Source organism: Curcuma longa, chromosome 6, assembly GCF_044706935.1.
Source record: "Curcuma longa cultivar G26 ecotype Majalengka, Jawa Barat chromosome 6, ITB_CL_G26_1.1, whole genome shotgun sequence".
Lineage (NCBI taxonomy): Eukaryota > Viridiplantae > Streptophyta > Magnoliopsida > Zingiberales > Zingiberaceae > Curcuma > Curcuma longa.
The window spans coordinates 8,030,569-8,094,687 of NC_133866.1; the positions used below are offsets into that span (position 1 = coordinate 8,030,569).

A 64,119-nucleotide genomic window follows, 5' to 3' on the forward strand; every position below is an offset into this window, starting at 1 on the left:
TCGATCGAACAAACATGCATGCTGTCTTCGTAATTCATTGGTCGTCGTCTCCGTCATTACAAGATGCTCGTCGTTGCTGTACCTTTTTTGTTCCTCTTTTGTTTCATCATTTTTATTATCAATGAGCATATGCATGAAGAATTTTGATAATTAACGCAAATTTGGTCTCAGTTGTGGAAAAGATACAATGATATTCTATTCTGTCGTGGATAATCTTTTGCAATCCGGAGAGGTTTAGGATTAATTCGATGCTTAATCAAGACATGGAGAGAGATTTACAACAAAAAACATTAATAATTCATATATATGCCCCCATTAACAAAGATGCCTAAGATAAAGATCGATATAAACGTGAATAATTAATTAAGAGAGGAAGGAATCCTACTAGATATATATTCTAGAATTAGTATTGAGATAATGCAATGCCCTATTTGTTTTGATAAAAATCACAATAAGAGGATTTGTCCATCAACAACTATCACTTAAACTAAAAGGAGCAACTATAGGCAACAAAACATTATCTATAATATTAATAATGTCAATTGACATAAAAAATATGACTTGAATTATATACTTAAATATTATCTAAAGTTGTTATCACGTGACTTTGTGATCATAAGTTTGTGTGCGAAAATACTTGTAATGTAGGATCCTATATTGGAGGAGTTTTTTTTTGCACCCTTTTATATTATCTAAATTTGTTTTTAAAAAAGTCTCTTGTAATGTAAAGAATGACCATAAAAATATCAAAATATGATCTAGCTCTTTGTACTTTTAGATATTACAAGTACATTTACAATTTATCTATATAATGTATTTCAATAATTATGTTTTACCTTTTTATTCATCATGGAGTGAGCTTTGTGTGTGTTATCAAAGGGTGATTGTGAAGGAGGCGAGTATGATATTTAGCCATCCATTATCAACTTGCTACAAAAGGGACAAATTGCTATCTTAGGTTTTTATTAGCCTTAGATTGACTTAGATTTTTATTAGTAAATTCAATTTTTTTTTACTTCTTCCCGATCCAAATGATTACTCTCTTTTTCGTGACAAATTTCATACATTTTACCAACTGATTTTCGTGTTGCCAATGTTGAATTACTACTATGTCAAATGCTACCGCCTTCAAAATCCAATACTTAAGGCCTCTAAACACATCTTTAGTAATACATCCTTTTTCTTTGCTCGCATGTCCTCTAGACATCTTATAAGAGCATCCACAATGCAAGGGCGTTATAACACCTTCCACCTGATTAAAGAGCATGGAGTCCACTGCCACATATACTCATTATAATACTATACTTCTTTCACCCACATTCTTATTAACATTAACAATAATTATTTATGGGTCCCATCATCCACTCAATCATCTTAAAATTATATATATTAAATAAATATATTTTAAAAATATTTTAAAATATTAAAATTATTATTATTATTTTTAATAATAATCTTACTTTTAAAATAATAATTTTTCTATTTTTAAAAAATAATATTAAAAAGTGGGTGTGTCTTATGATAATTAATAAAAGGTTAAAATTACAAAGTTGGGAAAACAAAATTTATTTAAAATTGGCATGTAATTATAAAATTGAAATACAACAATAACTTAGAATAAATCATACTATAATGAAATTAAAAATAACATATGAAATATTAATTCACAGATTATTATTGTACCGCCCCCAAATATGCTCAACTAAGTCGGCGCGAAGTTGGTGATGAACTTAAGTGTCATGTAGCTCAGAATTTGTCCGAAGATAATCTTGAAATCCTCGATTAAAGCCATGGATAGGTTGTGCGGGTTCATCACCTTCATCATTGTACCAATTTGTCACGTGAGCTCCCTCATCCTCAACAATCATGTTATGCAAAATAATGCATGCTAACATGATTTGTTTTAACTTGTTCCTATACCAATAACGAGCTGGACCTCTGACAATCGCCCATCGAGATTGGAGCACCCCAAATGTCCGTTCGACATCTTTTCTTGCAGACTCTTGTCTTTCCTTAAACAACTTCCTCTTGGGATCCTCCGGGCAAGGAAAAGCCTCAACGAAAGTAGTCTACTCTGGATATATTCCATCTGTTAGATAATAACCCTTCGTATATGCAGTGTCGTTCATCGTGAAATTAATCTCAGGAGTATTTTCTTGCAAGACATTGTTGAATATGGGAGATTCATATAACACATTAATATCGTTACGTGAATCAGCGACTCCAAAGAATGCATGTCATATCCACAAGTCATGAGACGCGACCGCTTCAAGTACAATTGTTAGTGACTCATGTCCCCTTGTAAATTGACATTTCCAAGCAACTGGATAATTTTTTCATTTTCAGTGCATGCAATCAAGGCTACCCAACATGCCAGGGAAGTTGTGTCTCTCATCATGCGCATTTGAAGAAGACGTTGAACATCATCAGCATTTGGCCTTCTCAAGTACCTATCACCAAATATTTCAATCACATATTTGTAAAACTTAAAAATACACCTGATGGCAGTTGATTCACTCATACGTAGGTACTCGTCAAGATGGTCGGCAGGGACTCCATAAGCCAGTTGACGAATCGCAGCGGTGCATTTTTGTAGTGGTGACAATCCTATTCTTCGCACAGCATCATCCCTATGTTGAAAAAAACGTTGAATGATTCTCTAATGCATTTACTATGCAGAGGAATAACTCTCTTCGCATTCGAAATCGTCTTCGAAATATTTCATCGTGATACACCGGGTTTATAGAGAAATAATCATTAACGAGTCTAGCTCTCATGCTCGGCTTCACGATTTCTTTGGATGAACCTTCTTCTTTTGCGTGCGCCCCTCCTTTGATATGCTTCCATAAGTTGTTGGTGTTGTTGAAGAACCAATAACATCAGTTCTTCACCCGGATCATAAACTTGCCCATCGATTTCAACATGGACTTCGTCTTCGCTTGTCGAGCTGGAACTTGAGCTAGAGCTACCTATAGAATGAGACATTTTTGGAGGAAACACGTTTTAGTATATGTGTTTGAGAAATGGTATGATAGTCGAATGAAAATCTCATAGCACAATATGTCTATATATATCCTCATCCAACGGCTAGTTGGAACGACTAGTTTCAACGATTAGTTTACAATGGCTAGTTTGTAACGTTTAGTTTGTAACAGTTAGTTTTTAACGGCTAGTTGCAACAGTTAGTTTCCAACTGCTAGTTTACAATGATTATTTTATAAAATTATAATAATTAAAAATCACATTAATCGAAATGAGAAATACAATAATTAAAAATTACAATCACTCAAAAATACACTAATATTAGAAAATGAATATTGAGTAAACAATTTAGATATTCCATCTCGACCTAATATCCTGGCATAGACATTAATGTATGATAAGTTTCTCCTTTGTCATCTGCGAGGTGTCTTTGTTCAATATTTTGTACTCTTTCAACTTCAAGTAACGATTCTTAGCTTCAGATTTGGACAATGCAGCTTTTGCCTTAATCTCCTCTACTTCGAGTTGTTTTTGCTTGAGATCGACTTCGGACTTCTTCACACTTGTGTACTCAGTGAACTTTACGAAAATATTATTATAGTTTATTGTCAGATCCTCCATGGTCGATTTTACTTTCTCTTTTCCCTTTCTTTTTGCTGCCTTCTGTCCCATTGGACGAGTATCTTCATCATCCAGGTCTATACTCACATTTTGTTGGAAGAGGTGTTGCTTGCTCCTGACTCTGAGGTCCTCATCTTCTTTATGGCCACAAAGTGATCAGCAGACTGTGGAGTAAACATTGGATGGTCTTTGACAATTCTCCATACATGCTCAAGATTGAATGCAACGCCATTATTTTCGGATTGATATTTTTCGTACGCAAACCTCAATATATCTTCATCACTGTGACCATTTCGATATGAATTGTAAACACTATTATAATTTACATTGAATTGATATACCTTCTTTTGAATTGTATTATGCCAATGTGACCATATAACATTTGCACTTCTGGTCTTTGAACCTGAGGGACGATTCTCATTGTAGTAGCTTGCAACATGTCCCCCAAAAGCATTCGCCTTTTGATCATTGTCGATTATTGGATCATCACTGATAGTGACAAAACTTCTCGCTAAGACCTCGTCTTCAACCTTTATCCAACTTAAACGCTTTCTTGTACCCTCAGCATTTGAAACCACTTTTTCAAAATTGACCACCTCAATTGGGGATTCCCGATCAGAAAGTTGAGTCTCCGGGATAAAAGTTAGAGTTGCAGGTTCATTCGACATTGGAGAAGTGAAAGACATACTAGTAATGTGTGGGGTACCATATCCATGAACAACCGACGGCGTGAAATACGAATGTCTCATATTTTGTCAATATTCGACTGGAAGTGGTTGATATGGATTTCGAGGGGCATAATTCGGATGATTCAAAGAATTTCCAAAACCTTAGAAATTTTGAAGATTTTGTAGAGGAAATGACATATTTGAAAATGGATATGGGTATTGATAATTTGGTGGAATTTATGGATTTTGGGAAGATGAATATTCTTGCGAGTTGTTTGTAAATTCAAGAAATTTATAAAAAAAACCCTATTATTTTCATCCATTTTGAATAGAAAATAAGATTGTAGGGACTTTAAAAAAATAGATGGGGAGAATATTTAGAGAGTAGAATTGGAGAGTATAGTGAGTTAGAATAAAAAAATATGTACACATTGGTAGATATTTATAGACAAAATTTTGAACTAGTCGTTAAAAAATAACCATTAAAAATAGTCATTAAAAAACTAACTGTTTTATTTAATTTTTAATTTTAAAACTTATAATTTTTTAATAAAAATTAAAACTAACCGTTAATAGTCGTTAAAACTAACCGTTTAATAAATATATTTAAAAAATAAAAAATTAAAAAAAACATGCGGGGGTGGGCCAGGCTAGCCCACCCCGTAGCACTTTAACGCGTTCAAAGTATTGAACGCGTTAAAGTGTTTTAACACCCCACATTGGCGTGGGGCGTTATAACACGTGCGTTGAACGCACGTTGGGGATGGCCTAATGTCACTATAATAATGAAATTTACTAAAGCTAGAGTTAAGGACACTCTACTTTTATATTTTCGCTATTTTTGTTTTTATAATTTAGGTGTTTGATTAATTCTAGAGGTAGACAGTGTCTTGACCACAAAATATGTTGGTGTAAGGAGCACTAGATGATCAAACCTAAGTTTTGATAATGACAAAGGTTTTAAGTTAAGTTTGTGAAGTGGACTAACAAGCTCAACTAAGTATGTTAGGTAGCATAGAAAAGTCCTAGTTGAGGCTAGGCAAAGAAAGTCCTTGTTATAACTAGGCAAGGAAGACTTGATTTGGAGGACTGGACAAGAAAATCTTAGTCAGGGGAATTGTGCAAAGAAAACTTAGTTTGGAGGATTAGGCAAAGAAGTCCTGATCAAGAAGATTGGACAAAAAGTCTTGACAAATTAGAGCACCAGATGGGAAAGTCTAGGCAAATTTGGAGGATTGGACGTACGTCTAATAGAGAAAGTCCTGGGGGTCGAAGAGCAAAGCTGAGCAAAAGTCCAACAAGTCTGGAGGATTCGATTGACAAAAGTTAACTTCTTTTGAGTGGAGTGGGTGGGGACGCGTTCTCGAGAAGGGAACTAGACCAAATAGTTTGCTAAAACTGTTACTTTCTTAATTATACTTTATTTTTGTACTAACTTGTGATACAGGAAAGGAGTGTCTAGACTTTTGTTCTGAGCGACCTTATCTAGATCCAAGCGATCGGACGATCCAGACACTTGGAAAAGATCTAGGCATTTGGACGTCAGTCGAACGCGCCAGCGAGGCGGATGAAGTGGCAGAATCCCAATAGTTGGGACACCTCAGCCTCTAGGAGCTCAGAGAGGCTTCAGATGCCCGTATAAGGATAAGGTGTTGCGGAATCAAAGTTGATCTAATAATCTCCATGTTAGCATCCAAGCATCCGGAAGGGATACAGGTGCTCGAAAGATATCGAGTCGGCGTCGGAAGTGGATTGATGGGATGACGTGGAGACGTTCGGAAGGACTTCCAGGAGTTCGGATCAGCCTTATAAGCAACTGCAAGGGAAAACCCTAATATGAACTTACTACACTACTACGACGACTTCTTGCGCACAAATAACTGATCCAGTACGTCGTCATAATATCGAAGAGCTGCACCGACATCGACATTCTAGTTTTCATCTTCTAAGTTAGTAATCGTCACATTGTTGCTTTTGTATTTAACATTTTAGGACGGTAAGGATTTACCGATTTTTAACCGATTTTGTCGTAAGAGTGGAGTTTTTATAGTGGATTGCCTGTCAGAAATAATCAAGGATCATGAGTCTTAGAGTAGCAGGCTGTGGTTGTAAACCAAGTAAACAAAAATGTATTCATCCTTTATTTTCTATTGCAATTTTTGTTTACGTTGTTTTACATATGATTTATTGAATGAGTGAAAAGGTGATAAAATATTATTCATTCTCTTCCCCTCTAGTGTTCTAACTCGATTTTACAAAATAAAAATTTGAAATCCAACTCTTTTGCTCTGTTGTAGATTTTCTTTTTGATAGATTCAAGTAAAAGAAAAAATAAAGCATACAAAACACAAGATAAAGGGTAAAAAAAATATTCTTAATTTTTTATTAATGATCTAATTTGTATGATTCAATTAATTCTAAAAAGTAATTGGATTCGATTAAATGCTATTCCTTTTTTTATTAATCATCAAAGAGAGCTATTTTTCCCACCCCTAACATCTCACCCCTCCTCCCACTTCCTTTCTCTCCCATTCTAATGACATTTCTATCCTCTTCTTTTTATTTTTTTATTTTTTATTTTTTAAAATTTATTTAGTTTTATTTTTAAATTAATTTTATTTAAAAATAACTCTCATATATTTTTAATTTTATTTAGTTTTATTTTTTAATTAATTTAATTTATTATTTTTTTCATCAATATTTTTTTTCAATTTTATTTAATTTTTATTTAGTTTTATTTTTTAATCAATTTTGTTTATTATTTTTTATCAATACTTTATTTTTAAAAATTTATATAAATTTTATTTAGTTTTATTTTTAATCAATTTTGTTTATTATATTTTTTCAATTTTATATAAATTTTATTTTTTAATTAATTTTATTTATTATTTTTTTCATAATACTTGTATTTTTTTCAATTTATTATTTTTTAAATTTGTTTTTTTATTGATTTTATTTTTTTGTTAATCAGTTTTTTTTAATTTTTTTTATCAGTTTTATTTTTTTGAATAATTTTTTTATATGTTTATAATCTTTTGTTTATTTTTAGTTATAAATTTAAATAAAAATTAAATAAAATTAATTTAAAAAATAAAACTAAATAAAAATTAAATAAAATTAAAATATATATATAAGTATTAATGAAAAAATAATAAATAAAATTAATTTAAAAAATAAAACTAAATTAAAATTATATATATATATATATATATATATATATAAGTAAAATAAAATAAAAAACAAAGAAAAAAAGTGTAAAATTGTCATTTGAATGGGAGAGAGAGGAAGGGAGGGGGATGAGGTGGGAAAAGCAATTTGCATCATCAAAACAGCACCCACCCTATTTTTATTATCGGAACTAACCTCTCTTTATCTGGCCAGTCCAGATATATGAAAATTAAATCATCGATTAGATAAACACTTGGGTCAATACTATATTGTAGTAGATATTATTCTAATTATAATTGCTACATATTGCAACTATGATTTATAATTTCTACAACATAGAGATAAATCTATTCAATTTAAGCCGACAATAATACATAATAATAATAATTAATTATAACTACTACAACATTTAAACAACTGAGATTTTATTCAACTTAAATCAATACGAATAAGACAGGAGCGGTAAAAGATAACTACTATAATTTTATATTAATTCTAATTAATAATTATTACAACATGTATACGGATGATCAATAATAATATATTATAATAAATATGAATCATAATTATAATTTATAAATATTACAATATAAATATTTATCAATATTTAATTTAATATATATATATTCAAAATAAATTAAAAGATGACTTATACCGTGAGGCTTATGGATTAAATTAACATGTGCAAAATCATACTTATTTAAAATTTCATCATTAATTGTGTATATTATTTTATTAATGGTCATGGAATGTATTAGTAGTGATAACGCTGTCATTAGTGTCAATTTATTTTTTGAGTAATATTTTTTTTTTATTTTATTTTTTTAATTATCCCTTTCCTCAAACACCTTTTGGTTACTTAAATACAGAGGCCGAGGGTGAAGCGGAGCAGGCAGTAGCAAACCAGACACATTCCGTCTCTCTGCTTCCGCCCTGCTCTTCGGCAAGCGTGATGCTCTCAGCTGACACTGCCTTGCTGCCGCCCTCTTAACTTTCGTGGTCGAAGCCATCATTCCTTTTCCGCCCTACTCTCTGCCATGGAATCTATTGCCGCTTCGCACGTCTCGTTCCCTTTGTGATCACCGACAGACCCCTGCAGCGAGAGAGAGGGAGAGGAGCAGATAGGAAAGAGAACAGGGACACGGTGCACGGAGAACAGAGCACAGTGTTTCCGATAGAAAGAAAGGAGAGAGGGATTGTGTGTGATGTGTGTGTGAGAGAGAGAGAGAGAGAGAGAGAGAGAGAGAGAGAGACGGAAACCTTGTCACTCACTTCTCTTTTTCACGATTTGGATGGTTACTTGTGGGGGATTTCACGTGGGTTTAGGATTTAGGTGCTCGGGGTTTGAGCTTCCTGGGAGATTGAGCATGCTTCGGTGAGTGGGAAAGAAGGCACAGCACTCTTCTCTGCTCGCTTCTTTGGTTCATTTCCTTTGTCTCTCGTGTGTGATCGACTTTCGAGAAAGCTTCTGTGCCATCCTCTGAATTCCTCCTACTTTGCCAACCTTCTTGTGTTCGTCCTGAATCTCTTCTTTGTACTTTTTTTTTATAATCGATTAACGTTCTTCTTTCTTCCCTCTGGTTGAGAGGGCGTGAGAGGATAAAAAGGTGCAATCTTTTTCTTCTCCTTTGCTCGACGCCTTTCCTTTGTCTACGTTTATATTTTGGCCTACGGGAGAGGAAATGGCGGAAGATTATAAATGCGGAGAAGGTCGGCAGCCTCTGCTTCTTCTCTCTGCGGAGGAGAAGAAGCTAGAACTCAGACTCGGCCTCCCTGGAGAAGAAGGTCGGTCGACCATGCAGAAGAAGAGGGAATCCCCTGCCGAGGCCTCTCGCGTTTCTAAGAGCAACAGCGCTAACGCTTCTTCTGCAGCCAAAAGAGTCTTCCTGAGCCCTGTTGATTCTGAGACGCAAGGTATGAAGTAGCGAAAATCTAGTTCTGTTTCTTCAGCAAGGTTCTTTGCATGACCCCTGCAATTTGGTTTAGCTTTTCAACGGCAGACACAGACAGGATTCCTTCAGCTGCAGGCAAAAGGGAAGGAATCACTGGAGAAACAGGTCGCCTGCACCCCTCCATCTTCTTCCAAGAATGTTCAAAGCAGTTCACCGTCGAGGTTTAGTTCATCAGATTTCTTCTTGTGCCATGAGTGATTCTTCACGTTCTGCTAAACTCTAATCCTCTGGTGCGACCATGTTTGCCAAATGCAGAACTGCCACTGCACCTGTTGTTGGTTGGCCTCCGATCCGTTCTTCCAGAAAGCATCTTGCAGGAGCTGCTAGACCGTCCGCCGAGTCCCCGAACGGGAGCTTTCGAACTGCAAAACCTCCAGAACCCGAAAGGAAGGGTCTGTTTGTGAAAATCAACATGGACGGCATCCCGATCGGAAGAAAAATAGACCTGATGGCCTGCGACAGCTACGTCAAGCTCTCATCTCTCGTCGACGAGCTCTTTCGCGGTCTCATATCTGGTAGTTCAAACTCTTCAAAGTTACTGAGCACAACTCCACTTCACGTTGCTTGAAAAACTATGGATGTTTTCCTTTTTTGCTTCTTAGCTCAAATGGATCGGAGGACCGAAGAGAGGCGAGCGATCACTGGCCTGTTGGACGGAAGCGGCGAGTTCACTCTTGTTTACGAAGATGATGAAGGGGACAGGATGTTGGCTGGTGACGTCCCTTGGGAGTAAGCCTTCTCACTTCACTTGAGTTTCTCTCGAGAACTTTAATGGATTGCTTGCGTTGTTGACCCATCCGCGCCTCTTGCAGCATGTTCGTTTCGACCGCCAAGAGATTGCGAGTTCTGAAGAGCTCCGATATCTCTGCACCATCTGTAAGTGTAGAACTTAAACAGTTGGCTTTACTTTTTCAGATTTTCATGGAGGAATTTGTTTGTTTGTTTGTTTTTTTGTTTGCTTCTCCAGATGAGAGCAGTGATCGGGGACGGTGCAAATGAGTCTTGAGCTTAGTGAATGAATGTCTGTATGTTTTGGTGCCAAAGAAAGAAAGCTGCAGGGAATAGTTTGGGAGGTTTGCAGGGATAGAGAGTTTAGGAGGCAGTATGTTTGTACTCGATATGTAAATCCGACATATGGTACATCAGTATTTTTCAGATATATTAATTCCAAAGTAGCAGAGATTTTGGTTGGTGTCTTCGTTATAATCACAACTAAACTTTAATAACCTTTTCAAAGTTTATCTTATTTGAATGTATGTGAAAATTTCTACTATATTAATTAATGAATTTATCAAAATTTAAAATGTAAAATTTGAAAAGAAAACGACTATATAGTGTTGGGACCAGTCATTTGGTTATTTTGAAACACAACTAAACTTTAATAACCTTTTAAAGTGTATCTATATTTTAAAATTAAATTTTGAATTCAAAATGACTATATAGTGTTGGGACCAATGCAAACTAGAGAAAGGATGAATAATTTCGTTACACAGTGAAAATTTGAAATCAAAAACAAGAACACAATGTGACATAAGGAGTTTACTTGGTTCATAATCATTCAAGGTTATTACATCCAATGTCTACACCTAACATTTACTGCCACTAATAATTTTTCTTTTTTTAGGATTAAATCCGGATGGAGAAACCTTCTTATAATAAGTATTACAACAATAATGAAAAAACTGAAGGAGAATACAAAGAGTTTTTCCTTCATCAAATGCTTTCACCAAGATTAGATGATGAGCTCAAGAAATCAAAATAAGAAAAATCTTTAGCTTGATGTGTGAGTTCTGTTTAAGTTAAGGGTGCCTTCTTATCTATAGGTCTTTCTTCAAACATTAGTCGATTAATGCACATTGTCAGTTGATTGTTTTAGTATTTGACAATTAACTTATTCTAAATTTTATGAAACCTATCTGATTTTATTTATAATTCGAACATCAATCGGTTGTTGCTTCCCATCAATTGATTGCTCTCAATTAGTTGAGTGTAACAGTCGAACTGTTTGCATTTTGTTCACTTAAGTAATAACATTAGTGAATTGATTTTATAATCAATCGACTAATCAATATCAGTCGATTTAGTTGATTCAAAATCTTTCTGTTCAATTCTTAATTGACATCAATCGACTAATATCTATGATCAATTGATTGATCTCAATCAATCAAGTGGATCAGTCAATTGAGAAATATTTTATTTCATTTACCATCCTATCAATCGATCGATAGACTAGACTCTTAGGGTGGCATAAAACATAATTTAATGTTGTTTGGTTTACTTTATTTATTTGGAGGGAATAAAACATAACCAATTTTATATTTGCTATATTACCCTTCATTCAATTATATTTTAATATAATTCATTAAATTAATAAATATAATTTGATAATTTTATTTTAATAAAATAATTCATTAAAAATAATTGTTTTGATAAAAAACATTAAAATAATAAATATAATTTGTTAATTTTATTTTTAAATTTTAAAATAAATTTATATATTTTAATAAAATAATTTATTAAAATAATTATTTTAATAAAATAATCCATTAAATTAATAAATATAATTCCTTAATTTTATTTTTAAAAATTAAAATAAATTTATATATTTTAATAAAATAATTTATTAAAACAATTATTTTAATAAAATAATCCATTAAATTAATAAATATAATTCCTTAATTTTATATTTTTAAATTTAAAATAAATTTATATTTTATTTAATAAAATAATTTATTAAAATAATTATTTTAATAAAAAAATAATTCGTTAAATTAATAAATATAATATGATAATTTTATTTTAATAAAATAGTTCATTAAAATTTATTTTAATAAAATAATTTATTAAATTAATAAATATAATTTGTTAATTTTATATTTTAAAATTTTAAAATATATATATATATTTATAATAAAATAATTCATTAAAATAATTATTTTAATAAAATAATTTATTAAATTAATAAATATAATTCATTAATTTTATTTTTTAAATTTTAAAATAAATTATTTTTTAATTTATAAATATTTAAATTAAAATTTATTGAATTAATTAATTCGATTTTAATTAGATTTCGTAGTATATTTTAATTAATTCAATTTTAAAATCGGAGGGTAATCATGAAAAAAATTTCGTTAACCTCTGGAATCGTAGAAAATTTTAGACTGCCAAGGTAATCACATTAGAGGTTGATTATACTAATAATTTCTTCCTTTTATGTTTGACGATATGTTTAAGTTACGTTAACTCATTAGTGATGGGAAAGTCTTGAAAAACCATTCCGGTAGGTTCTTGCAGAATAAAAATTTTTCTGGAAAAGATCTCAAGTTGCTCTCATAGTCAATCAAACGAAGTTTGATCGACGCATTTAGATCATTGGGCTCTTGTGTTTGGTTTGCAGGATCCAACATAAAAGGGATAATTTAACTTATGCGGAAACATTAAATTATACCTTTCTTCGGACTGTTGCGAAGGATGTGGATGACCCCTCGATCTTCTGCTGTATTCCTCTCCTCTTTCTCGAACGTTGTGTGGGCAACGATCCTTCGAGAATATCTCCACCAGAATTCTCCTCTCTGATGGCTAGCAAACTTTTCTTCCTTCTCTTTGTGAGAAGAGAAGAGGAAAGAAGAGGTTGGCTGCCGAGACTCTCGGCCACCACAGATTATTTTCGTGTGCCTCTCAAGCCTTTGCAAGCCTCTTCTTTTATAGCCTAGTCATTTCCCAAATATGGTATGATTTGTATCATAAATATAGTATGATTTAAATCATAAACTTGGTATGATTGGATTTAATCCGATCGGAGAATTTGGTATGATTTCAGAAGTTTCCAATTCGAACCTAGAGGCTTTAATCGATCAAGGAATCGATTAAACATCGTAACTTTTCCTCATTAAACCTGGTAATCGATCAGGTGATCGATTACCAGCATTGATCGATTACCAGTCGATCTCCCACGGAGCTTGGTAATCGATCAGCTGATCGATTACCAAGGTGTGTAATCGATCAGCTAATCGATTACACTTCCTTGTATGGGTTCGAATGTCTGGTTTCTTCACGAATTCTTCCAAGGTGTGTTTGAGGGTTTCTAGAGGCTACAACAGGGACCTAGAGGAGGAATTAGTTTTAGTCTCCTTATAGGCTTAAGCTTCCCATGTTCTTCACTGAACACACAGCTTGAGTCTATCAATAATAACTCATTCCACTAGAGAGTTATTATTGCACTACCGCATCAATCCCATATTATAATATGGGCTCCTTCTTACTATAAGTACATTAATCTCCCTGTGTTTGAGATATCGTATGTTCATCAATTAAATGAGTTACTGACAATTCGAATTTAATCAACTTCTATTCCAAGAGTAGTACCACTCAACCTTATTATCATGCGGACAAGGTCCACCTGTAGGGTTTACATGATAATCCTTATGAGTTCCTCAAGGGGACATCATCAGCCTAGATTATAGGACACAGTTTCCTTCTACAATCAACAACACACCATGTACCAAATACTTCTTCCCAACTCATCGGGCCTATTGATCTATCGTTCTAAATCTCAACCTTTAATGAATTAAAGAAGTACATACTAAGTACATGTGTTTGTTATTATATCGGGATTAAGAGTATGTACATCTATAGTAACAGAGGTTTAGTTCGATTATATAGTCAGTATAAATCGAACAATCCTCAGATGGTCCTGCTTAATACACACTTAGTGTACTAGTGTAATTCTATAGCTAAGACAGACTAAGACAAATCACACTACAACCAATCCAATGGTTTGTCTAATCCATCTTGGTTGTGAACACTGTTTATAATCTATATGGAACTGATAACATGGTCTTCTGTGTGTGACTCCGCACACCATATTTATCTACAATATAGATTAAACGGACACTTACAAATATTGACCAAATGTGATTCTTATTTCAGAATGTTTATTTACATAGCAAGGATTCTGGTATACATCTCAACAATTAGCCCACCATCCTTTATCTCATCCTTCTTCTCATGCTAAGTCATGAATGAAAGTTTTCTAACTTAAACTATCCATTCTCCCCCTTTGACACATCAAAAATATCTTCCAAATATCCATTCTCTTCTTTCATTCCTAACTTCCAACATCACAATAAAGGTTCTTGCCTTTCATTTTCTCCAATGCTCAACCTTGAACATACAATCCCGCATAACCACAAAGTCTTTCAATCATCTCCTTAATCTTTCATTCTCTCCCTTTTATGTCAAAATCATTCCTATAAAGAAGGCCTCCTCGTTAAAGTATGCTTCAACTTTAATCATTGCACCATGCAACAATAATTTGGAGTTCCTAAACCTTTAGGAATTCCAAAATTTTAAATCTTAATGTTAAAAATTCAACTTCGAATCTAAACCTCTTTCTCAAATCCTCATTCTTCTCCTTTTACTATCCCTTTTCACATTTTCTTGTCTTTCATTGATCAAAACCTCCTAGTTCCAAAAGAGGTGGAACTCGAATGTCGTTTCCACATTTGTCTTTAAACTCCATTTGACTACTTCAAAATTTGAGACTTTATCTTTTACCTTAGTTTTGATGCTTCAACAGAGATTAATCCAATGAAGAGCGGTCTCGCTCTAATATCACTTGTTAAGACTCGTGTAAACTAGAGGGGTGAATAGCTTCGATCGCTTAGATTCGATTTCGTGTGCTCGTCTACAATTCGTTAGTACGCAACGAAAACAAAAAAAAAGAACACACAATGACAAACTAATTTTTTTACTTGGTTCACCGCCTCTGATGGCAACTACGTCCAAGTCCTAGTCTAGCAAACTATCACCACTGACCTTCTCTTTCTTAGATACTTTCCAGAGGTGGAAAAGCCTCTTACAACCCATTTCTTTCAACAAACACAAACAATATAACCAAATACAAAGATACAAATGAAATCAAAGTAAAACAAACTTTACAAGTAAAAATTTTACTTTGGATGGTTCTTTATCACTTTATATTGCCTTTTGATGGTAGAAAATACAGTGACACTTCGTCTTCAACCCCTCAATTACCTTCAAATGACCTCGAAATCCTCTTTTATAGGGTTGCATTTATGTTGATTTTCACCTAACAATCGATTGCTTATTCACCAATCAATTATCATTGAATCCGATCATTTAAACTTGTAAAATGACTCTTTTTTACCTTAGTAATTGATTGCTAGAAATCACCAATCGACTACCAATGAGTAGTCGAACTAGCCAATAGATTATGCAATATTTTGTCCACTGCTATAGTGCCACTAATCGATTGATGGAACCCATCGATTGATTGGTAGCCTGCAATTGAACCGACCAATTCAACAAGTTAGCCTTCTTTCTCACCTCAAATCTTGAATTTGGAGTATAGGGTTAGCAATCGATTGCTACTTTCTTGCTACCTCTATTTTAGCCTTTTTAAGATTAAACTCTCGTCTCGTCTAGTATCTGATTGACTTCAACTTACTAGGATTTTTATTCAACATCTGGTCACCTTTGACCCATCGAGACTTTTGGTTACCTAATATCTGGTCAACCTTGACCTATTAGGACTTTGTCATTGCCTAATATTCGATTGACCTAATCCTACTAGGATTTCATCTATGTGCTAAGCGTCCGAACAACATTGATCGACTTGGACTTCGCTTCTCATGTCAAGTGTCTGGTCATTCATAACACACTTAGATTCCCGTCTTACCAACTCTTCATTGGATTTTTGATCATCAAGTGTCCGATCAACCGTGACCTACTTGAGTTTTCTTCTTGTCAACTCTCTGTGGAACTTCCAATCACTAAGTGTTCGATCAATCGTGATCCACTTAGATTTTTCTCTTATCGACTTTCTGTTAAACTTTCAATCACCAAGTGTCCGGTCAACCGTGATCCACTTGGACTTTTCTTTCACGTGCCAAGTGTCTAGTCAACCATGATTCATTTAGACTTTCGTCATCTCTAATCACCAAATGTTCAGTTAACCTTGACCTACTTAGACTTTTCTCTTCTTATCAAATATCTTATCAACTTGATCACCTACTTGATGTTTTTACTCGACCACTTAACATATTGATCAAACATTAAAATCTAATTTGAGTCAACTCAAACTTGGTCAATCTTAACCAGAGGTTGATTGTACCAACACCCTCGACTCTTATTTAACTCGTGTCAAAGAACCCTATTCCCTAGACTTTCTTGCCTGAAAACTCCACCTCTTCGGGTTTTCATTTGCCCTGTATCCAATCTCTTGATCTTCATGGGCTTTTCTTCTTGTTAAGAATCTAATCTCCATCTTTCTTGGATTTCACACTTAACACAAAAGTGAGATACTATATTATTCACCTTAACTTAAATAATGTCAAATATAAAAATTACATGTTCTAGTTATGATTGATTGCATCAATATAGAGTAATTTTGATCAAAATTATTATACAATTAATTTTTAAACATTTGATAACTTTGAAAGCATCAGTGAATTATAAATTGCCTCATTTAGTGTTCTATATATTTAGATTTAAAACTCAAATAGAAAATTATTATGTAACACTTTCAGACTAAAATTTCTATATGAATTTATATATTGAGATTTAAAATTTAAATAGAAATATGAATATACAATTATTTTTAAATAATTTGTAGATGAACCATCTTTAGAATGCATTTAGATATTCAAATTTAAATCACTTTAAAGATCTCTTATAAAGTACATATATTTTTAATTTTACAATTTGAATAGCAAATGAACATATATCAATTTTAGTTAAAAACATGAATATATTTTATAATTTTTTTTTTAAAAAAAAGTGTTTTGTTTAACCTTCAGGATTACCCAAGAATATAATATATTATAATGCTTGGATGAGTGAGGCAAAAAAAAAAGAGCAAAGAGCTTTGTTGAACCCACCACTTTGGATAAAATAAATCAAAATCCATCACCTTCCTCAATCTTCTTCCCATCTCAGCAACGCGTGCAGTTTTAGCCGACAAAGTTGTAAACATAATCCACAACCATATAAATTCCTCTCTCTTCTTCTTCTTTTTCTCTAAAAATAAATAAATAAACGAATAGCAAATCTCGAAACGTGGCACTTACAGCAGAAAAGTTAAACTTATCCAAAGCTTGCAGTTGCACTAATGCATTCTTATTTAATTCCTAGATGCTCCAATTGTTTCCTTGAAGGGCTCACTGACAGTCAACAAAAGAGGTCTTCTGCTGAGGCTTAAACCTCATCGCAAACGTTATTAGATTAAGATAAAAAAAAAAAGATGGATGCCAAAAGTTGCTGTGGATATGATTTCATTGCAAACAGCTTCATGACTGGGAAAACCATAGTAAATTCGGTGGGAGAACACCATCACAAGAAGAATAGTCACTCTGAAAGATTGACTAAATTAAGCAATGCTTATCTCATCTTCATCGTAGGCAATTGTGATATTAGAATCGATAGAATCAAAATATTTTTATAATGATATGATATTGTCCACTTTGAACTTAAACTTTTATGACTTTGTTCTTAGACTCTCCCTAAAAGACCTCATACCAATGAGAAATCCATGATCTTTTCCATGTATTTTAAATGTGAGACTATATTTGTACCCTTACAACCCAATAATCTCTCCCTCAAACAAAGGACCACAGACTTTCCGTTTGAGATCTGAATCCCACTAGGACTTTCTGCCTAGTCACAACTAGGACTTTCTGCCTAGTCACAACTAGGACTTCCTGTCTCATGCCTAGCCGCAACTAGGACTTCCTGCCCCTCGGTCCACCCGACCTACTAGGACTTCTCACCTGATGTCTGGTCCTCTTGATTCAGACACGGGAGCAGTCACTTCCTTTGTTTTAAGGTTCAATCCACATGGTTTAAATCTAGATCATGGTTCTTCTGGTGGTTAGTCTGGTGAAGAGCGGTCTCGCTCTGATACCACTTGTAAGAACCAATGGAATCAAAATATCTCTATAATAATATGATATTGTCCACTTTGGATCTAAGCCCTCATGACTTTATTCTTGAGCTCAACCAAAAAGTTTCATACCAATGGAGATATCTTCCATCCTTTTAAATCCATAATCTTTTTCATGTGTTTTAGATGTGGGACTATGTTTGCATCAACAAGTGGAAGATCTCTGAATAATTCTTATCTATTTTCTTTGTTTTTAAAATTTTGTGGCGGGTTCTGGCTAAGTATATCAAGCCGGCCGACAAGAAGGGCCTAGCCATTACCAAGCCAGTTGGCTAGCTTCCGGTGGAACAGGACAACTGACGCCGTCGCGCACGCCATGAAACAGTCCATGCACGTCTTCCGTTTTGGTGGAACAGAAGGGGGAAAACCACTGTTGCTCGACTGCTCTGATCACTACTAGTGCAACGTAGGCCACGGGCATGCACCACGCTGATCGGATAAACAACATATGCGTCGTCGCTGGGACCCAACTCAATCGCCTCCTCCTCGTCATCTCCACCTTCACCATGCACCGCAGCCTGGCTTTCTATCTGCAACTGGACTGTAGATGAGTAGATCTCATGTCTCCCCAGACATCATCATCACCAACAACTCAGTGCTGCACCTCCAATTTCAAGCATCCACATGATCGCTCTCGCGAAATGGTCATATCACGCACGTGTTCTCAGCTGCTCAGATGAGTGAGTGGAAGCTTCCTACGTCTTTAAATGTGTGCAGTTTTTATAATGCAGTGCCACAGGAATATGCTCTTCTTCGACGCACTAGCTAGCCATTGTCTTTATTAATTTCCTTGGGTGATGGCAGAGTATCATTGCTGGAAAGAAAAATCTTTCATATTCACATCCAATATGGATAATCAATATCCACTACATACGAACAGCTACAATCTACGAGATGTCAGCATCTTCCTCTCCCTTTCATGGCAGTATGATCTGATAATTAAGTGGAGGAGACAGATTAGTTACTGCTGGCTAGCTCCTCTTTGTTTTGTAGTCACGTTTTAAAGGAAAATGAAGTAGACGAGAAGGAGGATTCAATGAGCACATGATTGAAGCTCATCACACTCCACAGTTTAATTTGAAGCCCTGAAATTCTATGCGCAGTCTAAAAAGTAGAAGAGCAGAAGTCTCAGTTCCAGTGGACATCATAATTAGCTAGATTCCAAGGAACATGGCAGCGATAAGGTTCAAAGTTGTAATATGAATTTTCTTTTCTTTTCTTTTTAGATATCTCTTCTTTTTGACTACTTAATTTGATTAGATTCATCTCCTTAATTATTGATGTAGACAAAGTGGAATTATTTGCTTAGTAATTGTGAGTTCCTTTTGTATATTTTCCAAGATACTTTGTGACATATTAAGTGAAACAAGACATAGATGTTCTACTAGCTAGAGAAAGTTTTCTCGATCCTAGATCACCATGTGATAACTAAAAGCGAACCTTTATTTTTTATGTCTCGCTTAAGAGCAATTCTTTTGTGTAAAAACACTAGCTAGTTTAATCCAAAACTAGGAAAAAAACACTTTAATCTTATATTTCAGATAATCATTAGTTGTATATGGTCGTTATTGTTACTCTAAAAAAGATCCATAAGTATTTCAATTGTTGTTTTAAAACAAACTCATAGAGTTGTCAATTTAAATTAGACGGGTCAGATTGACCACTCCGTCAAATAATTTAAATGAATTAATTTTAAATTTTATTAATCCATTTAAAAATAAATTTAAACGGGCTAACCTATGCAAGTTGCAGATCTAGATAGGCCGACTGTGGCTGGTTTGGATTGGCCCAAGATTGAGAAGAAAAAAATATATATTAAAATTGAATTATGAATTTATGGTGATTGTATTTTTTATAGTGATAGTAGTGAATTTTTTGTGCTAATTATTTTGGCTAAGAGTAAAATCAAGAATTAAGAATTTTATTAGAGATTTTTTTTAGAAATATGTATTTATGAAATGATAAAATTCAATGAATTATAAGAAATTTTTTATATTGTTTATTTTTTGATGGGTTAACCCGTCTAACCTATAACTCATCTTGGGTTGAAAATTTTCCAATCCATCAAGATGACGGTTAGAATGTCCCATCCCTCTAGATGATTGATTTTTGACAGAATCGGCTCATTCGCTTATGGATCGATCTGTTTGACAGCTCTACAAACTCACATGCAATTTAAACCGGTCATAGACTTGTTAGCTTGATGCCTAATTTGATTAAGAAATTCTACCCTTAAGCTTTTAGTTAATGAATTAACAACCATGCATACTAACAAATATGTCCACTAGCAGGTGGTACATGCACCGCGCGTTGCGCGGTGTGTGCCATAAGTAGTAGCTTAAATATAAGTATAAATACAAGCATGTTCACGTAAAAAGAAAGGCTTGAAGGACTATAAACCTTGAAAGAAGTTCACACATGCCCATCATTATCAGGAGAGGACCACTATTCCGTCGCAGCATTTTGTACGAAACACAAAGGGTGAGAGAAGGAAAGAACCGGATTTTTCGCTGAAAAAAATCAAAGATGTGACATTAATAAACATTTTTCAAATCCAAAAATAATAGAAAAATTAGGAGGAAAAGGTAATTTTATGTTTAGGTAGACCATAAAATAGATTACCAGAGCAGCATGCACAGGTGCTCAGATCGATGCCATTAGAGCCCTATGCAATTGAATCAAAATCAGGAAAATCTCACTGCCGGCGCAGAAAGTGGTGCATCAGAAAGGGATTTCAGAGCATCGGACAAGGATGATTTGGGGGAGGGTTTAGCGGACTCGGAGAGAGCGGGCCAAGACACGGTTCCCCCAATCACGGTGGCGCGCGCCTTCGCCGACACATTGGGCGGTCGCTTCCAAGTCTGCTTCTTACCTTGGGCGGCGTTCGATGAAGTCCTAGACGCGTCTTTTAATTTTTGTGTTTTTCATTCTTAAAGATTTTGTTATCGTAATTTATTGTTTTTTATAATGGTTAAACATTTTTTCTTTGAAGATCGAACTTTTTAGATGTTATTTATAATAAAAGTATATAATAAAAAGATGACTAACAAAAATGGTAGCTATCTATTTAGTGAGAATTCGCAATTCATTAGCATCATTCCCTTTCTATATGCCACAGTTATAGTGGCCGTCAATCTCCATCGTAAAAGTCAACTTGCTCTCGTAGCTATGGAATTAGATGGCTATAATCACTTGATTAGATATTTGATTTTATCAGTAAAATATTTAAGACTCACCTGTCTCTTTAAGTCTTAATCAATAGTTCATTTAATAAATGCATGATTTGATGATCGAAAAATATAAATCAAAACATATCGTGATTTGGATTGATCGAAATGACAATACGTAACACAATATTTTAAAGATTGACCCAAAAATAAAAAATGATGAACAGCAAAGATTAAGACAGTAGATTATTTAATTAAGTAAATTTTAATTAATTTTCGTGTAGCAATGACGAGGGGCGAGCAAAATATCAAAAATTTCGATATATATAGTATCTATTGGTTCAATAGATATCGAATGTATCAATATCTTTGATATTTTTGATATATCCTAAAATAATAAAATATCAAAAAATTTAATGAGTCATTGGACAAATATAATTTTTTTATAATTTTAATGCATCAAAAAATTGAAATATCGAATACTTTTGATATAAACGCTATGAAGTTCGAGTCTGGATCTCGAGATCGGAACTTGAGATCAAGATTCGAGAGTGAGATAGCGTCGATGTATGATGTCAAGTGAGTGTTAAGATCGGAATTCGAGATTGAGACTTGAGATCGATATGAGATCGGTGCATGATACCGATTGAGTGCGGAGATCAAGATAAGATTGGCATTTGATGACGAGCGAGGACAAAAGTTAGGTTCTAGATTTTGAAGGTGACTATCATCAAAACTTGAGAACACATAAATTTATCAATTATCCACCTCTCAAATATTATCTGATCTTTTTTAATGATTTATTTTTTATTGTATAGTCATGTGATATTTCAATGGTCACCACGTATCGATCTAGAGATTCCATCATATTAGATATATAGGGTTTTTCATTATTAAAGATTTTGTTATAGTAATTTATTATTATTATTTTTATGATGGTTAAATATCTTTTCTTCAAAGAGGTGAACATTTTAGAGGTGTTTATAATTTTTTTTGATTTTATTTATAATAAAAATATATAATAAAAAGATGGGTAACAAAAATCGTTGCTATGTATTTAGTGAGAATTGACAATTCATTAGCAGGACACATCATTCCCTTTCTATATGTGTCTCACATGTATACTCATAGTCACACTTTGCTCCGTTAAATTCTACAAATCCATCTCTACCACAAAATTTTGTAGTTATGTTTTTCCCTTTTTAATAATTTTGTTGTTCATATTTTGTCCAATTAATGTCTTTTCATGATTTATCCTTCAGCTTGTGTATTTAAAATTTGATTTACAGAATATTTATTTTCATTAAGATTCGAATTCTAATATTATAGAGAAAGCTCACAACCCCACAAGCAACGCTCTCTTTGTTCCCTTTTGATCCAAGCCGACAACAACCAACTCATTGTCACAAGACCTGCTCTGCTGCTCATCTCGTGATATATGTTATTGTTCTTTGCTTCCTACTTTATTCCTTACCCCGCAGTATCACCCCCCTTCAATACTACACCCATTAATTAGAGCCTTGTGGATGCTTAAATTGGAAGACAAGAAATCTTGTGTCATGAGCATTGAGCAACTGACAACAACAACCAAAGGCCTACCTAACATGTGATTTGATCTTAGAAATACTTTACTACACTACTCATCAGAGTTCTGCTGAGAATTTTCCTAGCTAATCAACAGGTTCCTGAAGAAAATGAAAATAGAGTTGCAGAAAGTGGATTGGAATAGGAACGAGGGGATGTGGTGGATGAGAAAGAAGCAGTTTTTGCTGCCCAAGAGAGGCAGGTGACAGAGGAACTCTTGTGCTTGATTTGATCCGTATCTTGATTAGAAAAAGGGACTGTGAAACAAAGTCTAAAGATCTGATAGGATCCAGTGCGATGTGACGGCCAAACTGTAACTTCACTGCTTGGAGACAACAGAGCGAGCCGGATGGGAGGGAGAGTTGGAGAGGTAAGCAGTGAGCGATAATTCCAAAGCGATGACAATTAATGGGCACACCGAACGTGAGCTCAACTCCGGCGTGGGTGCGCTGCTTCGCACGGACGTGCTCACTGCAACGTACCGCTTAATGGAACAGTGCAATTAAGGTCAGATGGCAACAGAAGTGGTGACGTACTACGTTCCAAAAGTGGAGCGAGGGAGCGAGAGAAATAAAATGTAATTTATATTTTGTATTATATTTTTATTCTACTCCATTAGATTTTTCATTTTATAAGTAAAAGATTTGAGCCCACGTGCATATTTAATCCTGTCACTTTTAGTCTTAATCATCAATAAATATTGATTTGACAATTAAAAAATATAAATAAATTGAAGATATTAAGGCAGTAGAACTCCAGCACAAACTAAACCCTTCGCCTACCCTATCATAATAAAGAAAAGCTCAATACCGCACGTAATCACGCCTCATCAAAGGCCAAATTTTTTGCATGCTTCAGCGAAAACTTCTCGGCGAAACCAAAATAAAATTAAAAAAACCGTAAGACGAGGGAAATTTCATGAACACAAGCGAACGTTTCAGGTTCTTCCGTCTTATGCAGACTCAAAAACGTTCAGCCACCGAAAACCAATCTCCATATGCTGAAAAAACTAATAGCAAATCGAAAGATATATTCTCTGCGCTATCACACTTCCTGATATCAAACGGAAGTTTTGCAGAAAGCTTAAAATCATGTCGAGATCGCATAGTACTACATCACTGAAACATTAAAAAAAAAAAGAAAGAGGAACCGATACCCGTGAGCTCCGAGGCGGAGGTGGCACGAAGGGGAAGGTTGTGCCGCGGGAGATGAAACCGAAGAAGCTCAGATTCCAATGGTAAGCGGAGAGAGGAAGGAGGGTTTATCAAATAAGTCTGTTTTCTTTTTACATATAGAAAAAAAAAATAGACAAGGAGGCAGTAGAACTCCAGCACAAACTAAACCCTTCGCCTACCCTATCATAATAAAGAAAAGCTCAATACCGCACGTAATCACGCCTCATCAAAGGCCAAATTTTTTGCATGCTTCAGCGAAAACTTCTCGGCGAAACCAAAATAAAATTAAAAAAACCGTAAGACGAGGGAAATTTCATGAACACAAGCGAACGTTTCAGGTTCTTCCGTCTTATGCAGACTCAAAAACGTTCAGCCACCGAAAACCAATCTCCATATGCTGAAAAAACTAATAGCAAATCGAAAGATATATTCTCTGCGCTATCACACTTCCTGATATCAAACGGAAGTTTTGCAGAAAGCTTAAAATCATGTCGAGATCGCATAGTACTACATCACTGAAACATTAAAAAAAAAAAGAAAGAGGAACCGATACCCGTGAGCTCCGAGGCGGAGGTGGCACGAAGGGGAAGGTTGTGCCGCGGGAGATGAAACCGAAGAAGCTCAGATTCCAATGGTAAGCGGAGAGAGGAAGGAGGGTTTATCAAATAAGTCTGTTTTCTTTTTACATATAGAAAAAAAAAATAGACAAGGAGGGAAATACGCGCTCCCCGGCGATCGAGGCGATCGACACCACGCGACTTGTCACGTGAGTGGTCGTCCAAATAAGCGCGTTTTAAGTGTAATATAGATAAATAGAAACATGTCATTATCACAACAAATTCGACTCCAAATAAATATATTATGTTCACATTAAACCTAAGTGGAGTACTCCTTAATTAACCAAGTTTATCGAACAATTGCTTTCCAAGCCAATGACTATTTGAGTCGTTGGATCTAGCTTTGGTCAATTGCTTTATTATAGCTCCTAGGTCATCTAACCATCGCAATCTTTCTATATGATAACAATGGTTGTCTTTTAGCTTTATCATTGAGCTACTAGTTAGCAAAATCCTACCTTTAGTCGATTGAATCTAACTCGGCGGATTGCCAATCGATTCATCTACAAATGAAAAGTATTCGTTTACTAGTTGATTAACTTGAGTTGACTGCATAATTGATTCAACCTCAAGCACTAGTTAACTGAATCTTACCTTTAATTGATTAGACTATTGATTGTGATCATCCTAATGATCGAGTTTTTGCCAAAGTATAGAGCTACCTTAACTCAATTACAAATCTCTCTCGACTCTCATAGCTCACTTAAGGGTTTACTTATGCAGCTCTTCTTCACCCATTAGGTTGTAAGTTCCTCAGATGCATCAAGCCCTTAGCTCGTTTCATATGTCATCTTTTGCTCTTTAACTACATAGTTTGCCCCCTCCAGTTGAATTGTCATTAAACCTTAATTATGCATTCTTTGGATATCTCATGATATCTTTTCTAATCTCCAATGGATCTCAAATCATAAGTCAATCATCAATCTTAGTCCGTCGGGTTGTCTATATTTTACAAAGTCCTATCAAAACTTCATGCACACATTAGAATGATAAGTAGACCTAATTGAAATCTTTACTCAAGGCATCAAAACAAAATTGAGTCGATCACATAAGGTATAGTTGCACTAATAATAGGCATCCTATAGTTTCACTAGTAATGGGCATCCTAGTTGATAATCATATATGCACAAATTCTTGTAACCGGGCCCGCATTTAGCTAGACTTTAAATGTAGTACAATTTTACTCCCCCTCATACTTGTGGGGCCGGGGTGGGGGGGCCGCTAGGTTGGCGGTTCCAACCTTTTGCAGCATATATGCACAAATTCTAATAGACCCATCCATTTAGCTAGACTTTAAATGTAGTACAATTTGCAACTTAAAGTTTGATCTCCCTTCCACTTAAATTAAATTAACCACTACATGTGAGGTGTGACATTTCTCAAAAAAGAGATGCATAACCGATAAAAGCTAGGGAATTTGCTAAGTCATTTTTGTCTCTTTAGCTAAATAAGATTTGTGTTTACATGATCTTAATTAGCATGCATTATCTTCATATAAAAGAAAATAATTTATGGATATTTATTATGCCACCACTAACACATGTAGAATAATATTTTAGTTACGCCTATAAATATGGTGCAATAACACTATGAAAAGTAATAAAATGATCAGAATTCGAATGAGATAAATATTTTAGATAATTTATGGGTATAATAATTTAGATAGTTTATCCCTGATGTAGATGTCATAGATGATGTGACTCTCTTTAAAGAAAAGATTAAAAATCAAATGAAGGATAGGGTTTAGGTTAATCTGGTAAGACAAGTCAATATGAACTTAGGAGAAACGATCCTACTAGGGTGAGATAGTTGTCGCCTCTAACTTGGGTTGTATTTCGGGCTCAGTATGGGCTCAGTCCTGGATCTCACTTGGGACTCCAAAGCAATCTCGTCTGACCCCAAAGTCTCATCTCGGTCATCTTAGTCTCGATCATCTTGATCTCGGTCGTCTCAGTCTCGGCCATCTTATCTCAGTCATGCTACCTCAGCTAGCTCCATCCTAGGATCCACTTTTACGTCTTCTATGAACTACTATCTTATATGAACTTACTAAGGGAGAATGTGAATATTCTCACGGACACGCAACGGTCCAAGAATACCAAGCAGTTACGAGATTATCAGACATAGTCTCCTCTGATTTTTTTTACTATATATAATGCCAAAAAGAAATGGAAGCGATCAACATTCATCAATTAAATTTAATCTCTTCATACATTTCCATAATGATACTGCTCTAGTCGACATAGAGATGCTCTCTCAATGGCTATATAAATCCTAAAACAAATTTTCAAGAGCTTCATCTGCTCTCTCGGAGGTTTGACTCTGAAAACTCTTCTTGCATCATCTTCTTTTCTGTCTACATTCCATTCCTTCGAAAAAAATCCTAACTTGAGCGTCGGATTGATCTGCTGAGACTCTCCGACATAATTCTCACCTCCAATTGAAATGTATTTTAGGTCTTCATCACCTTCTCCTTCGAGCTCCCCAAGAAGTTGCGCACGTCGGATCGTTCATTGACTGGTGGCTTGACCAATGGCGGAGCTAGATTTATACTTGTGTCCGAGCTAAAATGATTTAACAAAAAATCTACCTGGGCTACAATTGAAAGTATTATTACTTTTTTAATTTTTTTACTTGCATCCTCTCTTTCATATAATAGAAATTATTATTCCTACCAGGGCTAAAGCCCGGGTAGGAATATGTGTGGCTCCGCCCTTGGTTACCTCACTTTTAGTTTGTTAACCTAAAACAATTCCCTTTTAGATTCATCTAGCATTTGTATCTCAAAAAAATATATTTTTAAATTTTTAAAATTCATCTATCAAGGTTTGAATTTTGCATTTGTTACCTCACTTTTATAAATATATTTCTACCATGTCAATTAAAATTCACTAAACATTTTTTTTTCTAATCAAAATAAATAAACAAATAACAAAGAAAAGCATAACAATAGTAGAACAATTATGGCATGAGGTGTGGATGACTACTTTACACTAGCTATAGATATGGATAGATGGTGGTGTGGAATGAAGTTGTCGACATTAGACTAGTAGCTAGTGCTTATCTTGTTAGAAGAATATTAATATATATGTCACAAGAGAGGTAGGTTGTAGGGTAGCCAAGGAGAGTGGTGACGGCGATGGAAAGATTATGATATAAATAAAGGTAATCATCAAGTTAATTAACAGGAATAATACATTAATTTATCTCATAGGATTTATAAGAAATTTAAAAAAAATAGAATCGACTTGTTTTAACTCATAAATTTATTTGATAAAAATAATTAACTATTAATAATAATTTAGTTTAAGAAATAATTAATTGTAAGTTGAAGAATTGAGTTGAATGAGTGTAAAAGTTATTTTGAATAAGTCTCTTTTTCTTCATGCCGGGTCAACGTCACGAGCTGTGGTCTGCCATGGCGGGTGCATGCTAGTGGTGGCGGCTTGTGATTTGTGGCCGACAGACTTTTAATTAGGGGGAAAGAAGGTCTCCAAATTCTAAGAAAATAAATCTTATCACTCTTTTTTTTTTTTCATGAAAATGAAAATTATGGAAAGATTTTTAAAGGTGGAAAATTTTTTATTTTATATTTCATAAATATATATATATATATATATATATATATATATATATATCTTCTATTTATCTAATGGTACAGATGGATTTACAAATACATCTATGGATCTATTTTTAAATTTTTTTAATCCATTAAATCAGATAGAAAATAATTTCCTACCTCTTAACTCTCAATCAAATTTCTCGCTTGACAGTGGACGACGACCTCGCACCACTGTGCAACCATGATTAGTAGCCCCGTGCAAGGTCACCTTGCTCGGCCTTGAGCCAGTTGGCAACCCTGCACATGCGAGGTCACCTCGTGCGGCCACGGTCGACTACCTCGCGCGAGGCTCATAAATCATCAAGATAAATCAAGAAGTACAAACAACATATCATTCCGTAGTCGATGTTCTAAGATTGTTTCCCATTGAATGAAATTACTTTATAGTATGTCATAATTAGGAATCGATTCATAGATGTTTGATTAATTATGAAAATATCTTATCCTTACCCCGTAGCCCAAGGGTAAATTTCTTTCCTTCCTTGTTCTTGGTACAATCAGGATTGGACTTGGCCCATGAACTTGGGCCTTGGACATGGCCCATTTAGAGTCATGCCAAGGTGGGCTCCATCCATCCCATTTGGAACTTGAACAACCCAACATGTGACTCAACTCTAGTCTAAGGCTCCGGAATGTTGTGTTGAGTTCAGCCTTGACCCTTGGGCTCAAACTTTTTTTTTTTTGATATTTAAATTTTAAATTGTTTTTCAAAATAGTATAAAAAATTGCAAAAATACTAAAATAAATAGAGTAAATATTATCTTTAAAAAGTTTAAAATATTTAATATTAATATGTTATATTAACCATAAATAAGAAATGAGACATCTTTATTTTTATTCTTCGTGGCTTAATCAAGGATATTCCTTTAACTTAGTCTTTCTCTTCTTCCATAGGGACAGATCTAAGAAAAAAACTTTTTTATAAACAAAATCAATGTGTAATAAATCTAATAACTTTTTGAAATTTTTTTTACAATAGATAATAAAAAATATTCTTTGAGCTGGATCATATTGGAAGAGATGAAGATTTTATTTTAGTGATGTATTAAATAATTAAGATAAAGCAAATAGAAAAAATTCTTTTCATTTTCCATTTAGTGAAAACAAGGAAGGTCAACATGAAAGATTTTTTTTATTTTAGGAATATATTAATTACTTGGAATAAATCAACAAGGAAGACTCTTTTCACTACCCATTTAGTGAAAGAGGTCATGGTGAAGGGGTTTAGTGTTTAGGATTTTTCTAAACATCACTCATATTATGCATGAATTTTAAGTGGTTTTTTTTAATTTTTAATGGTAGCAACAAATTTCACTTGGGGAATGATAAAATGTTGCATCTTGTTGTTGAGTTAAACTGAGATACTTATTAATATTAAAATGTAATCTTTATAAATTGTTACATTTGTGTTCAGAGAAATTATGGGTGATTTTGAAATGTAACAAATGGCTATACTAAAGTGTGGTATTTGGTAAATTATCAAAGAATAAGTATGACAATTACATCTCCTAAAATATGACTCTTATCAATTATTTTAAAATTTTATTTTAAAAAAAAAAGATATATAAATTAGGTATAAAGCATAAGTTACCTTAACATGGATGATTCTGTCCGATAATATAATTTATATTGAAAATTAAAGTAGTTCTTGTTAGGATTCATACGATCTAGAAGGGGTAAATAATTTTGATCACTTCTTCTATTGAATGCGGAGCAGAAAACTTGAAGCGAAGCTAACAAAACAAAATACAACGCTAATATTCTTTATTTTACTTAATTAACCGCCTCCCAATGTGATTTTATTTGATTCACCGCCTCCCAATTAATTTAACAGTCAGTTTAAAATCCATCATTAATTTACAACGGATAATTTAATCAGTCACTAATTTAACAATCAAAACTAATTTCATCGTTAATTTACAATAAAAAAATTTTATTAGGTGGCTATTTAAAGATTGAATTGTATTTTGGTAGTTTATTCGATCGTTAAATTAAATGATCATTTTCTTGTAGTAGTGTTAAATTAAGTATAATTTAGATTGTCATTGTTCTATATATAACATAACTTAATTGGAGGACTAAAATGTAGGATGCATATAATAAAGTTGGATCATAATAAATATGACCTTTGAAATTTTGTACTATAATGATGGCTTATTTTAAAGGCTTATGGTAATTATTAATTCGACAGGCAAGAAAACTTGACGCCAAGAGTAATCAATGGGCAAGAAAACTAACACTACGCGGCAAGAAAACTTTTGAGAGTATCTTGTTCTATTATTCTTAGGAGATGAATACGTTTAAGCTTTATCCATTTACCCACACCAAGTTAAGGATGCAAGTTTGTGTCTCATGAAAATTGACAGATCGATCGACGACTAATTTCATTATCTTTTTATTGTTATTGGAAGTGGATACATTCATTATTTATATGGGAAATTAAATTAGCATATCCTTAAGGTGCAAGTTTGAGAATGCATGAGAGGATGAGTGTTTAAAAAAAGATTTATAATTAGAATTGATATTTCAAACGGTTTTAAAGGATACTCAATATGACTATATATAATTGTTGGGTTGCAAGGGTGCAAACATAGTCTCATATCTAAAGTACATGGAAAAGATCATGGGGTTAAAAGGATGGAAAGTATCTCTATTGGTATGAGACCTTTTGGGGAGAGCCCAAGAACAAAGTCATGAGGGCTTAGCCCCAAAGTGGACAATATCATACCATTGTGGAGATATTTTGATTCTATCGGTACTAACAAGTGGTATCAGAGCGAGATCGCTCTTCACCGGACTAACCGCCGGATGAGCCATGATCCAGATCTAACCATGTGGTTTGAACCTTAAACAAAGGAAGTAGGTGCTCCCGTGTCTGAATCAAGAAGACCAGACACCAAGTGAGAAGTCCTAGTAGGTCGGGTGGACCGAGGGACAAAAAGTCCTAGTTGCGACTAGGTGGGAAGTCCTAGTAGGTCGGGTGGACCAAGGGGCAAAAAGTCTTAGATACGGCTAGGTGAGATGTCCTAGTAGGTCGGGTGGATCGAGGGGCAAAAAGTCCTGGTGGGTCGAGGATTCAGACATCAAAAACGACGTTGAGGGGGGCCTGTGGTCCTTTGTTTGAGGGGGGATTGTTGGGTTGCAAGGGTGCAAACATAGTTCAACATCTAAAGTACATGGAAAAGATCATGAGATTAAAAGGATGGAAAGTATCTCCATTGGTATGAGGCCTTTTGGGGAAAGCCCAAGAACAAAGCCATGAGGGCTTAGGCCCAAAGTGGGCAATATCATACCATTGTAGAGATATTTTAATTCCATCGATATTAACAATAATAAAACATCAATATGACTTAGTTCATTGGTAGATAGTTGAAAGATTATTGTTGTCAATCTAACTTGATAAGCTAAATTTAGTCATGGTTAAAGATAGTATTCTAACTGAAGAGTGTAATTAAGAGAAATCAACATGATGGCTCCATAATATACTTTAGAGATAAGACAATTGATATAAAGAACAAAAGTAGGAGCAAAAGGTCAGGCAATACCTTTCTACGTCATGATCAATTGTAGTTTCTCGATTTACTTCCTTACAAATGGTCGTGGGGTCGATCGTGTGAGACCGTTACGATGTGGCACATTCCACCTTTATGCAGAAAAATAGGAGCAAAAGGAAAGATATTAAGGGTAAAAGTCAAACATGCAAGAAGGACGTGATACTGAGGATATGAGAAAGCAATCATAAGGTGAGAAAATAGGGCAGCAAAGAAGACAAGTATTCAATCACCATCGAGAGCGATTTAATCAACGGCCATAATGGAAAGCTAGCTAGTTGAGGTTGACTTGTCTAACTTATCTAGTTATCTAAGTTGTATAATAAGAATTAATTAATTCATATAGTTATATAACTATATGTATAATAAATACTTTGTTAGCGGTTATTAACTCTAGCTAAGTTATAATAAATACTTTGTTAGCGGTTATAATAAAATATTTCGTTCACGCTTGTTATTAAGCTAGACATTCTATTATATTCTCTCCGAATCATTAGGATATATTCTTTAACTCTATTTAAATTCTATTTATCTTATAATTCATTCCTGGGTCATTATATTATTTCTTATAATATTGTTTTATAAATTTAACATTTGTCTTTTTGAAATGCTTCAAAACTCTCTTGCCTGAAATATCGAGCTCCGAATTTACGACTTTATCTTACGACCCGAACATCAATCCTCAAACTTAAGGCTTTGTCTTACGATAGATCTGAAACATTGAATTCCGAAACTCACGACTTTATCATACGCCAGACCTAAAATTTATCAAGTTTAGGTCAAAGTGCATGGCATTGTCGGGCGATACTGTTGGTAAAAGCTGCTGCATGCATGTGTCTTCTTCAAGGCTTCTTCCTTTGCTACAAATGCTCTCCGCCTCTCCTTCACCCTTCCTTGCATGCAGCAAGCATCTGATGCTCACCATGCACGCACCATGCCAATTTCTTAATTACTCCAAAGTCTTAATTAACTTTGCAGTCTCCTGCTGGCTGCTAATGTTCTTCATCTACCTACGTCAAAATGAATAACATAGTGGAAGCACATGTACATGCAATACCTCGACACAGAAAGTGGCAGTATCTAGATCATTAGATTTATAGGTATCTGAAGAATTAAAGAAGAAATAGCTAACAATCTTTTAATACGCTACATGGCAGAGCTCTGAATGTCCATCTTATTTACGTACGAAGATGAATTTTGACCATGAATTTCCAAAAGCTGACACCATTTTTATTCTTTTCTCGTCTCGTCATCCACTGATCAGACATCGAATATTGCCTTTTGCAGTTTCTCCAGCACTCTGCCGGCCTCTACTCCGGTTCTAAACTCGGCGGCCTGGAGTAGGGAGAGTTGAACTTCACATTGTAGCAAATAGGCATGCAGCAAAAGAAGAAAAAGAAGAAGATTACCAAAGACTGAACTATGTGGAAAGCTTTGTTCCCTGCTACTGCATAGCTCGCAGTGGCCACCTCAAACCCTTCTACTTCCAGCACTCGGATGGCCTCCCAGAACACCTCCTGGTGCTCCCACGGATCGCTCATTATCATCACTTTCAACCCAGAATTTAAATTTGTTCTCAATCTATGCACCTCAATCTTCGGCAAACATTCGCCTGAACCAGTAGCCGCTTGCCTTCCAATTCCTGCACTCAGCTGTCTCTTCCTGTTCCTCATGTTCTCCAGCACTCCCTGTTTCTCCTTTATGTATTTTATGGCCTCGTCCAGCTTCTCCAGCAGAGTCAGTCCTGCCGCCGTCCCTTCCTGCTTTACAATTAGTCTTGCGTTTTAGTTCGAACAGATTCAACCATGCAATTACCTTGGAAGAGGGCGCGGGGAGGAGGGCGATGAGCTGAGAGTAAAGAGCTTTCATTTGGATTCTCCGGTTCTTTTCGATGGTCTTCCGGTCCGGCCTGGCTGAGCTCTCCATGGCTGCTGGTTCAGAGTAGGAGTCCCCCCGCTGTGCGAGCGCATATATAGTGCAGGGAAGACGAGCACCAGTCCCCGGAACGGCTCATGAGAACAGAGCAATCGTGCCCGATTTGACTCGTCCTCGAAAGCGACGACCGAGGAGGAGGAGGAGGTCGGAAGGGACGCGTGGCGGAGGCGAGTGGGTGGTGGGGGAGAACAGATTCCCCACGCTGCGGAGCGAATCGGGAGCAACCGGCCACTTGCTTTTGGCTCGGGTCAAGCGGGGGCGGTATTTTAATTTGGAGGCGCGCCGCGAGTGGATTCCGGTGACGTAGGTTGACTTTTGGAGGCGTTGCGTCAGCAAGGTCACGCAAACACGAAAGTGGCCGGCCGGATGAATGAGTTGACATTGAGTTTGTGCTTTTGATGGTAAAATGGAATTCAAGTTTCCATTAGCTGCTGATGGTGCAGCACCCACAAGAATTTTTCTTTTTCTTCCTCTTTTTTTTTTTTGAGTTTTCCGATTTGATAAAAAAAGAAATTTTGATTTCGGATTTTCAACCAATATAATTGACCAATTGGATTGGACAAGGGCCATGGTCTAATTCTTTTCGATAGTACCGAACTGGTTCAGACCAAGTTTAGTGACTGGGGAGTGGATTGTGTAGGCAAGCAAGATGCTCAAAGTTGGAGCTTATCGATCCTAAAGATTTGAGAAGTTTTTGTTTTTGTTTGGATTTAATCTTTTTTCTTTCAACTGTATGAAGTTTGTTTTTGTTATGATGCAAAGGAGAGACGTCACACTGTTGCAGAACAGTGTGTTCTATCTGAACGTGGATCTAGTGGAGATCACATAATGTATTATGTATAGAGGTGATCAACTTGTGACCACTTCGTGTTAAGCTTGAGTGGTTACTACTGTCATAAAAGAACCTGACTCTTTTTTACCACGATAGTTTTAGATCAAAGGTAGAACGTGTCTTATCCATTGATCGCTTCACGATCATCACCAACACTGATACCCCCAATTATTACCGCTTGGGAAAAGAGGTGATGTGGTGGATAGGGAAATCTACACGTGACAGGGTTAAGTCAGAGGTCAAGTCAAGAGTCAAGCAGAGGTGGAGGTCAAAGTGATCACTCGATTTCTCCTATTCGACCATCCGACTCCTCCGACTCGGTTCCCCATACTCTTTCAATTTGGTCATCCGACACTTCTAACTTAGTCTACTAGACTCCTTCAATTCGGTCATTCGAGCTCGGTCTACCCGACTCCTTCAGCTCAGTCATCCGACTTCTTTGGTTCGGTCCACATAATTCCTTCAGCTCGGTCACATATGGTTAGGACATACATCCTACGTGGCTTACCATACCTTTCTTTCCAAAGAATATGGGTAGCATGGTCATTTCTCTTGGAAGACACGAGCAACATAGTCATTTCTCCGAAAAAATGTGGATAAACGCATGGGTGATATAAAGACATTGATGCAACCCTTTAAAAGGTCATTTACTTCCATAGGCGCGTAGGGAGTAGTATCTTTTCATAAAATCCTTCTACTGTTTCATTGCTTAATGTTATCCCTAGCCCCGGTGTTAATTTATGCATCGGAGGGATCACACCGAGCCCAACCTCGACGCCCATTTTAATCTCTAGTTGAGTTTTGCAGATATCTCAGGTGCTTTCTTCACCTTCAAAGCCTCTAATATCTCCCCATTGGCAATTGCTTTCCATTGATTTATTAGACTGTGATCTCAAACAAGAATAAATCAACATCGCCTGTAGGATCTCACCTGAACTAAGATGTTAAAATGGTGGAACCCGGGAGAACTGTTGAGCGTCCTAATTTTGCACAAGACGTAGTTAGTGGTGAGACTATCACCATAGCTAAGGAAGAGTTCCAAGTATTGGTTAATGAGGTGGTGTAACGAATTCTACAAAGACTCCCTCCAATGAATTCTACTCTTAAAGAAGTACCCAATGCCTTCACCAAGGTGTCACCTATTCCCAGTTGATTGTGATGAGTCTAGCAGGTCTTTCCCCTGCGCCTTTGCTAAGCAATGGAGTAAAATCATAATCCCACTTGAAGAACTCTTAGATGGACCGATGAAGGGAGAAATGGCTGTTGGTGTAGGGAGCACCAGATAATCGAACCTGAATTTTGATAATGACAAAGAGTTCAAGTTAAGTTTGAGAAGTGATCTAATGAGTTAAATTGAGTGTGCAAGTAGCACAGGAAAACTCTAGTTGCAGCTAGACAAAGGAAGTCCTAGTTACTGCTAAGCTAGGCAAAGAAAGTCCTAATTACGGTTAGGCAAAGGAAGTCCTGATATAAAGGATTGGATGGAAGACCTAGTTTGGAGAACTGGGCAAGGAAGTCCTGGTCAAGAGGATTGAGCAGGAAGTCTTGGTAGATCAGAGCACCAGACGGAAAGTCTAGGCGGGTTTGAAGGACTGCACGTTTAGCAATGGAAGACCTGAGGGTCAAGAATTAAGGTTGAACAAAAGTCCAACAGGTCTGGAGGATTTGGTTGGCAAAAGTGAATTCTCTAGAGTGGAGTGAGTGAGGACGCATTCCGGGTAAGGAGAACAATAAGCATCGATCTGACTTGGGGTTTCACTTATAACCTGAAGTCAAAATCAAACAGTTTGCAAAAATTATTATCCTTGTTGTTATCTTTGGTTTTGGATTAACTTGTAATATAGGAAAGGAGAGGCTGAAATTTTATTTTGAGCGCTTTTATTTGGATCTAGGCGACCGAACAGTCTAGGCGCCCGGATGGTATCCAGGCGATCGGACGTTAGCCAAACGGGTCAACGAGGTGGATGAAGTGATAAAGTCCCAGTGGTCGAGACGCCTCAGTCTCCAAGTGCTCGAATAGGTTCCAGGCACCTAGATTTGGATAAGACGTTGCGGAGTTAAAGTTGATTCGACAACCTCCACGTTAGTATATAGGCGCCCAGAAGATGTCGAGTCAGCATCGAAAGTGAATTGACGGGATGATGTGGAGGCACTCGAAGGACTTTCAGGTGCACGAATCAGACTTTATAAGCAGTTGCGAGGGAGAACTCTAACATCAATTCAAGACGCTTCTACAATGACCTCTTATGCGCAAATCTTCGATCCAGAACGTCATCGTAACACCGAGGAGATGCACCGACGACTACAAGTCCATTACTACTCTCAGTCGATAATCTCTGTATCGTTTTTTATACTTAAAATTCTTAGGATGATATAAGCTTACCAATCCTAATATATTTGTAAAAGCGACAAACTCTTTCTTGTAAGAGGGGAGTTATTATAGTGAATTATCCGTCAGAAACGATCACGGATCGTGGGCCTTGGAGTAGCAGGCTGTAACTGTGAACCAAGTAAAAATAAACTTGTTCATATTTATTCTTTCCACTACACTTTCTGATATCGTATAATTGTGTTTTACTTAAGATTTCATAAAAGAGTGAAAACGTAAAACAATGCTATTCACCCCCTCTAGCGCTCTTATTCGATCCTACAATGCCCTCCTCCAAACCAGAGTAAAGGCAAAGAACCCTTGTCTGTGAAGGTGGTTTAGGACACGCCTTTCTCGATCCAGGTCTTTAGTGATGAGCTATCCCGTAACTTCTAGATGCCTCAACTCGGAGAGTATAATGGGTTAGCCTATCTCGAGGACCACTTGAGTAGGTTCGAGAATGCCGCTATGTTACATCAATATATAGATAGCGTCAAGTGCAAAGTCTTTTTAATGATTCTCTTCGACGTTGCTCAACGATGGTTTAACCGACTACCAACTTCATCAATTCAAACCTTCGCCGACTTCAAGATTGCATTCCTACACCACTTTACCAGCAATAAGTGGTATCATAAGATGCCTCTCAATCTGTTTTCCTTGAAGCAAACAACTAAAGAAAACCTGAGAGAATGCATACATCAATTTAATAAAGTTGCCTTGGACGTGCCTTCGGCCACCTCTAAAATGTTCATCAGTATTTTTTCCCAAGATTTGCAGAAAGGAGACCTCTTCTGATATCTGATGAAAAAGCCCTAATGAATTTCAAGTATCTTTTGGGTCGGACACAATAGTATATCAATGTGGAGAAAGCCCAAGCCACAAGAAAGAAGAATGTTGTGGCACCAACATCATTTTCAGCTCGATCTAAGCTTAAGGTTCTACCGCCACCTATTCGACACAAAAATTCATTCACCTACCACTAGTATGTCTAGGCTCGGAGAGGCACGAGAATGATGCAAACCGTGGAAGCAGTCTCGACTTCTGACCTTGAGTCCAAGAGGTTAGATAATGAGAAGTTGGAGTGATATTATATTTTTCACCGCTCTCATGGGCATTTCATCCATGAGTGTCGGCAGTACGCTAGAGAACTTCATTGTGCAACTACTGAGTAGATCCAAAGATCACCCCAAGGTCAGCTCGACGATCACTTGCCCAATATGCTCATGGTGATAATTCGAAACACCAAGTCCATCACCGATGGGAATCGCCGAACTGATCATCGAAGGGACATGTGCCCGTGAAGGAGGTCTTGATCTCTGGAGCCGGCTCAACGTTGGCAGACAATCAGTCCCGAAGGTGCTAGGATGGATCCCCCGTGCCAAAGGGACATCAACATGATATCGGAAGGCTTAATCGATGGAGACTTAAATCGAGCCCAGAAGATTCATGGCCGAAGGCTCGAGAGTTACTGGATCAGCACCAAATCTCAAGCAAAGATAGGTCCCTTAATCAATTTCGAGGCTGGAGATCTGGAAGGGATAGCTACTCCCCATGAGGGTGCATTGGTGATACGGGTTGTCATAGCTAATTACAACATGATGAGAGTCTTCGTCGACATAAGGAGCTCAGTGAATGTGCTCTTTAAAAAGACCTTTCATTAGATACAAATAAATCGGCATGAGTTATGACCCATCTCCATGGTGCTATTCAGATTCACTGGGCATGAGATGGAGCCCTATGATAGATTAGTCTCCCGTTATCCTTGGGAGAAGAACCGTTGAAGCAGATTCAGACCGCTATCTCTACACTGGTCGACATCCCATATGGCTATAACATCATCCTAGGATGACCTACCTTGAGCTCATTCTGAGCTGTGATTTTCACCTATCACCAGAAGATGAAGTTCCCTATAGATGATCAGGTGGATGAAGTTAGAAGTGAACAAACGATCGTAAGGAAATGCTATGTTGAGGTGTTATGGGTCGACTCACAGAAAAATTAAAGAACCAGAGGAGCTGAGGTCCAGATCATCCATAATATCCCTCCAACTCAGCCAACTGAGGGATATGAAAATGTGTTAATAGTGCTTGACAGCCTAATCGAACTACTTCGATTACAACCGACCTTCCTCTCGAGTTGAAGTAAAATGTAATCGCTTGCTTTTCTTGCAATCAAGATGCCTTTGCTTGGTCGGCCAAGGAGGTCATGGGGATATCGCCCATGGTCACAGAGCACTAACTCAACACCGACCTAAAGGCTAAGTCAGTCCAACGGAAGAAGCGATTCTTCGGGTCCGAACAATATAAAATAATCAGAATCGAGATTACCAAGATGATAGAAGCCAACCACATTCGAGAAATTCATTTCCCAACTCGGTTGGCAAACATAATGGTAGTTCCTAAGCTAGGGGCAAATGGAGGGTATGCATGGACTTTTAGGACCTCAACAAAGCTTATCCAAATGACTGTTATCCCTTATCCCAAATCGACCAATTAGTGGACTCGACTTCAAGTTGCGAACTCATATGCATGCTAGATGCATATTAGGGCTATCACCAGATCCTCCTAGCAACTAAAGATCAAGAAAAGGTCAACTTCGTTATCTTAAATAGAACTTTTTACTATACTATTATGCTCTTCAATCTAAAACATATAAGGGAAACGTATCAACGATTGATGGACTGAATATTCAAGCATCTGGTCGGAAGGAATGTCGAAGTTTATGTTGATGATATTCTGATCAAAAGTACCCACGTCGAGAACTTGATTAGCAATATTGAAGAGACCTATGAAATGTTGCGTCGATATTGTTCAGAGTCAAGAGCGGACATTTCTCAGATATATAGTAACTGAACGAGGAATTGAGGTCAACCTCGAGAAAGTTCAAGTACTACAAAATATGTCCTCTCCTCGGAATCTCAATGAGACACAGAAAATAATCAATCGAATCACCATACTCTCCCAATTCATATCTTGGTTAGCCGACAAGAGTTACCTTTCTTCAAGGTTCTCAAGAAGTCAACCCGATTAAAATGGAATGAGAAATGTAAGCAGACTCCATAAAACTCAAGGCATACCTAGCATATTTGCCTCTTCTTTCCAAGCCTATCACGGGGGAAAATCTCTAGCTCTACTTAGTCATGGTCGCGAGAGCAGTCAGCTCAGTTCTACTTCGATAGGAGGGTAGCACTCAACATCCTATCCATTTTGCCAGCCTCCTTCTAAAAGATGTTAGACTAAATACTCCACTCTAGAGAAATTAGCTCTGACTTTGGTCACGACGGCTCACAAACTACACCCATATTTCTTATCTCATCTCATCATCGTGCTCACCAATAACACTCTGGGGTAGATATTGACTAATACCGAGACCTTAGGATGGCTTATCAAAAGGATAATAGAGTTTAGTGAGTACGACATCTAATACCAGCTAGGAAAGTCATCGAGGCACAAACATTGGTCGACTTCTTAATCGAGATCCCAAGTCAGGAGTTGATAGCAAGTTGAAGATCTTCGTAGATAGGTCATCTATGAAGCAAGGAAGTGGAGTAGGGGTGTTACTGGTTTTGCCCCGTGAAGAGGTATTACAACTAGTCATCAAGTTAAACTTCTGAGCCTCCAACAATGAGGTCGAGTATGAGATGTTGGCTGAGCTTTGAGCCGTTAAACAGGTTGGTGTCTCCTGAGTTAACATTCAATTTGACTCCTAGTTAGCCACACAACTCGAAGGAAGGTTTGAAACCAAGAATGACCAACTTTGGGGTTATGTTGAGGCTTCAAAAAATTAAGAGTCGAATTCCACAAATCCGCCTTTCAGAAGATACCTTAAGCTGAAAATCAAAAGATATATGAACTTGCCAAAATGGTGAGTGTCTTGGCCACATGGACATTGGATGACCCGATTATCCAAGTTCAATTAGTCTCGTAGATAGACCAGGTGCTTGCGCAAGATGAGTTAGCTAACTGTGACTTCTCTTTTGTTAGATTTGAGATGTGTCCTAAGACAATCGCCTTATGGGTATACTATTTATTAGAAAAATAGTAATTTACTATTTGAGTGCACATTCCATATGTGTTTGATTGGATCTTAGACTCAAATACTAAATGTCCGCAGTACGATTCATAGCATGAGAGAATTTGTGATTGGACCACAACTCTTGAGCATCTCTACATGTGCAATTATGAATGTATTGAAATTATCCTTAGTCGAGGAATTGATGAGCATGGACGTTATTGATTCTGTCGAGACTAGCACATTTGAACTCTTTGGTTAACCAAGCAATTAATCTCACTGCTGGAAACATTGGATGTTGATTAAAGGTAACCAGTTCATTGGAGTGACCTGTCTTGAGACTTCATATGGTTCGATACAAATGTCAATGAAGGTCTCAGTACAGCTTAAGTGCGAGTTTCTTTTGACTTGCGGTATTCAAGTTTCCTTGGTCATGGATGCTTATACTTTGACATCTTAAGCAAGCATCTCCGAGGAGGTGTGGACCCGAGATGGTTGGGTATAAGTTGAAGTGCCCAAAGATGTTTGAATAACCCATAGAAGATTCACCGCTCCTTAAAAATGAGACGTATACCCTGCGGCCGCTTGTCAGGATTGTTACTAAAAGTCTTTAGTCAAAGCATTACATATCAATAGCACGATACTCTACATGTCCAAGTAACTTGAATCCACGGAATAAGAAAGCAGCTTAGGCTAGGTGTGACGTAGTCAACCTAGTGGAGACCGACGCATATACCATGTCCTGAACCAAGTGGGCATAAGACGGTGAAAGGAACAAGGCACGATTCAGTGTAGTTGCTGAAAGATTTAGAAGATGTTCTGGAATCAATCGTTGATTTTTCAATTAATTGAAGATCATGATGTACTACTAGGTGTCACTCATGATCGTTCTATAATTAATGGTTAATTATGGATGACCAATATAGCCGGAAACCTATTAGGTCACACGCACTATAAGGTCTCCGAAAGACTTAAAACGAATTTGAGAATTGGATTCTTAAAAAGAGAGAAATAAAGTTTGGTTGGACCAGACAAAGGATAAAATGATGAAACTCGTCTTGCGAAGACGAAATGAACGAAATTGATTTTATTCAAATTAGAGGTCGTTTGGTTAGTGAACCAAATGATTCGATTTTGAATTGAATTAAACCAACTTGGTTTCGTTCGTGATCTTTTTTCCGAACGTTCGTTCGAAGACAGAGAAACCTATCTTACAGTCCAATAAAGAATAATAGAAATAACATAAAGTAAGACAATAAGAAATTAAACCAAACTCTTGGACGCCGATCTGGAAGTCCTGAGTGCCGCACATTCCTCCTGGATCTTCCTCGGTTGCAAGATTCTGATCTCGTTCGCGTTCAGAATTGCCACTAGTTGAAAAGGAGAACTTGTATTTGATGTTTTTATGCATGTTCATTCTTCTTTTATTGCCCCTTCGGTCGACTAGAAACCCTATCCGATCGACTGGATACGATCTAATCCGATCCGATCTTCTCGATCCTATCCGGATTGGGTCTTTTCGTTCGGGTCGATTGGAATCCTCATTCGGATCAACCGGACCGTCTGGTCTCTTGGAATCCACATTCGAGTCGACTGGAATCAGTTGACTCAGGTTTGACCTGAGTTAACCCTGAGCTTGGTTCAGCTGCCTTTGTTTGCTTCACCTTTGCTTTCTCCATCTTAGTTCCTACAAGACAAGTATACAAACAAACAAAATAACCTAAACCTTATCCTGTGGAGTCTAATTTTGAATTTCTATCGAAATCCTGTGTTAGTCTGACGTCTACTGTTCCATTCCGGAAACGCACCCTTATCCACTCTACTCTGGAGAAGTTTTGCCAACAAGTCATTTAGACTTGTTGGACTTCCCGTATAGCCATGGTTCTCGGCTCCCAAGAATTTGCCGCTAGATCTCGATCCTCCTGACCGCCCAGACTTCACCAAACCTCTGGTCCTTCTGACCATACCCGCTTGGACTTTAGTCATGCTTCTCGATCCTCCGACACTACATAGACTTAGCTTGCACCTAGTACATTTGACCTTGCTAAGACTTCTACCTGATCCTTCAAACTAGGACTTGTTTTTACTTAGCCTACAACTAGAACTTTTCCTTGCCCAATCTTCTAGATTAGGACTTCCACTGCCTAGTCCTAGGACTTCTCGTTAGTCATCTGGTCAAACTGACCTGATTAGACTTCTCACTCACATCCAAACATCAAATCCTGTTTGGATCACCCCTTGATTAAAATGATCAGACCTAGGTGTATTATCAAATATCAAAACTCTAGGCAAGATCTAGTACTTTTTGCACTAACAATACGTCGAGTCGAAGATACTCGGGTCATACATCGAGTTCATACGTGTTCTTAAGAAATCCAAGACACTTGGGGTTATACACCGAGTCCAAGATACTCGAGTCACACACCGAGTCCATGTATACTCTTATGAAATTGAAGACATTCAAGTCATATACCGAGTTGAACACACTCGGATTATATACCAAGTCCATGCATACTCCCATGAAATCTAAGACACTCAGGTCATACACCGAGTCGAAGACACTCGGGTCATATATCGAGTCCATGCGTGTTCTCACGAAATCCAAGATACTTGGATGGTTATACACTGAATTGAAGATACTCGGGCCATACACCAAGTCTATGAGTATTTTCATGAAATCCAAGACACTCGGGTCATACACCAAGTCCAAGGCACTTGGGTCATATATCGAGTTTATACACATTCTCACAAAATCCAAGATACTCAGGTCATACACCGAGTCCAAGACACTCGGGTTATACATCAAGGTCATGCTTGTTCCCATGAAATCGAGTGAAGACACTTGCCATATACATCAAGTCCATGCGTGCTCCTCTCAATTCGACACAAGATCCATAAAAAATAGTTCAAAAGAAATTGCAAATGTTTTCCATTTCATTTGCTGAATTTAGTTAACATTGTCTTAGGATTACAGAAAGAGGCAAAAATAAAAAAAAGGTGTTAACACTTTATCTTAGAATTATAAAAAAGGCAAAAACAAAATAAAACTACGCTAAATTAGTGAGGTCCTCTGGAGGAATATCATCACAGACCTTCCTCAAGTTCATGAAGCCTAAGGGAAGGTTAGCTAGGTTGTGTCTGACTTCTTGGATCTGGCGGATAGCTCCATCGAAGTCGTACCTAACTATCTTGAGTATGCGATTGTCGAGTAGACCATAGAGGATAGAGCTCTTTCGACCACAAAAACTCTTTCTTCTTGATGACCCAACTTACCCTTCTGGGCTTCCAAGTCAACCTTTAGGTTCAGTCCTCCTCACTATCAACTCCACCTTCTGATCCTCCAACTCAGCCCTCGTCATCTCCAGCTTCACCTTCTAATTCTCCAACTCGGCTCTTGTTGCCTCTAGTGTAGCGGAGGCCTTCCTCCATCATTTTTTTCTCCGAGGAGGCCTCCAACTTTAACTTTTTCAGATAAGCTTCGAACTCACCCAACCGCCCTTTGAGTGACGTTACCTCTGCCTTAGCTGTGTCGAGCTCCTGTTGCATCGAACGTAGCTACTTTGCTTGGGTTGTGAACACAACCTTGTGTTGCTCCGCCTCTACCTTCGTCTCCTCCAATTCTTGATTGGGAAGGATTTCCTAAGCTTCAAACTTGTCCAATCGAGCCCTCGTATCTCAATAGGTCAAAGGAAGTTGGTGAATCAGGAGGTCAACTCTATTATCTTAGTCCATAGTTGCAACGTGGATCAGAAATTGATCACAACAACTTGAAGAATAATTTTACCCTAACATGATAAATCCTAGGAGTGAGAAAAAGTTCAATTAAAATGAATAAACTAACAGAACTGACCGAATTTAAAAATTTGATTTGGTTATTTCAAAATTTTAATTTTTTCTAAAAAAATCAGTTAATTCGATTAATTTAGTTTGAATTTGATTTTAAAATTTCTGATTCGATTAAATTGAATAAATCAAATTAATTAAAATAAAAAATAATTTATAAAATTCTAAGTAAGTGAACTTTAAATCTCTAACTAATTGGTAAATCTTTCATAATACTTAAAAATTTAAATATTTTAGTTAATTCAGTCAAAATTTAAATTAATCGATATTTTATAGGTTCAGTTTGTTTGATTTTTATTTAAACATTTGATCAGTTCAATTAGTTAAAAAAATTCGATTCGATTCAATTTTGATTAATTCAGTTCAGTTCGATTCGATTTTAATCGAATGGTCACCCCTACCTCAAGCTTCATACATTTCTCACTACTTTACACATTCTAAATCATCCTTTAAGCTTGAGCATCTGTTTAAACTAATTAATAGATTAAAGAGTTAGTTTTGAGATAATTAATAGCATTTGTTGTCGATTTGATTTGTTTTAAGGCAAATTTGATAGTATTTGAATTCTTAAAAAAATGATAAATTTCCATCAGTCGCATTGACCCAATCCCTAGGGATGATCGGCTCGATCCCACGGAAGTTTCCCATCGACTACCAGGGTAAATCGGGAAGCGCATGCAGCGACCAACCAGATGCCCAACATCCTTTGATTGCGATCTTCATTTAGAGGAAAATTTCTGTAAATACGCCATAGCATTCCTGTAAATACGTCATAATTGAGGATAGGGGCGGATCCAGGCGAGGGCTGGAGGGGGCTGAAGCCCTCGCCAGGATCGCCAGGATCGCTAATCGGAGCTGCTCTGTGAAGGAAGGCGGCCTTGGATGGGTGAAAGGTGGAAGTTGGAAGGGAGACGGAGAGTGGCCACGGGGGACGGATAGAAGCGGATCTCTTCCTTTCCGCCGCCAAGCTGGCCGGAACTGCCTCGGCCCCACGAGAGGACCTGCACGATCGACGATGGCGCACAGGATTCCTCGTCGGTGTGGCTCCACAATAGAGGTCCGGCGGCGGAAACGCCCTCAGCAGCGGTGGACAGGTAGCGGAAAGAGCGGAGGGAGGAGATGGAGCGGAAGAGAGCAGCCATTTCGGGGGGACGGCTGGTTGGCTGACATAGGGTTAAGACTTAAGAGAGGTTTTCAACCGCGGTCGTAAAAATATCCTAACTTTACAAATTTAATTTTTTTTCATAAAAGAGGTATTATGGAACGGAGGGTTGGCTACATTAATTCTGAAACGGCGGGTTGGCTACATTAATTCACTAAAAGAGGTATGACTTTTAAGATTTTATATGTTGGCTACTTGGCTCCATATTTTCTTTTGCACTTCATATGATTTTAAAAGTGGTTGTTTAGGTCACAATATGTAGCCGCTTAACCTATTCTGAAACGGAAATAAAGAATTGCACAACATATTAGGTATGTGGATTCCTTTTTAGTGGTTTGATTTGCTGTTATGATGTTTTTGACTTTGTAAGCTGTGTATGTGTTTTTTTATTATATTTCTGATATAAATTGATGGTTTATCAGCCCTATGTCTAAGGATTTTGATGTGTATTTGGACAGGGACATTATGTATACCTCTTATACCCCCAATTTACTGGGGAGATTCTGTCCGTTTTGATATTAGGAGAGGATAAGAGATAGTTGACTAAGTGATCTGCATTTTGAGTGATATGTATTTTTGGATTTTCGGATTAGGATCTTTTCCTCCCGCACATTTACTTTTTTTTTTTAAAAAAAATATTGATTCCTCTATACTGTACATTGTAAAAAAAATTTTATTAGCCCTCGTCAAAAATTATTTCTGGATCCACCCCTGATTGAGGATCGAACTGTATTTGACAACCCGGATGTCCTATACCACGGATGGCTATTTGAGTTGTAATTGGTGATATTTGAATTCGAGTGGGCTTTAGATTTGAACCGGACCAAAATCGGGCTCGATTTAGTCAAGTTCTAGCGAACCGGTGTACAGTTCGTCGATTCATTTCGGTTCGATAAATTAGGGTTCCAGTTGTTAACTTAAAATCCGCCGAGTGCTCGCTATCTCGCTCGCGTTTCCTTCTCCTCCCTCGCGATCTCGCCACCACGCTGCTCGCCGGTTGGTCGTGCATCTGTCGGCCGCTCTCTCGGCTGCCGCAGCAGCCCCCCGTCGCTCTCTGTCCCTGCAGTCGGCTCGTCGCATCGCAGCAGCTCCGGTCGCCGACGCCTTTTGCAGTAACGTCGACCGTATGCCGCCCCTGCGGTCAGCGGTCGCGCCGACGTTTGCAGTTGCTTCCGGAAATCCTGCAGCCGCTGCCCGGTTCACTCACTCCAGAGCAGTTGTAGCCCTTGTCACTCTCCGTTATCTCCGAGCGTGAAAAGAAGCAGACTTCCCTCATTTCCCGGTTCTTGCGCTCATCGAGGAGCGACAGCACGTTAGGCCTCTTCCTTTTCTTCTATCGTGTCGCAGAGTTGTCGTTAACGTAGTTTTGGTGCTGCTGTAATTTGTATTCCTGGGTATTTTGTTTTGTAACGATTGATGTTTTTTTTTCATCTCTAGCAGTTTCGGCTAAAGTGATCATCGGTGGCAGCAAGGAGGCACTCTTTCTGCACTTTGGTGTTTGATCGGAAAATCACAGCGCGACCTGGTAGGTTCTTATGCCTTCTTTTATGGCTGGTGAAATCATTGGAATAGGCCGCCTAAGGAAAGGGGTATTGGTTGTAGGTGGTATTGGTGTTTAGTGGATTTCAATTGTGATAGGTGGGTTTTAAATGGATGTGGTGGTCCTTATGTTTCTTGTAGGTTGTTAAGTTAGCGAATACTTGATGGAAGAGGGTCAGAGGGAGAGGATAGTGCATTGAGGATCAAACTTTAAGGGTGAGAGGTTGGGGTTTAAAAAAGAGAAAATAATTAGTGGGCTTGAGAGTTGAGGGCTCAAGAGGGTGGTGGTTAGCTTGAATTAGGTCAGAGTTGAAATTGATATGCTGATTCTCACAGGGAACCCCGAGATACCCTTATTATCCTTTTGATGGTTGCCAGTTTCTATGTTCATATGTCATGTTAGCTGTAATGCATGCTTTAGCTGCAATGCATCATGATTATTTATGCTAAACTAGTATAATGGGCACAGTTTTGATTGTAGTGTAGCTTTTAACACTGTTGTTCTAAGTGTTAGAAAATTTATGCTTGTTTGTGATACACTGTCATATACCATATCGGTTTGGTTGTCTTCCCAACACACCTCATGGTGCAACAGTTGGTCTGTTCCTTGATTTAGAAGGATCTGCATTTTTTTCTTCTGTTGGTGTGATAATTATTGACAACTGATTGTGTCTGTATTTTATAATAGAATCAAACCAAGATCTTCTAGCATGCATGTGAATTTACTTTTTTTTCCTGCTTTTTCTTCCTACAATTGAGCATATAAGCTGCCATTTCAGGATGGAAAATAGTCAACCCTTACTGTATCAAGCATCTGCTGCCACAGATACTTCAACTCATGTTTCATCTGAACACATTTTAACAACCTCGGACAGTGCGCTTGGTGTTGAAAACTCTGATCCTGTTTCTGCAGCGCCATTGACCAATTCTTCTATTACTGATGGTGGTAGCTCCTATGAAAACAATCCAAGTTTGATGCCAGAAAATGTTCCAGTTGATTCTGTAGCTGATGTGCACACTGAAAGCACCATCAGCAAAGAAAATAAGGCAGAAGCCTCAACGCATGCAGTTGGTTATGGTTCAGTTAATGGAAGCATCAATGAAATGGTAAATTATCAAGCTGTTGGAGCCATTGAGAATGGAGTTATGTCAGGTGACACTGGTGGAGCTGCCATTGAGCACGTGTACGGAGATGGTACATGTTTCCATCTTTGTGCTGATGAGAACATCTTCATTTCCTTTTCCTTTTATCCTAAAAAGATTTTATGTCATTTTTTGCGCTTCATTTTTTTTATCATCTTGATATGTTGTTTTCTCCAAATTATACAGTGGTGTATTCAGCTGAGGAGGAAAGGTTATGGAATTTGGTTCAGGTGAATTGTTTAGATTTCAATGCATGGACATCACTTATTGATGAAACAGAGAAAGTTGCTGAGGTACTTTTAAGGAGCTTATCCTCTCTAGATGCTAAGCACATATCTTTTTGAATTCAATCCAAGTAATTTTAAGTGTTCACGGCTTGGTAGCTAGCTTCATGTTGGTAAAACTGTACTTGTTTGGTTCAAAGCTTGGATAAGGAAGATCTCTTGGAATTATTTCTTATCTAATGAAGAGGAGTGAGTTACTTTTTAAATTAATGTTTGGGAGCTAATATGTACAAGTTACTGTATTAGATTTAGTCTACATGGGCTCAAATTAGTCAAATAAAGTTTTTTAACCGCACAACTTAGCTCCATATGCAGTTCAAGTGGGAACTTATCAATGCCAGTTTGGAAACTATCAAGCATCACGATATAGAATTTAATTTACATGATTATATGATTTGATCACCACAACAAATTTATAAGCCATATGAGTTTATTTTGTTTAAAAATAATTCTCTTTTGTCCTTGGCTTTTAGAGTTTTTGATTTATAGAATTGTCTTTATTTGCACCAATCAGTACTATGTATTTTAGGATTGAGCATTTAAGTTTCAAGTTTTTAAAATCTTTAGTTGAATTTACTTGTCTTTTCTAGTTTTGCATTTAAGTTCCCTTCTATTTTATGAGTTCAACTAAAATGGATCTTATCTATGTGCAGAATGACATTATCAAAATTCGAAAAGTTTATGATGCATTCTTGGCTGAATTTCCCCTATGTTATGGATACTGGAAGAAATATGCTGATCATGAGGGGCGTTTGGACAGTATGAATAAAGTGGTGGAGGTGTATGAACGAGCTGTTCTAGCAGTAACCTACTCTGTTGAAATTTGGCTGCATTACTGTACTTTTGCAATTTCAACATATGAAGATCCTGATATTATCCGAAGGTAGCCAATATTGTCTATTAGCTTGTCATTGAAACCCTTGCATTTCATGAGACCCTTTTGCGAAAGTTAGCCTTTCTCCTTTGTAATTGTGTGCCTCAACTTGGTACCGGTTTCCCTTTAGGTTTGGTTATAATATATTCAATTTCTCTTTTTTTTAGTATGAACTTATATCTTAGTCATCTAGTAACTTGTTACATGTGTATGCTCATCTTTCAGGCTGTTTGAACGTGGACTGGCATATGTTGGCACTGATTATCTGTCATACCAGTTGTGGGATGAGTACATTAGATATGAGGAGTCTCATCAGGCATGGAGTAATCTGGCCATGATTTATACCAGAATTTTGGAGAATCCAATTCAACAACTAGATCGCTATTTTAACTGGTAATTCAACTAGGGTATTTACCATTCTACTTGTTTGCTGGAATCATCTTTTTTTATCGGCACACTGACTTTTTTTGATTCACCTTTTACACATAACTGATTCCTGTGATATCTCCTAATCTTATTTTGCTAAACTCTGTACTAAACCTAACCAATGCATTTCATGAATAATTGTTAAAGATCTGATCTTTGGTGATATAATTTCTACAAAACTTAAATTTTTGTTGGAAATTTTGGGAAGAGATGACTCTGATGCTGTCTTTATTGGCACTGTTGGTGAATTGATAAATAATTATTTGAGAGATTTTGGAGAATGTTCTATCAATTTTGCATTCCCATTCAATGATTATATAGCCCCTGGTTTTTTTGTCCTTCTAACTGCTATTAATTTTAAAACTTAATCTACAGCTTTAAAGAGCTGGCATCCACTCATCCTCTGTCCGAAATACGTACGGCTGAGGAAGCTGCTATTGGGATTTCCACTTTGGATTCTAGCTTGGAATCTCTTCATGGTGAAGTTCATGACGATGTAGTAGAACAATCTTCTAAACCCGTAAGTGCAGGTTTAACAGAAGCTGAGGAGTTGGAGAAGTATATTGCTATTAGGGAAGAGATGTATACGAAAGCTAAAGAGTTCGATTCTAAGATCATTGGTTTTGAAACAGCTATCAGAAGGCCATACTTCCATGTCAGGCCTCTCGATGATATAGAGCTTGAAAATTGGCACAATTATCTTGATTTTATCGAGAGAGGAGATGATTTCAACAAGGTATATAGTCTCTTTTGTCTCTTGTAATTGTTGCTAGATGTTTTTGATACTTTTCCAGTTCCACTTGGAATGATTTTGAACTTACAGCTCAGTCATATTGGCTGAGTATGCTTTAATGGCTAGTATGTTTGATGAAGCTACCTTATAAAATGGGGTATTGAACTGAGGATAAAGCGTGGGCATAATGTTTGGTTTCTATGAGGCTAAGTACTTCAAACTCTTATTTGTCAGTTGATGTTCTGGGTTCATCAGGTGTTGATCAAATATCTGTTTTTAAAATTCAAATCTCATACATGCAGGTGTTTGCTTATTGCTTATCCCTTAACCATCTATGTGTCAGTCAAGGTTGGTCCCTCCTTACATATGAGGGGCCTCCCTGATCAGCTAATGGAGTATTTCTGTCACTTCTCTTTGTGTTTAGATCATGCCTTACTCCTATATCTAATTAAGCTTCACCTTTTGTGCTTGTATCTTATACATGTAATATTTCAGGTTGTTAAGTTGTACGAAAGATGTTTAATTGCTTGCGCAAATTATCCGGAGCTTTGGATCCGCTATGTTCTATGCATGGAAGCAAGTGGAAGCATGGAACTTGCCTATAATGCTCTTGCTAGGGCAACTCAAGTCTTTGTTAAGGTATTTGTACTCTTGATTTTACACTTAAACTTATATCTACGGAGCTAATGATTATTTTTACTACAGACTTGGTTGAAGTGCATGGTGCATTTCTAAACATGAAAATTTTCTTTATTCTTCTTTTTTGGGTGTGCGCGTTCATGCATCTAAATGTTTGTATTTGTGTGGCCCATAAGTATCTTCTGCATAATGTGATGTGCCTTTTACATTCTTACCTGCTAAATCATACTCAATTTATTTATATAGCCATTTTGGTAAATTAATCTGCTCTACACGAGTGGCACTTTTATGACAGGGGATTTAATGTTTGTTTCAAAACTGCAAAATGAAGTTATCTGTTAATTTAATTTATGCGCATGTTGTTTTGTGATTGAATTCTTCAAGGACACCATTTGACTGTCAGCACTTGACTTAAAAATGGGAATATGAAAAATCTTGTTAAACTATGACTTGGAATTTTCAAATAAAATTATACAAAATCAAATGTGTGATACTATTATGACTTTATGAGACCAGTACATGCGAGTGGCATTTTTATAGCAGGGGATTTAATGTTTGTTTCAAAACTGCAAAATGAAGTTTTCTGTTAATTTAATTTATGTGCATGTTTTTTTGCGATTGAATTCTTCAAGGACACCATTTGACTGTCAGCACTAGACTTAAAAATGGGAATATGAAAAATCTTGTTAAACTATGACTTGGAATTTTCAAATAAAATTACACAAAACCAAATGTGTGACGCATATGAAAAGGTCTTTGTTGTTTAATTTTCTAACATAAACTGCAAGTGAAGATAAACTGGATTACTATCCATTCCTATGCTCTATTAATATATTTAACTTTTTTAGTAGAAAATATAGTGAATTAGTGATCATACTAATTTATTTTTGACAGAAACAACCTGAGATTCATCTATTCGCTGCTAGATTCAAGGAACTAAGTGCTGATATTGACGGAGCTCGCACCACATATCAGTTTCTTTACTCTGAAGTTTCTCCTGGTTTGTTGGAACCTATTGTGAAACATGCAAATATGGAATATCGATTGGTACTTGAGAATTTACCTGAAGCATGATATTTTAATCATATCAATATTGTTAACTTACAATTGGATGTCTGCTTACAGGGTGAGAAAGAGGCAGCTTTCTCTATTTATGAGAGAGCTATAAATGCTGAACAGGAGAAAGAGCATTCTCAGCTGCTACCATTGTTGCTTATTCAATACTCACGCTTTCTTTATTTGGTAAGGGACTCACTTCATATGATGAATCACTCGTGAATCTGAGTTGGTCAGAAGGAGCAAATTTTAATTAGTTTATGGGAAAGACTCATGTAAGCAGGAGGAGCTACAGTGCAAATCTTTTCTTTCTGTTCCAATAGCCTTATGATTGGTTGTATGTAGTACACTTGTAATTAAAGACAATTTGTGCATATTTTAAGTAATTTTTTGTCTCATATTTTATACCATCATAACAAACCATGTATGCCCCAACTATCTGATGTTATCTCTCGGTTTGACTCTATACAAAGTCATATCACTATTAGTATCTAAATTGCCTAAATCACATTCAAATCAATTTTAGTTATATTAACTAAAATTTTCTTTGGCCTATATATTTGCCCCTTAAATTCTAATTGATTTTTTTACTATGGATTTTACTTCCATTGATCATATGATCCTATAATATCCACACTTGCGTTCTCCATCCAGCTGTACCAATTCCATTGATTATGCTGCCTGGGTCTTGGGATTGTGATGTCTTATGTCTAGATTTCAATATTGAAAACCATGATTGAATGTATTTGAACATGTTCATTTTTTTCCTATCCAGCCGATAGCAATTCCACTGTTTATGCTGCTTGGGACTTGGGATTGTGATATCTCATGTCTAGATTTCAATGTTTAAAACCATGATTGAATGAATTTGAACATGTTCATTAAGTACCTCTTTCTGTAGGTTGTTGGTGATGCAGAGAAGGCAAAGGAGGTTCTATCTGGACATCTTGAAAATATGCAATTATCACGATCAGTTCTTGAGGTTTATTTATAGAGTTTATTCAGATACAACTCTTTAGTTTGTCAATTGTGTCAAGGATTTGTCAATTTTGAATGTACAGGCTGTCATCCACCTAGAGTCAATACAGTCATTGCCAAAGCGTGTTGATTACTTGGATTCATTGGTGGAGAAATTTATTATGCCAAATCCTGGTAATTCTAATCTTGCTAGTGCCATTGACAGAGAAGAGATATCATGCATCTTTTTAGAGGTAATGGTTACTTTAACATAATTAAGCTTTTCATTCAGCTAATGAGTGGATAACTAGAACAGTGTATATATGCACATATATGCATATATACATACAGTGTGTTTATGTCATATTGGCTCTACTTGGGTTATACAGAGTGAAACCTGATGTATTTGTATGATTTACCTAAAAGCATGGCACCAAATAAAAGTATCATCAGTGGTGCTGGAAACCTGGATTTCTGAAGATCTAGTACTTTTGGATATAATGGTTGTCTATCAGCCTAGGTTGTAGGTAATATAGATTATGTTAAATTGAATATATGGAATCCTCTCCCATCTACTTTTCTTCATGTCTCCTCTCTCTACTCTACTCTGTCTCTACCTGGTCTTGCAGTACCAATATTTCAGTATTTTGCTGATAAATGTATGTTTAATAATTGCAATGTTTAATATCTGGATAATTTTTGGGTAAATATGAGAATTTTTCTGGTTCACATTTAATTATAAAACAACATGCAATACCAATTAGGTAAAACCAACAATGTTCAATCTTGTTTGAGAAGACAACTAAGCTGAGTCGAGGTTAAAATGAATCAAGCGTTTGAAATGATTGTTCAAGCTTGGATTGATTTCTTTTTTATGAGCTTAAGAAAGTTCAAGCTTGGTTTGAGCTTGATTTATTTAGATGTTATCGAGCTCTCAATTCAAGTTTGTTTGAAACTTTTATATTTTAAGCTTGTTTGGTTGGATATTGAACTTGATAATATAAATTTATTTATTTATTTTAAAACTTTTTTTTTATTTAACATGTTGATAAGAGTTTTATTAACGAACATAGTTCACAAATATTATTCACGAATGCTATTAACGAGTTGAACACATATGTTCAAGGTTGCTTGTTTAATTTAATGAGTTGTTCAAGCTTATTTATTTAATTGATCTTGTGTGTATTGAACAAACATAAATAAGCTTTTACTAAGCTAAACACCAAGCTTGTTCACGAACATTCAGTTCATTTACAATCCTATGCCTAACAGGTGAAACATAGTTCTGGCCTTTGTTTTTTCTCAACCACCCTTCCTGCTCACTGATATCACATGCTGGCACTCTCTTACTGAGATTTCCACCCTAGGTTTTCCCTTTGATATTCAACAGTCTCCAGTTGTTTTTAGTTTGATGTGAGTTTTAGTATTGGCACTGTCACAGAATGGTTTGTTGTACCTGCCTTGTTGATACAAAATGGTATTGAAAACCATAGTTTTTATGATAAGTCTGGGCTGCAAATTATACATAAAAGTTTGATGAATTTACATAATCTTTTTCCTGATAATTTATAAATTTAAGGGGCTTGTTGATAGCTTGATTGATTGTGTCAGTTGAGGGGTGGATCTTACAGTGAATCTAACTACTACTAAATGAAGATTTTGCTAATCTACAAAGGTTAGTGTGTATAGATCCCTCTAACAGATCAGAGCATGTGAATGAAACATATTTCTACAACTGTTGAGTGTAGGACATTTTCATACCCTACTGTAGATTCACTATTCAATGTTTTGATCTTTGTGTGCTTATTAAATATTGTGTTCTTTCTTTGATGATTCCCGTTCCATTCCCCTTCATCCACTTGCTGACCAATGAAAATATGGAGTGCTGTGTTTATGGGTTAGAATCTTGTTCTGCCACAAAAAATTGGTGATGCACCATTCTATGTGCACACTGACACAAGGAACAATGTTGAACTGATGACACCAAGTCGGAGATGGACAAGCAAGTCTGATAATGTAGAAGTCTCCTGCAAGGTGAAAAAATTTAGCAAGCCAATGAAATTTGTAGAACCTAACAAAGCAACACCAGGAGCTATTTGCTTTAAACAAATAATAGTTTCACTTTATCAAAATGTACCAAGCCATTTTCAAGGAAGATCTTTCTGAAAGGCACTTGTGATTGCTCATGTAGACTTTCAAGTGTTCACGTATGACTGCATATAGACTTGAAAGTCCTCAATTGAAGAAAATGAGTTTTAGAGAGATAAATACATTCATATCATATTATCTAAAAACATCAACCAAGTTACAAAAGGTCCAACTAAAGAAAGGGAAAGTATGAGGAAACAATGGAATCATGGAATTCTAGCTCAAAACACTTACAATGATGACAAAACATAGTTGGAAAACATGTTGAAGAATCAGTCTATCACACAAAAAAGAGTGTGCCACATACAATAATATCGAGCACCCCAAATAGGGAATAGACTCACATTCAATGTGGTGTGTGAACATCTCGGGGCCAAGACTAATAAAAGATGATTCAAATGCAAAATTTGGAACTAAAAAGCATAAGCTACAACCAATAATCAAAGGCCCAAAGACACTCTAAAACTTAAAATAGAAAAACCAAGCCTTAAAAATACTGAGGGGGAAAAAAGATCCATTGCACATTCACAATTAGAAACTACAAATGCATGAAACTGAGAGAATATCAAAATATTATCAAAGAACTGGGAAAAAACTAGACAAGATTTATAAATTTTAAAATGTAAATTAGTATGTGGGTTGAAGACATAGGAGGGTGTCATGAAGATTGATTGATGGGAGGCGGCCAGCATGTGGTATTATTGTAATTTGAGTTCTGTTGCAAAAATAGTTGTTTGAACACATCAATGTCCAATCATGGATAATTAATTTGTGGGCGATAAGGGCATACTTTCATTTGCTCACCTTCTTTTTACCCTTTCACAAGAAATGTTTTCATCCATTTGTTTTAATATTCTTTTTAAAATTAAATTCAGTGTGTGGTAGAAGCATTTTTTTTTCTTTTTTCTTGCCTATGCATACTCATTTTATTTTCTGTTATAATGTAACTTTATTACATTTGTTTCTATGTTTCTAATGTTTAATGTCAAACTTCTCTTTAGTTTTTGGATCTCTTTGGAGACGCACAGTCAATTAAAAAAGCCTCCAATCGGCATGCTATTCTTTTTTTACGTCAAAAGGGCATGGTGGTTTCAAAAAAAAGGCATGCCGAAGATTTCCTTGCCTCAGACAATGCTAAGATGGCAAAGAACTTCCATGAACCAGGTCAGTCAGCATTGGGGGCCTATACAAATGTTCATAGTCAGTGGCCAGCTGGCTATGGACAATCAACTCCTGCTTGGCCAACGGCCACCCAGCCACAGACCCAGTGGAATCCTGGATATTCATCACATGTAAGTAATATATGTGTATTACCTGTTTTGTGAAATCAGGTGTTTTATTCTTGGTCCTGCATCTTTGGATGACAATAATGCCACTAATTCTTAAATTCTTCAAGTTTTGGTTCCATTAGTTTCCTTTTTGTCTGGTTATATCTTATGTCCTTTTTGAAGTTTAATGTCATAAACTTGATGGTATCAGAATATATCATATCCAAAGGTATTAAAAGGCAGATGCAGGTCGCAGTTGGCCCTCTACATTGAGCCTAGGTGGGCTTCCATTGCCTAGCACTTTGGTGCGCCAAAAACCAAAGTGGGCGCCTAAGCTGTTCTTATTAAAATAGGAAAGAAAAAAATGAGTTAAGAATGACTAGTATTGTTGCATATGTATAATAATTGTATCCTTGTCTTTCATAATCCAAACAACTTTAAAATTAGAATAAACAACCTATAATCAATTAATACACATTAAATCCATAAAAATAATGAAATATTTCATATTTCACATTACAACCAAAATATAATAATTGTAACAAAACATAAAATTCAATAATTCGTAGTTATTAATCCAAACTGTAAGAAAATACATAGTTTATAATTAGTATCATGTTATAAAAAGATTTTTAATATTTTTTCCTTTGAGCCATTTGGATTGCTTAGGAGGATGCCTGATCACTTTCTAAAAGCACCACTTAGCTACTAGTTGAAGTGGCTCTTTGCCAAACCACCCAGTCGGCACCTTGGTTGCTTTCTAAAACTATGATTGTATTCATATTATTTTTCTTTATGGAGCTAAAGGTCCGTAAACCAAGTACTTCCAAAATCAACCATGTGTTACATTCTTCACCTATGTAACCATTTTTGTTACTTGGACTTGATATGACTATCCAACATGAAAGTTTCTAAAATCTTTTGCATGTGATTATTATTTGAGCTGTCGTCTATTGGAATATAAAAGGCTATATGAACAATTCTAGTACATCTCATCCAAAACAGGAATTGGCAACTTGTTATTTATGTTTTGCCAATTCTCTCTTGTTTTAGTCAAATAATTTTCAAACGCTTATTATCATAAGGCATGACTTAATTATTTAAATTTGAGTTGCCTTTTCGGGGATTCTTTTTTTGTTATTAGTTAATGCTATGAGCCTTTTTCTCTCTTCTACATTGACTTGTCTCACAAGGATTGAAATTTCAGGCTGGATATGCTGCATATGGAAGTTATGCAAATTCTGGCCAGCCACAAGTTGCTACATCAGCTCCTCCGAGTGCTGCTTATGGTGCTTATCCACCAACGTACCAGGTACAGGTTCTTGATCACTTGTTTTTTTGGAAAATAGTTTTTAGATTGTTTATAATTATAGAAAAGTACATCATTTCCGATCATTTTAATGCTTATGATTGTTGGAAAAGGAACAGTTTCTATTTTCATTTCAAAAATTTCATAATATTTTTTTCTTGGTTGGGCGTGGGGGTTCAACATTTTCTGTTTGAAAAAAAAAATCCATATGCAGAACAATAGCTGCTAATTTGTTCCTCTTTTCAATTTCTAGCTTTTGTTGGTAAACAGAAACTGGAAATAGAAAATTGGAAAGTTTCCATGAAGCAAAAAAAAAAAAACCCTCCTAGGCATTTGTGATACTTTTTCTGACCTTTATTGCTTATTATACTCTTTTGTTTGCCATTTGCTTCCTGGAAAATGTTCTAGAATATGGGAGCAAGTATTCTTTTTTCCCTTCAAAATGATAAGATTTCTGGAAGTATCTATGATGTTCATGCTTTGCGTAGTGTGCATTGACAATCCTTATCTCTTTGATTTGTATTTCAAAGCTTTAGCTTTATGCTACCTTTTACTGCCTTTGGCTTTTCTTGAAACTAAAGCCCCAGTAATTTCTTTTTTGTTTCAATTTTTATAATTTGTCTTGTATGCTTCTATGCTTACTTTTCAAAACCTTTCATCTATGCTTTCTTATCTCAAAATTATTAAAAGACATTGTTATACATTCTTACTTTCAAATTAGTATTTTGCAGTAGAAAGGTGCAAGTTGAATTCTTTCCATTCTTGCTTGATGAGAGGTGCAATAGTTCACTGCTGGGTAGATGGTGACAAGTTTTACTTGAAATTGGTGGCATCTCCATTCTTATGTGTTTTGACTTTTTAGTTCGTGTAGGAATAAGTAGATCATCTTGTGTGTTTTGACTTTTATTGTAGTTTGATGTTTGATCGCGGGATGGGAAAGAATCTGATTAGTAGTAGGGATCTGTCAAGTAATTTTTACAAGGCGTATTTTTTAGATCTCTATTAATTTGTTGGTCCAAATTCCTGAAGAAAAAAAAAATTCTAATCTTTTATTGTGAAGGCTTATCCTCAACTGGGTTATGCGCAGCCATCGACAGCGCCAGTAGCACCGGGATTTCCTCCTCAGCCAGTAGCAGCCCCACAGTCGTATTATGGCAGCTATTGATGACATGGTGTTTTTGCTGCCATTGTATGCGTAGAAATAGAACACCATCGATCGCAGTTGGATTTTAATCGCCATATGGACATAGTATTTGGTGGAAGGCAGGCTTTGTGAAAGCAAGAAGAATTAAGCAGCCTCTGTTCCTTGTCGCTCTCACTTAACACTTTTCTGCTTCAATCCTCATCGCTTCCTCCTACCTGGTAACTAATCTTCATACAGAGAAGTTAGATGGCAGTGCTAGGCATCTAGGAGAGGTGGTTGCTGCATCTCCTATCTCTTGTTTGTCGCTGTAAACAGGGTGTTTTTGTCGCTGTAGTAGTGGTTATGTAATTTTGTGTAACGTCGATGAGTAGTCTATGTTAGCAACTCTTGATATGCAAAAGCAGTAGCAATTATATGCTAACTCTACTATCCCATTCTTCTCATGATTATATTGAGCTTAAGTAGGTTTTTATCTGTGTTCATATCTGCAACAACGGTCATTCTGTGTTCATACCGGAGTTGATCACAAAAATTGATGCATTTACTTCAACGATATTGGTCCATGTGACTGCATCATCTGCCCGCCTCCACAAGACAATGATCTTGCATGAAAATGACACTAGCAGATGGACAGCAAATGCCAACGTTCATACGACAAGGATTTTGCATGAAAAGGGCATCATTCAGTGGATGGATAACAAATACCGTGAAACCCTACCCAAACTATATAGCCACGGATCAAAGATATCAAAGCATTTGATGTCACTCTCACTGCAACTATAACTTGCTTATCCTTGATAACTAATTACCATTTTGTGTCCATATATTCAGGAGTTGATAGATCAATATAATGTAATCCTAGAACATTCTCTCAAATCTACTTTATGTAATGTTTTTTTTTTTTTCAAATTTAATGTAATGATCATCGGTATTAAGGTGTATCACTCGTCATAAGGTAAATCTTTGAACTCGGGACTTAGTGTTTCGGCTTATCGTAAGATAAATCTTCGAGCTCGGGACTCGATGTTCCAGCTTATCGTAAAGTAAAATTTTGAGCTTGGGGCTCGGTGCTTCGGCATGTCGTAAGAAAAATCTTCGTGCTCGGGGCTCGGTATTCCGATCTGTCGTAAGGTAAATCTTCGAGTTCGGGGCTCAGTTTGAAAGAGAAAAATTTATATTAAATAATCACAAAATGTATGTAACTAGGTGATAGTGCATGTTGATGAATCTTTAATAAAGGGCAAAAATTCAAGATTTTTTTTTCATCAAACGATGTCATACTTTAATTTTTAATCAAAATGATACTCCGTTCTCATGTAAAATGACATAACTATCCTCTAGTGTTGTTCTAATTATTATATTATTTAAATCCTGAATCGATCAAGCGTGTTGTAGCAGCTGCGAAATTATAGTTGATACAATATGTGTAACAGTTATAGTATCGTAGCTGATACAACTATAACAATTGTAGTTTATAGTCGTAATAGTTACGATTTCGTAGATGCTACAACTATAATAGTTGTAGTAGTTATGAAACCATAGCCGCTACAACATAGAAAATAATCTTAAATAAAAGGATTAAAATTCTTTAGAATCTCTGAAAAATCTTTAAATGATGTTTTTGGGTATAAGATTGAGTTGTTATGGATTATACCTAATAACAAATATAGATCTCTGAACGAGTTTCGATTTGATATATTGCGCATTTCATGGTTTAATTTGAGATAAAAGTTATACCTTCTTAAACTTATTTAACATTCACAGTTGTAACAGTTACAGTTTCGTAGCTGCTATCATTGTATGACAGCTCAGTTGCAATAGTTATAAAATCATAGCTGCTACATTATATAGTAATTATGATATCATAACTGCTATAATGCGTCTCCGGTTCAAAATTTAAATGGGAAATGGGAAATAATAGAGAAATGATATGCAGCATGAAAAAATGCAACATGAAACTAACATGACATAACTGCAGTATATGGATGTGGTGCATGCCGTGTGTCATGTTGATTTCATGCTGGATATCATTATAGTATAGTGGAGAGTAGTTGAGTAATTGTGCATATGTGATGCCTTTTTTGATAAAAAAAATCAACCTCGATGATTCCAAAAATGAAAGACGGCCTTTGATTTTTGTTCAAAAATTATTATGTTGACAAGCAAGTATTCTACTGAGTATTTTATTGAATTGGCATGCCACATGGATACCACATGTTTTTAACAATTTATAGATGGAAAGTTAATGGATGCATATTAGATTTTATGGCAAACTAGCAATGTTACAGTGATTAAATTGTTTTTAAGAAATGTGTTAAATTTTAAAAATGTCTAAAGATTATGTTATATTTATTTATTATTAGTCTTATATTTGACGGTAGGAGAAACACTTTAAAACTCATGGATAACATTATTGCTTAATGGCATTTCGTTTCAATGGAAATATTTTCATTAAGATAGTTTTTCTAGGTAGATTTGCTAGGAGAGTAAATTAAGATCTAGGTAGATCAACTAGGCAATTTGGCTTATAAGAGATAGGAGGTCTTGGAGATTCAAGTGGTTTAGGTCTTGATAACCCGATCGATCGATCTATGGAGTGAGCAAGCGAGACTAGTTAGTTAGTTTAGGTGCCAAGACAAATGACATAACTCAATTAGTTCCATCAAGCATGAAAGGTTGGTAGGTTTGGTCAAGAAAGTTGGGTGAGCTAATAGGTCCAAGAGCATTGAGCAAGTGAGCTAAGCGATCCAAGAGAATTGGCCTATCCAGGTGGTCCATTGAGTTGAGCAAGATGGGCTAGCATAAGAGGTCGAATCAGTTTAGATAGGCCTAACAATTTAGGTGATCTAGTTTGAGTGAGCAATCTAGGTTGTCTAAGCAAGCCAATCAATTTAATAGATTCTAGGCGATTGAGTGATATAAGTGGGTTGTGTAAGCTAAGTGAGTTTGGGCAATTTGAGAGGGCCAAATAGACCAAAAGATCTAGGTTGATTGTAGAATCTAGTATTTAGTCAATCTTAAAAACTATGACATTTTTTAAAATCGTATACTCAACTTTTACAAATGCTTAAATTGTGCACCATACTTTTATATTTATCAAATCATTCATCTTTTTTTTTTTTAAAATACCCCTTCATTTATACACGTGCTTGTCGATTCATCTGAACCACTTAAGCACATTAAAATCTTAAAAAATGAGAGCATATTTTATAGAGTTTTGAAATTACTATTTGTCTCCTTGGATTTTTTTTTAAAAAAAACTCACAATGTGCTAAATAGGTTGAACCAAAATCAATTAAAATCAATTGACATAATCACAACGTGCTAAGTTCATTAGTAAATTTTGACTAAACTCACTGATGATTATAGGGAGTCCAAATTTAAAATATGTAAACATGATTAGAGTTAGGAGAATATCAAGAATACATAGGTGTTATTGTTAAGTGTGACAACCTAAGTCCATCAATAATTTTTTGATAAAATTATATAAGGTTGATTTTTTTTAAAAAATATAATAGACTAACTAAGATGTGGAACTAAGGTTGGCGGGCATGGTTATGCTTAGGAGAACCCCAAAAATACATTGTTTTAATTAAATCTGATAAGTGTAAATCTATTAGTGAGTTTTGATAAAAATTTATTACGAATTCATTAGTAAGTTTTGGCCAAAACTCAATAATGATTTTAAACTTATTAGATTGGGGTTTAATTAAGACTAATGTATTCTTAGGACTTCAGAACAATAATTATGCCCTTCAACTTTAGTTCACATCCTATTTAACTTGTTGTGAGTTTTTTTTAGAAAAAAAAAATTAACTTTGTGTAATTTTATGATTTGATCATATTTACTCAATAATAATACGTATGTATTTCTCAAACTCGTGTAACTTTGACCTTATTCAAAATTTTTGAAACTGCCCCTGTGGATGGGTTACATTAAACAAATTACAATGCTCAATTGCCTAGGATTAACAACAAGAAATCTTGAAGATGCCTGCGAGGGAAATATTTATCAATCAACTAAGTTAAATTATAGTCCAAAAAAATATAAATATAGAGTTAGTAAATCATTGATAACTAACCAACATAAAGAAAGATCCATAGATTTAGTATAGGTTCAAAGGATGGTGTGGTGATCATCAAACTTTGAAAAAGGATCTTGATGTGCAATAGATTCACTACCTAGTTACTGTTATATTTGAATTATTTCTACCGTGACCTAGCTACTTCTCCTCCAAAAGATTTTTGATATTTAAACATGAACACCAAAAGAAATTATGATTTGATCTGAATAATTTGTTAATTTTGAGTAACTTAAATTCATTCATTTATTAGTTCTGGCCAACTTAACTAGATCCATTTAGCAGTTTTGGCTA

At 36.0% G+C, this 64,119-nt stretch overlaps 4 protein-coding genes across 6 annotated transcripts; 2 read left to right on the forward strand and 2 right to left on the reverse strand.

Annotated features, from left to right (window-relative positions):
* Positions 1 to 3,686: 3,686 nt before the first annotated feature.
* On the reverse strand, positions 3,687 to 4,271 carry LOC141830547 (glutathione S-transferase T3-like). Its single transcript, XM_074717957.1, has one exon. The coding sequence runs from the start codon at positions 4,269 to 4,271 to the stop codon at positions 3,687 to 3,689; it is 585 nt and encodes a 194-aa protein (XP_074574058.1).
* A 4,074-nt stretch (positions 4,272 to 8,345) lies between these two features.
* LOC141830776 (auxin-responsive protein IAA2-like) lies at positions 8,346 to 10,566 on the forward strand. Its single transcript, XM_074718202.1, has 6 exons — positions 8,346 to 9,353; positions 9,426 to 9,552; positions 9,647 to 9,906; positions 9,994 to 10,120; positions 10,204 to 10,267; positions 10,359 to 10,566. Exons 1-6 carry the CDS (start codon positions 9,122 to 9,124, stop codon positions 10,395 to 10,397), a joined length of 849 nt encoding a protein of 282 aa, XP_074574303.1. The 5' UTR covers positions 8,346 to 9,121; the 3' UTR covers positions 10,398 to 10,566.
* Positions 10,567 to 33,332: 22,766 nt separating this feature from the next.
* On the reverse strand, positions 33,333 to 33,998 carry LOC141830344 (transcription factor bHLH162-like). The gene is made up of 3 exons (XM_074717785.1): positions 33,888 to 33,998; positions 33,482 to 33,832; positions 33,333 to 33,407 (listed from the first exon to the last, which is right to left on the reverse strand). The coding sequence occupies exons 1-3, from the start codon at positions 33,996 to 33,998 to the stop codon at positions 33,333 to 33,335; spliced, it is 537 nt and encodes a 178-aa protein (XP_074573886.1).
* A 13,229-nt stretch (positions 33,999 to 47,227) lies between these two features.
* On the forward strand, positions 47,228 to 60,213 carry LOC141830668 (pre-mRNA-processing factor 39-1-like). Of its 3 annotated transcripts, none has more exons than XM_074718084.1 (15): positions 47,228 to 47,535; positions 47,661 to 47,748; positions 48,542 to 48,957; positions 49,092 to 49,198; positions 49,843 to 50,072; positions 50,289 to 50,456; positions 50,865 to 51,225; positions 51,718 to 51,861; positions 52,756 to 52,908; positions 52,987 to 53,103; positions 53,819 to 53,899; positions 53,979 to 54,128; positions 57,024 to 57,314; positions 58,498 to 58,602; positions 59,660 to 60,213. In XM_074718084.1, exons 3-15 carry the CDS (start codon positions 48,543 to 48,545, stop codon positions 59,762 to 59,764), a joined length of 2,427 nt encoding a protein of 808 aa, XP_074574185.1. In that variant the 5' UTR covers positions 47,228 to 47,535; positions 47,661 to 47,748; position 48,542; the 3' UTR covers positions 59,765 to 60,213. The 3 variants fall into 3 exon arrangements, with proteins under 3 accessions (XP_074574185.1, XP_074574184.1, XP_074574186.1); XM_074718083.1 differs by having other exon boundaries at positions 47,664 to 47,748; XM_074718085.1 differs by having other exon boundaries at positions 47,231 to 47,535; positions 47,664 to 47,748; positions 59,687 to 60,213.
* The last annotated feature ends 3,906 nt before the right edge of the window (positions 60,214 to 64,119 follow it).

What these genes read in the sequence shown, in the direction of transcription:
- LOC141830547 (XM_074717957.1), bottom strand. Translation starts at nt 4,271, where the DNA reads ATGTCGAATGAACCTGCAACTCTAACTTTTATCCCGGAGACTCAACTT.
- LOC141830776 (XM_074718202.1), top strand. Translation starts at nt 9,122, where the DNA reads ATGGCGGAAGATTATAAATGCGGAGAAGGTCGGCAGCCTCTGCTTCTT. An exon ending in TGTTGATTCTGAGACGCAAG is followed by an intron (nt 9,354 to 9,425) that starts GTATGAAGTAGC and finishes AATTTGGTTTAG; the next exon opens with CTTTTCAACGGCAGACACAG. An exon ending in CAAAGCAGTTCACCGTCGAG is followed by an intron (nt 9,553 to 9,646) that starts GTTTAGTTCATC and finishes TGCCAAATGCAG; the next exon opens with AACTGCCACTGCACCTGTTG.
- LOC141830344 (XM_074717785.1), bottom strand. Translation starts at nt 33,998, where the DNA reads ATGGAGAGCTCAGCCAGGCCGGACCGGAAGACCATCGAAAAGAACCGG. An exon ending in TCCCCGCGCCCTCTTCCAAG is followed by an intron (nt 33,833 to 33,887) that starts GTAATTGCATGG and finishes ATTGTAAAGCAG; the next exon opens with GAAGGGACGGCGGCAGGACT. An exon ending in TCCACATAGTTCAGTCTTTG is followed by an intron (nt 33,408 to 33,481) that starts GTAATCTTCTTC and finishes TCCCTACTCCAG; the next exon opens with GCCGCCGAGTTTAGAACCGG.
- LOC141830668 (XM_074718084.1), top strand. Translation starts at nt 48,543, where the DNA reads ATGGAAAATAGTCAACCCTTACTGTATCAAGCATCTGCTGCCACAGAT. An exon ending in TATCACGATCAGTTCTTGAG is followed by an intron (nt 53,900 to 53,978) that starts GTTTATTTATAG and finishes TTGAATGTACAG; the next exon opens with GCTGTCATCCACCTAGAGTC. An exon ending in ATCCTGGATATTCATCACAT is followed by an intron (nt 57,315 to 58,497) that starts GTAAGTAATATA and finishes TTGAAATTTCAG; the next exon opens with GCTGGATATGCTGCATATGG.